General features: G+C 39.5%; 1 protein-coding gene and 1 long non-coding RNA gene across 2 annotated transcripts; both read right to left on the bottom strand.

Moving 5' to 3' along the window:
- Positions 1-16,867: 16,867 nt before the first annotated feature.
- Positions 16,868-50,083, bottom strand: SLC25A36 (solute carrier family 25 member 36). The gene is made up of 7 exons (XM_083849279.1): positions 49,926-50,083; positions 41,088-41,258; positions 36,668-36,745; positions 33,272-33,372; positions 25,644-25,710; positions 22,084-22,373; positions 16,868-21,232 (listed from the first exon to the last, which is right to left on the bottom strand). Exons 1-7 carry the CDS (start codon positions 49,964-49,966, stop codon positions 21,039-21,041), a joined length of 942 nt encoding a protein of 313 aa, XP_083705405.1. The 5' UTR covers positions 49,967-50,083; the 3' UTR covers positions 16,868-21,038.
- On the bottom strand, positions 41,277-49,904 carry LOC310904479. The gene is made up of 3 exons (XR_014588392.1): positions 47,409-49,904; positions 47,164-47,216; positions 41,277-46,483 (listed from the first exon to the last, which is right to left on the bottom strand). It is a non-coding gene; the product is annotated as an uncharacterized lncRNA (long non-coding RNA).
- Positions 50,084-72,089: the final 22,006 nt, after the last annotated feature.

Here is a 72,089-nt window from a genome sequence, read left to right as displayed (position 1 = left end):
TCATTAGAGAGTTCATTCATTACTGCAAAGGACAAGACAACTACAACAAGATATTATCAAAGTTGAATTCATAGCTCCCCTTCAGAACAGCATGCTTGATGAAACAAAATGTATGCTTTTCTGTATTTATCTGGATCTACTTATATTTTCATTTTAGAACCATTTGATTTTTGTGTGGTGACTTTAAAAAAAGCCTGCTTTTCATTTTTGATTGTGGTGACAATAGTTCATGTTATGACACAAACTAAAAACCTTTCAAAAAAGTTCTATTAATAAAAATCCTTACCAGTAATAAAGCAGATAACCACTAAAATTTAGAAAGAAAGCCAACTTTCCAGCAAAGATTTAGAAGCAAGCCAGTAAGCAGTGTAAATACCAGCACATTTAGCTGTTTCCCCTGTCCCTCAAAGTCCATCCCATGAAGCTGCCCTATCTCAAGACCAGGTACAATGTCTTGCAAATACCGATTGCTTCTCACTCTTAAGTATCTCAATCCACACCCCTTCATCTTCCTGCAAGCACATGTTTTTAAAAGAGAATGTCTGACCTACAGAAGCCTGACGGGGAGGTGCTCAGAGCTAACTACATGGATTACTTGAGCCAAATGCCAAATCTACTTTGAAATGTATTTCAGTGCTCCCCTTGGTTTGAGAAAGCACTTGCAAAGATTATGAGATGTTTCTGTTGTATTCCCTTATCACAGGCCCTGAAACACAATTCCTGGTTATATCAAAATATCTTTCTTTGTCTCTTAGAATAGGGGCAAAAATGCAAATGTTTTCATCTGCAAAATATCTCAACTGGATTATAAAAAAGGAAAATCCTTACAGAAAACAATCCAGCACTAGAATCAGAAAATCTGTCATTTGACTTATGTTCTCTTTCAATGATGAATTAACTTCATATCACAAAAATGAAGATAAACTTGAAGTATGAATATAGCAATTAAATTTCAAAGTGAAAAAGTTTGTAAACTGCTAAACATCAAGCGATTCACCTCAGTTTCACAGAATTCACAAAATCCTCATAATGATAATCTTAACAAAAAACTAATAATAAAGGAAAATTAACTATGAATTGACTCATTTAATTCTGTAATGTTAGTGACATACATTAGTAATGTTTTTTCCCCACTATGTCATGTTAGGTTAATAGTTTTGGTTATGCAAAAATAAAAATGATGCAAGTTATTTGAGCACAGCCCAGATTTCAGAGATCATAGTTGGATTTCTTCATCCTTTACACCTATTTTACTAATACTTACCAAAAATCAGCATGCCCAGCCTACTAAAGAAAATATTAAAAACTAGCGCAAGAAATAAGGGAATAAGAAGCTTACACTGAGAATGCAGTAAGAGTGGCTAAAAGAGTCAAAGAGGGGCTTGTTGGTGAAAGGAAACGAAGACAGATTCTAGCCAAGCTCACAGCCCTCAACTCAAGGCACTTGGCTCAGAGCAGTCACAGAAGAGCCCTGACCTGCTCCGGCTGAGCTCCACAGAAAATCCCTCCAGCACTTCTGCTCAGGTCCCACCTGCCACAGACAGCAGCAGCCACTGCATTTTCTATTTCCCCAGAATGCAGAGCATATCAGCTCTCCTCCTGGCCACGCTGAAGGATACATATTGCTTCGTTCATCATCTCATTCACAACGCATACAAAAGCAGGTGTGGCTCCAAGTGGTCCTAACCATTGTCTGCGCTGCAGCAAGGAAAAGCCTCAGCAAAACCTGCAGCCATTAGGTGTGTCAGCAGGGAGAATGCAGGCTTAGTAAACGGATCAAGAACAGCATACTGCAGTGCCTTAACATTTACTTTTTTTGTCTTATCAGTGCTAGGATTTAAGGTTGAACAAAAGTATCCTATATCAGGTCACAAAACAAGAGCCTGGGAGACAGAGGAAGCCAGCATAAATTAAGTTTAAATCAGAGCCACCTAAGCTAAAGACTTTTTGAGCCTAACAGGTACAATCCCCTTTGAACCTAACAAATTTTCATCTGGTGATTTATAGTCTAGTATTTACAGAAAGCCCTTCTGAAATTAATAGAAAGCTATTCCTGCCAAAGGGGTAAGAGACAGCTTTTTACGTGGTCCACTAAAATATCTGTAAATCTTTCTCTTCAGAAACAGGAGCAATAAAGACAGATTGTGCATGCTTTTTTTTTTTTAAAAAAAAAAAAACAGGTAATTTAAATCTCCACAGGAAAGTGTTTTTTTTTTTTTTTTTCCCCCCCAAAAAAAGAAGGCTCTTTCTACTGGCATTAGCTTCTTCAATCAATACAAACACATCACCTGTTCTATAAATAATGTAGTTCACAGCAGCAAGTAATGGGAAAGGAACAAAAATTTCTCAGGAAACAAATGAGAGGATAAAAGCTAGCTTTTCAATAACAGTGACGGAATTTGTAATACAGACTGGTTGTCACTGAACTCTTGCTTTCAGACTCATCGGCTGAATCCACGTCATTTTAAACGTATATTGATAATTACTTCTGCTTCCTGTCAGTATACGACTAATTTCTACCGAGCTGGAAACACGATTTACCAGTCTGACACTGATGCACATGGCACAGTTCCAGCCAGGAATGGACGCACTTGCTCTCTCGTGACTTCTTAGCAACAGAACCAACCTGGTCTTGAAGGTCAGACGGACACTGTGCCATGCCGTTAGGACAGCAGCTTCCCCAAGCACTGCAGAAGCATTTGCAAGCATACAACAACAAGGAAGGAGAGCTAAAAATACACTGGTGTGTTTGATGCTCACTTCAGGGTAGCCTTATACCATCTTACCAAAAAATGCAAGAGATACTGTACAAGGGTAGGCTGGTGTTAACACCTCACCCAGTGGGGTTCCTGAATCAAACGTGTTCAAATGAATGAGATTTACCCAGGCAAGTTGGGATAGCAGAATCAGGCCCATTTAAGGATGAAAGTAGAATTATTACAAGGTTATTTTTCAATGGTATTATCATTTCATGTGTAACCAAATGGAAATTTAGTGTCTCTATATTAATAGAAAAGCTCCTACAAAATGTATGCGTCACTCTGCAAACCGGCAATTTTGACTGAAGATACAGCAAAAATGACCCAAGAGTCTGTCTGAAATAACTGCTGAAGACGCATCAAAGCTGAGCCAGCTGTGCTATTTGTTAACTACAAAATACAACAGCAGACTCATTATTCTGATTGCTTATAGAAATATGAAGAATATTTTTTTTAAATAATAAAAAAGCATTATTACTATGCATATCAAAGAACATGAAAACCTAAGTCACTTTTCCATACGTAAGATGCTTCCCCAAGCTACTCAAAAGCAAAATAAACCCAAGTAAAAAAAATTATGGAAACCACTTTTCTCAGATATAAGCACTATATGACAAAAGTGACTCTTTAGAGGGCTGTCTGCACTTACTTTTATTGCTTATATTGAGTTATATGGACTACTGTTAGGACAGTAAATTAGAGCACCTTTTTTACCCCCCAAAAAAGTGAGGTTTTGAGGCAACCTCCCAGTAGAACAAGTAAACCTAATTAGTTTAAAAATGAAATATGATAAATTTATGAATGGTATTACATGTCACAAGTTCCCCTAACAAGAGGAACCTGGATTTAATCACAGCAGAATCTCCTTTTGATCCTGCATCGCTAAGCAAGCGGGGACTTATTTCTCATCATGTCTGCAGAGCACCGCAGATGCTACTCAGTACTTCCCATGTCATAGAAAATAGTAATAATGCTGGTTTACTGCAGGCTAACAGAATGGTAAACCTCTTCGGGAGAGCTGGGTGAGGGTATTTCTGGACTGCACAAACTATTCACCTTTTCAGTGGTCTTTCCTAAGTTTTTACTAGATAGTCTACAGTCACCACTCTCAGGCTGGTTTTCAACCATAAAGCCTGAAAATCACACTGATTCTTGTAAGCAATATTATGCTTACACATAGGTAATTTCAGAAAGTTTTATAAATCCTTTGGAGATTATGATCTATATAAACATCAGTGCCACAGGACAGCATGACAGGGTGTTAGTTGGCTTAGTATTGTAAGCAACTTCTTGACTCACCGGAATCTACTAGGCTTGCCAGCTACAGAAATTCTCACTATTATCAAACAACCGCAAAGTGTCTACAATGAATGTTTAGTGAAGTGTGACAGAAAATTCAAATTCTTCTCTTCTGCACCTGTATCAATGTTCCTATTAGAGATTTTTCTTTTCCAACTCATATGTCCAGCTCCAACTAATTATCAGTCATACTGTAAAAAAAAAAAGGCACTAAAAGGATGACACACATCTTCATACACTGATGGAGTCAAACTATATTCAGGCTATTCAAGCAAATGTATAATACCATACTGTTTTGATACTTCAGCTCCACTGAGACCTGGGTCTTAGCTTTGTTGTTTTTTGTTAAAATTCCCAGTCTGGAACACGCTTACATATTGAATAGCTACATTAAACAACTTACCTCTTTTTAGAGGCTTAAGCCTTAAACTTCCCCACTCTCCAGAGATGAGGGCAAACACTTCTGCAAATCAATTTAGCAGTAAGGAGGGGAGATAGTTCACTTGATTTGTTAATTGCGAATCTTACTGTTTAAAAACAAACAAAAAAACCTTCGACACTAAATTAAATGAAGTAGGATGGGTCAAGCCTTTTGTGACTGTCAACCTAATCAGAAACTGTGAATATAGAATGAACCCTCTAACTTAACATGCTAAGTGAATAGATAAAATACAACCCTACAAATATGAACTTTGATTTATATGTAAAATTCTTTACTATCAGTCATCCTAAATTCCCATAATGTTTCACATACTCAGGTAAAATATGAGAAAGCTCAAACATTTTCAGTTCTATGAGACAGGAAAGATGTTATTTTTGTATGTGAATTTGTGGTACCTCTGTTACAACATATTCATTATTTATTGTTTGGTGACCCTACCTGTGCTGCAGGTAACTATGGTTGCAAAGAATTACAATTGTCTTTCACCTTCCAAGGGCTTTCTTAAAAAGTTGTGTGCTATTCATCCTCTTGAATACCTTATAATCATGATAGGAGATCTTTGATTGCCTATAAACAAGGAAATAGAGTGAATTAATCTCTTAGGCTTTCTTTTCAAACAATTTTCCCTCTATTAATGCCATTAACTGACTTCTTAGTAACCTGGAAAACTTTTAGTGGGGGTGTGGTTTTTTGGGGGGGGGGGGTGAGAGGGAGGGGCGTGTGTGGAAATACTGCTTAGAGAACAATGACTGGAATCACTTTACCTGGTATGCAATTCCCATAAGACCATACTACTGTTTCTGCACAAAAATTCTTATGACTAGAAAAACAATGGGGAAAACCATGTTTCTGTATAAAAAGCTACTTCTGATATAAGGGGGATAAGATTTCTCCATGAAAAGAGATATCTGCGCCTGAACAAATTCACCATTTTGCCCAGAGGGAGAACTTCAGTCATTTACACCATGAATAAGAGTGTTGGCTGGCAGAAAGAGCAAACTGTACACTGGATCAAATTTTCACATACTTGCAAAACTATCAGCTTTCATATTAAGTGAAAATTGTTAGTTTTATATAGCTCTGTTTTCAATATTCTCAATCACCATCAGGCCAGGGACTAGAAATCCCAAGGTCAAGAATAAGCCTAAGTTTCAGAGTCAAAAGTTCAGAATGACCTTTTACAAAAATAGTCATCTTTTCACTAGTCCCTCTAGGTCTCCTGGAGTTACACTATTTTTTCAGAGTGAACCACTTTAACACTTCAGATTAAGAGGTCATATAACAGCTCTGTTAAATAAAATTAGCTGTTACAGGTGGAAATGCTTTTCTTCCCACTAATCCTCCTAAATCTTTGAAAACTAAACCAAGAGGAAGCTAAAGCAAGAATATAACTACACCATTTATCTGACTTAAGAGTTTGCTAAAAATTAATTTGCATCTATTCCTAGTAACCTAAAACATTCTGCATTAATTGTGGCCTGCTTATAAAGCAACTGACACATTCCTCTTGAAAGATGTGTGTCTAGGCCTTACACAGAGATCCTGATCCGTGACTAGGACTCCTCAATATTAGGACAACAGTATTCATCATAATACAAATACCCTCAACTCAACAAAAGACTCTAGCTGACTGAGTTTAAATCATTTCATGTTATGGTCACCTCCATCAGTACAGTTTGTAGGACAAAAGAAATACGGAGTTGAACAACCAACATTGACTTTAGCAAGCCTTCAGTAAGACTCTCATAGGTTACAAAATACCTCATTTTGAGCTGTATTTTTTTTTTATTTGATTTGTGTTCATCTGAAAGTGTTATCTGTTAAGTTAACAGTTGTGTTTTTGAACTACAGCAATAATGATTTTTTTTTGACCAGTGGTTGGTTGAGGCTTTTCTCTTTGGGTATACCTAGTAATTATTTCTTTATAGAGGCTGAAAGAGATGCAATTGCACCCCTGCATGCTGCAGTAATTTCTACCACAAAAGTCAATCCATAACACCAGGAAGAGAGTAAATGAAGGTCTGCATAAGATAAAAGTACGTGTCATTCTTATTATAACCTCCTTGTTTATCCTACATGTTTCCTTCTGTCATGTACTAGCTTTTTAAGCTCCATCAGCACATTCTTAATATATGCTTACAGATAGCCATAGCAAAATAGAATTGAACTACTGTTCAACTGGGGTGTTTTCCCACAGCAATAACATTTTTTTCTCTGCGGAGACCCCTTTAGTTGGTGTTTTCACATACTCTAGTTGAAGTTTATCACCATCAATACCTGCAAAAATAGTTAAGAACACAATACAAAGAACCAAACACAATATGTAGCCAACTCTTTACCTCCCTTCACTTTACTCCTTTCCCTCAAAATAAAATAATGAAAAAATAATATTGAGATCAAACTCTTCTTGACAGATCATTACCACTTGACCAAAAAGTTAGCAGAAGAACAAACTAATAACATCTGGCACAGTACAGGACTTTGATACCTAGAAATTAGTTTGCTACTTTGCTGGTTTCCCGTCCTGAGAAAGGACTGTGAATTCTAAGTGAAGCTGCCAAATGCCCAGGTAGTCAGAGCACAGGCATGAGCAGTGCAAGAGTTCACAGTTCAAACATAGACTAAAAGACACCAAAATTCTGAATATTCAAATACATCTGTCTAGAGTAAGGGAAGAGCAAATACTGAGACAAGATCTTAACCTCTAAACCTTAGTGCTCTCTGCATCAAAGGTCTCCTATTTGTCCAGAAGACAACAGCAAAGAACTCATCTGGGAGACTGGACACAGTTTCTTTCAAAGAGCCCCAAGCAAGGCAGATTGTTTCTGGGCCACAGGAAATGTCATAGCAAATCCAAGGCTCTCCTTCAGTAAAGGAAATTCAAATGCATATAAGCCCATTTATTCTTGGGAGAGACAGTCTTAACTTCCAGTGCTGAAGTGGATTTGTTGTGCAGAAAACAAATACAAACATTTTTGTAGAAGGGAAGTCAAAGAATCTACACAAGAAAAATAAATTTCATGGCAAAAGGCAAATCGCTCTTTTGAAGCAAAGCCATGATTCTGTTCTTTGTTCTCCATTTTAGCTAGTGACCTGAGAAAAAAGGCAAGAACCAGCCAGCACAATACCTCTATCTCCCTCCTTTCTTTTCTCCAAGTTTCCTGAATACTTTACAGTTGTGATGCATGCTGAAAAGAGAAGCAGGAAATGTTTATCTGAGCCAGGAACAGCTTGTCTCACACTTCTGAAAGACAAGAATCTTCTAGACAGAAAAGGAGTTTGAATCTGGGTCCCCTTTCTCTTCCCTGAGCACTCTTACCTTTGTTACTTGTAAAGCAAAATAAACAAACAACAAACTGGAATGACACCATCTATACTGCTAAAGAAAGCGGCAATCATTCCTTGTATTTTTAGTTCATAAATTTTCCCAGGACGATCTCCTTAAGGAAGCTGTAGAAGTGAATGCTGAGTTCCAGGATCTCAACCGAGCTTAGGGCTGAGCTGCACGTTCCTGTCCCACTGAGGCATTTGTGGATATGAGCAAAGAACAATTTCCAGATGCTTGGCAAAATAAAATGCTTGGGCATTCCAACAGTTCATCTACCCTCAAGAAGGAGCAGCAAGGGGTCTTAGGCAAAACATTAAATGCCTAAGTCTCACACTCAAGTCCCTTTTAGCATATATCATCAAGTGTCCAGATAGATATTCTTCATCCCTAAATTTTAAGATCCAATAGAAGGGGGGTTAACTGTAGAACTGAAGGTCACTGCCTACTGACTTTTGCTATTTTACCTGTTCTACAGCATAAGGAGGTGTCCTGGTTCCAGTTAGGACAGAGTTAATTTTCCCTCATAGTAGCTGGTAGGGTGCTATGTTTTGGATTAGGATGAGAAGAGCGCTGATAACATGCTGATGTTTTAATTGTTGCAGAGCAGTGTTTACACCAGGCCAAGGACTTTTCGGCTTCTTGCTCTGTCCTGCCAGCGAGCAGGCTGGGGGTGCAGCAGGAGCTGGGAGGGGACAGACCCAGGGCAGCTGACCCAAACTGGCCAAAGGGGTATTCCATACCATCTGACGTCATGCTAAACAATATATAGGGGTGGCTGGCCGGGGTGGGGGGGCCGGCTGCTCGGGGATAGGCTGGGCATCGGTCAGCGGGTGGTGAGCAATTGCGTTGTGCATCACTTGTTTTCTTACACGTTATTATTATTAATACTATTATCATTATCACTATTATTATTGTTATTATTATATTCCTGTCTTAATAAACTGTCTTTATCTCAACTCACCAGCTTCACTTTCCTGTTTCTCTCCCCCATCCCAGAGAGGGAGGGGGGAGGGTGAGCGAACGGCTGTGTGGTGTTTAGCTGCCAGCCGGGTTAAACCACAACAGGAGGTAACTCAATTTTTGCACAGCTGCACTGTTGTTATGATGGTTTCTACTTGTGTTAAATGAGGTGCTGATAGCAACAACTTGTAGAGTACATAAAACTCTTCAAAGGTGTTTGTTAGCAAAGTTTCAGCTTTGGTTACAGCCCTGGGCGTTTAGCCATCTGAAATCCATCAGCTACACCAGCTTAATGCTTTTTTGTAACTATCTTCTCTCTGGTCTGTAATACTTGGAAATATTTTAACTTCAATGTTTATGCTGCAAAAGGAAGATTTCCATTTTCCCATTCAATCAGGGCTGACACGCTTCTTTGAGAAACTCTTTCCAACAGCACCAGAACATCAAGGTGAGGCTCCTCCACCTTTTGTATCTTTTTCCATCAGCGAAGAGGGAACCTGAGCAAGCAGATTACATAGAGCTACCTTAACTGAATTCTTCTTTTTGATGTAAAATGAAAGGATAGTAGATTCTTCTCAAATCAACCCTTAAAAGCTGCACTTTGATGTATCATTTTGATTTAGTACAAGCAACTTCAGACATGGAGAGAAGAAAGCGAGTGAAGTTTCTCATTTGCGGTATTACAGGAAAGAAATGCTGTATCATGACAACTTCATGGCGTATCAGCACATTATGTTGCTGTATCACAAAGATTGTAACACCATGCTGGAGGTCTAGTACATGCTGAAGCCTGAATGCAAACATCCATCACAGCCAGAGAAATAGCACAACGTGTGTCTGTCTATGCAGTGATGCCTTCATCCAAACAGTCCAGTACAGAGCTAACGTTGACACACTGCTTACGAAAAAGGTCTTGCCTGCAAGTCAGGATCTATTGTACAAAACAACATTCTCATTTTAGTGGAAATTTGCCAAATAAACGACTTTATCCCTAAATCTACTTAGACAGAATAGACCATTTTGAGAATAGCACTATTAAAATGCTCTGTGCTCTAGAGTCATCTGGGACAGGTTTTGCTTATTCAAAGCTTCACTGTGACTAACACCTCAAGTTTAGTTTTTATTTTTGTCCTGTCCTTAATATCACATAAATGACTGAATGAACCAGGTTTACTATGAAAATCATTCAGCCTTCTATTTACACATAGCACACCTTGGTTTTCCCTGGTGACATTGCTGACACCCTGCTCTGACTTCTGCCTTTAGCAGACTTCTTGCTCATAAGAATACTATTTAGTCTGTTAGCTCAGTATGTTTGTAGATATTACTGAATGTTAAAAGCATTTTTTGCAATGCTGACCTTAGTTTTCTTGTAGAAAAACAGACATACTTCTCAGATAATGAGGTATCCATTAACACTTTTAACATCAGAAGTCTGCAATTCAAGAACTGTACTACTGGACACTAGAGAACAAGTATCCAATAAATGGATGCAAAGACAAATGAGGAGAACTAGGCAGAAAAGTTTTTGTTCCTTGTTAAGAGCTGAAATCCATCACCTTTTCCCAGCTTTTGTATCTAGCTTCAGCAAAGAGGAGCTACACTGCGTGTACAAACAGGGAATTGTTTGTAATTGCTACAGCTTTATTTCATCTCCCTTCAAAGTCGCATTCTGACATAACACTAAGGAGAAACCACATACTGGAAAAGCTCCCTACAGATTCCCCAGGACACACAGACTAGAAAGACTGTATAAAATTGAGTAAGATGCATTCAGTATATATATAACTGAATACAGATTTCAGTTCTCATAGCCTCAATTTATCCTATGGGCTCGGATAAGCCGCTCAAAACCATAAAAACTTCATTTTTTCTCCAGATAACATCTCCTCACCCGTACCCTTCTTTAGGAAGGCATTTACAGCACTGAAACCCAATGTTATCTCATCTTTGGGAAGAAACAGGAAGCTTGGCAGATACTACCACCACATATCACCAACTCTCTCCATTTGAATAATGAGAAGTATCTTTTCATAGCTAGGAAAGAATGAAATGCTAAGTTTCTCCAAGATTTTTCTTTCTTGACATATTTGGAGGGCTCTCTTTATGCCTTCTGGTCTTTTCCAGTGAACTAATACTCCATGCTTTCTACTTATTTTTCAGCGTCTTTTCAGGCGTATCATCTCTAAATATCCCATGCCTCCAAAGTTAATTCAGCATCCCTTTTCAGGGATGGGGCATTTTTCCTACGTGAAAAGCTCAGATCCTGAGAATTACCAGAACACTGTCCCACAGAAATAGCAGAATGTGAGGAGTGCCCCGTGTCCCTGTCTTGCTCTAAGGAAACAATATCTTACCTTGGGAAAGAGGGTGATGGGAAGAGAGTATAGTTCTGGCTGAACTGTACTATGAGGAAACCGCAAGAGAATCTGAAAGCTCAAACTGGTTCACCCCTGTATGGTTAAGGTACTTCAGTGTGTGTGGTTTCAACAGCTCTGAGCTGCTGTTGCTCGAGAGGTAATATTCCATTTACATCCAAGCTATAAAGAGTTGGCAATAATCCCCTCAGTTACAACAGTTAGGGACTTTGGCAGATATTCTTCCATCTAATGCAGAAAGATCAATATTTTTGTACTGGTTTTGTGATTTTTAGTATTGCAAAGAAAGCATTTTAAATGTCTGTCTATTGCCCAAGTGAATTAGGGAATAATACTGGACCACCCTACAAGTGTAGCTAGATAGTTGTCATTTTTCAGTATTTTCCCTCAACTAGTCTCTTAGGAAAATGTGTGAATGATAATAGATCATTTTTGTTGCAAGTAATTCAAACCATATTCACAAGCCTTTAAACATATCCAGCATGAATCCAGCTGGAGCTCCCCAAAGCAACTTACAAGTCATTCAACCACTGTGAAGTCCAGGAAACATTTGTAGTGGCAGACAAATATAATAGAAACTCTGTAAACTTTTACTGATAGCTAAGTTTCAGAAGAGACGGAAGTGAAAGAAGCACACCTTAAGGAATGACAGAATGAAGGCACCTGGTAAGATCCATCATGAAAACCTACCAATTTAGGAAAAAAATTCTGCTTGCCTGCCTTTAGCAGATGAAGGTGTAAAAAGAAAATATATATTTGCACATCAGTAAGAATTATACCTTGTAAGAAATAGTACTTGCAGACTGTGAAAGGAGAGTTAACAGTAAGATACTTATTTCCAGAGGATGAGGAAGGAACCCCCTATTTTATTTTATTTTATTTTTTTTACCCAAAGACCATGCTCTTGGACACAGCTGAAAACAGGGAACACCTAGAGTAATCCATTGTGATTTCCCACTGAATTCCTTGCAGAGTTGTCCCATCTCTGGAAGGAGACTCACACTTGATACAGTTTCTCGGCAAGAACAGTTGGGGTTTTCTCATCATTCATTTCCTTTTCCTATCCAAAGGTTAAACCAGAGAAATGAGGGCGCATTTTCCTCCCAAGAGAAGTTCTTTCCCTTCAGTATCTGTTATCACAAGGCTCCCACTAATTTTAGCTAGCCTACTCTGAGTGTCTATTGAGTAGTCCTATAGGAACCGGTCTTTTCTCTTGAGAGGCAGGCCACCTCAGTCCACAGAAACATTTCTATAGGACATTCTTCTGGAGATGCTGCTGAGGAGCTAGTGACAGCAAGAAGCCAGATGTAGCCCCGAGAAGTATTCATAATATTACATTCTACAGGAAAACTCCTTGCCCAGCCTAATCAATAGAAGAACATAGCACAGCAAAATTGGAATGGAAATTCTGCAGAATTGTACTTGTAGAGCATTGTTCCCTTATGTGGAAATTGCTGGCAAAGGAGACCATATTTCACATGTTTTTCTGAAGTACTGTTATATATCTAGCCTCAGATCATTAAAACAGGAATAAAAGTACATCCAATCATATTGCCCTCTGATCTATTTTTTCACTTTTCTTCTTGTTATGGCAAGGACAAAACTTACTTTTACTCTGAGATGTATCAAAGTCACATGCAACTTTTGATGCTTTCCAGGGAAATTCTTAACCTATAAGCTGGAAAAGACAAACTTCTCAGCACCAAGTTCCCTTGACACCCTTACAACACTCCCAGTCACTCCCCATTCAGTATTCCCAAAGCCTTGCTTAATGCAGAAATTTGCCCTCAATACATAAATATTGCTTACAGGGTGAGTTAGGTGTCACTTTGGAAGTGATGGATTTTCATTCCTGTATCTGTTGTTACACCACTCCCTCATTTCACCTTTAGCCAAAGTCTACCCTTAGTGAACACAGCATGATTACATGGGACTCTTGCCACGTCATCTTTAGAAACAGTCATCCCATGGTCAGGAGATCCAGCATGTTTATCACCACAATTCACTTTAGATCTACAAATTCCTTTCCCAGGGAGACTGGAGGGAAGCAGCTGTATGCAAGAGCAACAAAGCAAGCTGAACCAGCCCAGAAGGAAGCTCCTTGTAATACCTACCCTAAGTCAAAACAGTAGCTAATATTAAGTGAAAAGTGGAGAGACTGATAGTTAGGGGATTTGTATTTAACTGAATAGTTCAGAATATACTGTACGATCTCACTAAACTGAAGTAGGGACCTGGAACCAATACAGCTAGATGTAGCAGGAGCAAAATAACAAACAAAGATACAATTATTCATATTAGCATAAGAATTAGCAGATTTCAGTCCCAGCCTAAATCAACTAAATAGTTTTACACCAGGAATTTCTTCGTCTCCTTGCATGCTCAGTGAAAAGGTATTCCTTCCTAACAGCAAACAACGTCATCCCTTAGACACTGTCAAAATGCAAGACTTGCAGGAAAGCAACATGTGGTAAAAGAAAAATTCAGATCAACTGAACATCATGTATTTTCTTGCTAAGAGAATCTGTCTTTTAAGCTTATCTGTCTCTAAGCTTCAGCTGCTTAAAGACAGATACATGAAGGGAATGTTAAAAAGACAAGTTCTTGGGCTTTGTTGATTCTAAGAAAGGACAGAAGAAAACAGTAAAATGAGCCCTAATTCATCTTTTCTGTAAATCCTCCTAAAAGACACGTGCACGCCCCAAGCACAGGGTGATTAACTCCATCATAAACAGAGCACCTAACTCAAACTAAACACACAGAGGAGACCATCTAGGTTAGTAAATCCAGCCCCATGCTATCAAAAGATGACCACATCATGCATCTCTTCCACGTGCTGTTCAGGCACTCAAGTGCCTACCTCCTTCCTGCTCTCAAGACTACTTAGGATTGTTTTGCATTGATTATTATGTAGGATGTAATAACAGCCAACAAATAGCCCTTCATTTTGTAGCACTGGGCTTTATAACTTAACATTGGCGGTAAAATCACAGAATCACAGAATGGTTTCAGTTGGAATACATCTTAATAACCATCTAATTCCAACCCCTCTGCCATGGGCAGGGACACCTTCCACCAGACCAGGCTGCTCAAATCACCATATCCCTTTTCAGATTCTGTCAGTTATGTTGACAGGATATGCATACTTCTTTCCCCAATTACTTTTGTTAAACTTCCTTTTCTAGCTGTGATGAACTAGAGTTGAGTATAGTAACCCAAGTCAGGGCAGCTCGACATTCATATATAAAAGTGCTGTTCCTTTAGCATTCTAGAACGATATTTTTATTTAAAAATATATTTAAAATATTTTAAATATATAAATAAAATTTTATTTAAAACAGTCATCATTATTGAACTGACTGTACTTTGTCCTTTCCAGCTTAGGAAGCAACACACACAGCCTACAGCAGCTTATAACTGACTGAATATGCATTTTGCACTAATATTTAATCTTATTTTGCTAGTCATGACAATCTACTTTTCTTTTGTCGTGTTCAACACTTACCGTGTACTGCTAATTCTTTCAAATTGATTACCCACAAATTATTCTTCTGCCAGAAGCATTAACATACATACTAAATACAATACCAAGTACAGTTCTTGCAGAAGTCTTCTTGAGCCCTCCTTAAGTACTTGTACTATTCATCACTAATCCAGCAGTTCCTACTACAAAACATTTCCTCTTTGGCCAAGATCTTACCCATGTTGGAATAATCTAGAGATTTCCTTTGTGGCTCCACATCAGATACTTCCACAAAAATCATATGGATTGGATTTCCTTCATTTTCTTCATCTAAAATGCACATTATCGCAAACAATCATCAGTTTATTTCAAAGTGATCAACTCTTACTTACTGTCCATTTACCTTTACGTCCAACATTCTGCAGAAGAGATTTGCTTAGAGCTCTGTTTGGTACAGATGCATAAACCTGCAGTTTCCTCATTTTAATTGCTTTCCCTCTTAAATACCGGTAGTACATTACCTAGTCCCTAATTACGTAGCAACAGTCCTAAATTATAAGAATTCTTAAAATCTTTTCCGCAGACTTGGACTTTACCATGCCTATTTTCAGAATTTCAGATGGATGCTGAAGTCCCAAAACAGACTGCTTTGAATTTTGTTTGCACTCCAGAGGCAGTAATTTCAGCGGTTAAAGCCTCAGTCCCATCCTAAGTGTCTGCTGCAGGAGCAAGATTAGGAAAAGCTACCGACTTCTGAACAACCACAGTTAAGGGAAGAAACACTCCCTTAGGTATAAATCCACCCAGAAGCAGGACTAAGATTCATCATCTGGAGCTTGTCTTTAGAGGCTTCTAGTTAACTTCACACAAATCTATCAGTAACAAGTAGGCCTGCATTAGTGAAACCAGTCAATATTGCATCCCTTGCAATATCCCATTTAAAATATCAAAGTTTCTTCTCTCCGGTATATCTTCCTCAGTTAAACACACTGTTTTGTTTGCACCAATTAGTTCATGAGAATTAGATTCCTGTACTGGCATCCCCTGCATCTGACAGAAGCTGTGCAAGAAAAAAATCACGTTCTGAGTCAGCAAAAAGCACACTCACTGGTAACAATGCCTAGAAGATGTGAGGAGTATTTGTCTTTGGAATTACCTCATTTTAAGTGCATTACCAAATTTAAGGGCCTTCTTTTGTGAGAGATCTTTATTAAGCTTCACATGCTTTTCAGCTGCATCTGTGTCAGACCACCAGTGCGTTAATGCCAAAACGCAACTCAATTCGGACCCCGCATTCCTTCACTTTACATACATGCTTTTTGTCCAGGGCAAGCTTAATACAACCCCTCCAGCAGAAGTGAAGTAGCATAAATGTCAAAACATCCCCAAGCACTTAACCTGAGTTCTGCCCTGCCAATTTGCCTCTCTGAGAACCTGACTGAAAGATCAATTGCAGACAATTACAATTATGCCAGTTAGAGGCATAATTTCAGATGTGTCAGGGATAAGCACACTGCTTGCCTGCACTAATTCCAGAAGACTGACCACCTCTAAAACTTGGCTGACCTTGATGCTAGGAAGTCTCGGAAGCAGAGAAGGGTTGGTCAATTCAAATTAACACCTACTAAAAGAAAATAAAGAAATGAAAGTTATCACAGATATGCCGTTTTAATGCCAGTTTTGAAATACTTCTGAACGTCTGAAAGAATGAAATTGGAGACATCAAACCTGGCTCCATATCAAAAGCTGCTAAGGATTCAGTTCCAGAACACACCAAGTTGGAGGGGGGGGGGAAGGAAATGCAGCATAAACAACCCCAAACAAAACCCACGTATGTTTTTGCAGAATGATTTGTGAGGAAGTTCTCAGGACAGACTTCAGATCAAATGCCTACTATTAAAAAGAAATTGTATCTAATACCACTTCAGATTCAAGGACTTGTTTATAACTGCATTTGTAATGAAGTCTAAACAGTTTAAGGAATTACTGCCCTTCATTTTTGCAAACAGTAGCTTGTGCTAGATGGCACTTTAAATGGATACGAACTTTCTGAACACCAGTTACTGAATCTCAGTTGAGAAACAGTAACAAGAGTATCCAAATTCAACTGCAAGAACAGACTGTAACATAAAGCACCCATGAAGCCCAACAAAAAAAAAATCATATTATAGGTACAACACAGGTCCATTATGTGCAGTTTTTATAAAAAGACACAAGATAAAATGATTCACCACGGTCTCCTACTAAATTGCTCATTTTTAATCACAACTGTCCAGGCACTGGTATATATCAAAAATAAAAAATCAAAAAGGTTCAAAGTAGTGTACAGTTTAGCACAGAAGGCAACATTTGAGTAGAAGCACATCATTTTAATTTGCTTTGAAGTTTAAAGCAATCCAAACAAAAGAGTTAACTATATAAATACAGAGTAAATGCACATAGTTTACAGCCAACTACATGTATGCAAGAATAATAGCAAACCTCACAGGAGCATGAAAGTATTCTGGAACTGTCATTTGTGAGTGTTTAGCTATGACTCCTAGGGCATAATTAAGTTCACATATGCAGGGTAGGCAGACTCTCTTAAATAGAAGAACTGAAAACTTACTTAACTAAATCTTTACAGACAAAAGTTGAAAAAGGAGTACATTTACCTAGGCACACTTCAGTGTTCAGCTTGTTTTCTGAATTCAAACAGTTTAAACAGGAAGCAACATTTAGAGAGGCTCTCCAGTATTTTCGATCTGGAAGTATTCTTTTCAAATGCTACAGTCTGAGGAATGTTACAAATGTAATTACAAGAACAAAAACATAACAGCAGAAGCTGTCATTAACAAACATCTCAATTAGAAAGGAAATAAATGGAGTGCATTATGTAAACAGGGAACTAGATAGGTGCAATGTCAACATACTAGTGGACAGGCTGATGTTTCAGTTACAATTAAAATAAACAAAAACTCCATAAAACCCTAGTGTAAAACTACTTAGAACAACAGTCTAGCAGATGAGTAATTCAGACAAACAGCAGATCTATCAGTCATTTTAAAGGCTGGGCTCAGCCCCCTGCAACACACCACAACTCACCTGTCAGCACACAGCACTACAGGGACTGTAGGGCAATTAGAAGGGCAGTGAAATGTGATGGCACTCGCCGAAATCGATTTTTTCTGGCTTTCCAAACTCGGGCCACCCTTGCCACGTCACCCCCAGGATACTACAGCAGCTGGGTGACAAGCTGCACAGTCACACAGGCAGCCAGGCAGCCCCTTTTCCCTCTGAGCAATGCAGGCTCCACTGCCATCTTTGGGCTGGTTCCACAAAGTGCAGGCTCAGTGGTTCCCAAATCTAACCTTTTGCTGAGTCAAAACTTGTAGCTTGTAAGGGTTTATCTAGGCAAGGGAAATTGCGGAGAGAAACTAGTTACTGAGGCTTGTTTTAAACATCCAAAAAACAATTTGCCTCTTTAGCAGGGGGGAAAAAAAGTGACATAAATAAGCTACATTCAAATAGAAATTAAGATGACCATTTAAGTTACAAGAAAGTTTAAATGCACTCCTTTTGGTTCTGTAGTTAAGGACATTACTGAGTGTAGCATCTTCTTATTCCCTTTGAGCTTTTGGAATAAATATCAGGAAAACTACATAAATAATTTAAAGATCTTTGGGAAATATTTCAGAGGTAACTTTGTATGTACTGTACTTTAACGAAAAGCTAAGAAACTTTGGGTTTATATAATATAAAGCAAGCCAAAAAACAAGATCACCCCTGAAGGCAAAAACATCGCTTAAACCCCCATGAAAAAGGTGGAACCATAAGCTGATTGTCTAGTTTTAGCCGCTATCTCCCATACTCAACTGGCCTTGTCAACATTCTCTACTTCAACTTTTGTTTTGAAAGCAACTCCAGGGATCGGATCTCACCCAGAGAAGGCACACAGGAGGTACCCAGTGAATTAATGGAAGAGATGTACGTGTAATCAAGGGAGACTGTTTCCAGTAAACAAAGGAGAGCAACTTGCATGAAGCCTAGGCTAATACAAGGCTTAATGTCAGCTATATTCACAAACTCCACAGCTGAATGTTGTCTTGCCAAGTTAAAATTTGTCTGTGACCAAATAACTTGGATAGCCTGAAGAGTAATCCACTTTCTACAGATTTAAAGCTACAATAAGCAGCTATTCCTGCATTTAGTTTAGTTATCCGACTAATGGCATCACAGCAAGACTTCAGAGTCATAATACTCCAGATTTTTCCTAAAAATCACTAGAAAAAGGTGCATTTTAGAGCACACATTTAAGACTCCCTTCACTTCTTTAAATCAACCAAGTTCACCTCTGCAGACATATCACAGACCACAGTATTTGTCTTTAAAAAGGTAAAACATGATTTTCCAAGGACAAAGAAGCCAGTACAGCCAAGCTTCTGCTGCAAGGTCACTGTGTGTGCTACAGGTGGCAAGTAGTTACATGAAGTATTCAAAATTTTGGCAGCATGGAGAACATGACAAGGATCAAAATAAAGGAAAGGGAATGAAAAAAACCAGACTGATCGCTCTGTAAGCTTCAAGTTTTCACATACAGCCTACAGAACTACTACAACAGAGATCCTACAGACCTACAGCATAAAACGCTTTATCCTGCAGTTATATGGAAATCAAACCACATGCTTTGTTTAAAACCAAACAGCATGTACTAACCACAGCTTGACTACAGATAATCGATAAGAGGAAGAAAAGTCACAAGCCAGAAGGCCACAAAGTGCATAAGGAGTCATTTATAAGAAAACCATTGCACACAATGCACAGTTTAAGTATACTGAAGCACCACACTGGAAGAGTTGATAGCACAGTTCTGTCATACCGGTGTAGTGGCATTTATATGTAGAAAGCTATCGCCCCCAAATTACAATGGCCATCTTCTTCATAAGGATCACGGATGCATATTGATAAATATTCTAGGTGCAGATAGAAGATTTCTGTTTGGAAACCTACACAAGTTCTTGTAACAGTAAACTTCTGGTTTTGACATTCCGACTGTGATTTTGGAAAATGCTGTAAGTTATGATAGAATTAACTAGCTAAGCCTTGCTGCTGAATGCAGCTCATGGTTTTGCAGCTGGTTTATAGAACAAAAAACAATTCCTGAAAATTCAAACAATCTGGAGGACAAGGTTATCCTGTCAACTGCTCTTCTGCACCCAGGCTCAAGTTGGAAGAAGTGATACAGCAATTATCAAGGGGAATGCTTACCAAAAAAAAATAAATCTCATTTACTCTTTTCTCCATCATTCTGTACAGAGGCTGTCTGCACTGAAGAGATTTATCTCAGCTTCAACATTTTCTGCTTTCTGGTCACCCTAACCATGGTGATGCATGTTCTTCCCCTCTACACCAATACAGATACTGGTAAGCTAGGTCAGGCTTTGCCTGAAGTTTTAGGATAAAACAGCTTCTTCTTAGGTAGCATTGAGCTATTTGAATAAATCCTGTCTTCACAAATGGTAGGCTGGACTAGGCAAGATTTCCCATCACAGTAAGTATCCTTTAAAAGGCTAAGTAGCAGCATTCAGCTACTACCATAGCTGTGCAAGTGACCTGACAAGCTGGCAAGGAAAACTGATGATATAGAAGAGTGTTTCATAGGTCTCTTTCTTCTAAAAATGAGGGAAATTTTCAGAAATTAAAAACAATGATGCAGCAGAACTAGAAATCCACATACACCAATATTAAGAGATTGATAACCTGAAGAGTTCAGCAATCAGATCCTCTCTCACTAACCTAGAACACTGCTCAAACTTTTATTAAAAAAAAAAAGCCAACAAGCATCACCTTTTTGAAGTGAAGAAATAATTCAATTCTGGGTCCCTGCGCCATATCCTATCTCGAGGTAGCAACACTGAAAACTTTACACACTGACTACTACCTCAGTCTCTATATGAAACTTCAGAGCAACCAAATGGAAATTTCAGGTACGGAAAGGTATGAAAGTATCATCTTCCCCATTCTTCCAACAGGTTACCGTGCAGTAAAACAGAACAAAAAAGGATGTAGTTGAGAGCAATCACTAAGTGGGAATAAGGCTGCCCAAGAATGTTTTACACCCCCTCTCTCACTCATCAGGTCTCTGAAGACTGAATAGCATTGTCTAGATTAACAGATGAAAAGAAAGTAGCAATTTGGAATTAAGAGATGTATAAATGCATTCCCTAAGGGGCAGCTCCCATTTGCCACATTTCTGAGACCATACAATAAGGCAGCAAAATTATTCAGTTGCCCACAACCTTCTATTTTGTCCATAGCTGCATGTTCCTGATATAACTTTCCTTTTGCCCACCGCATTTGGCATTGACATTCAATGGTCCACTTCAGTCTTTCAATCTTCCAGCTTCCTCTAGAAAGCCTTGACATGCTGCTATCCATCAAGCAAGTAGACTACCACTTCATAGGTTGACATCATGATAGCTGTGTTTGGAATCTGTCTGATCAGATGTGTAGTTAAACCTCGGTAGAGGGATCCATACCCTTCTTCTCGCACAAGCAAAGATAGCGTCTGGAAGAAAGATCTATATTTTGTTCCCTCTTCTCTTAGTCTTGTTCGTACAACCTCTGTATAAAGAAAACCACATGTGATTATGTTTGCCACTTATCTTTCTCAGCAACCAACAAGTAATTTTACATTAAAAGGCAACCATTCCCCTTCCTCAGGTTCTTAGGAACAGAAAAACTCTAAAAAAAATAACAGAGAAGCAAAGCAGGTCCACGTAAGAGGAAAAGAAGTTAAATGTTTACGTATTGTCTGATATATCGCTAAGCAAGAAGAGTTAATTTGCTCAGTTAAAATCCAGAAGAGAACTGTTTGGGCTTATATTTTAACTTCGAAGTTGCCATGAATGAAGCACTCAATCTATGAAGCTTAATGTATACACAACTACTTTGTTGGAAAAATCAAATGCCACTGAAGACCAAATTAGGCTGCCTATTTTCTTACAAGCCAGAAAGTTCTTCTGTCTGCACTGGGTTGACACAGTCTTATCTCAACCCATGAGCTTCTTCCATTGTATTTTCTCCATGTCCTGAGTGGGGAGGAGTAAGACGGCAGTGTGGTGGTGGTTAGCTACCTTACTGGTGGTAAACCACCACAGTCCACTATCGAGTTATGTGAAATTGCTGGCTATGTAGATTCCAAGTGAGAAAGTACCTTCTCCCAAAGTACTTTGGGCCACAGCCTGGCAATTCCCTTGGAAAAATAAACATTGACAAAAAAATAGTCATGATAGATACCCATTTTAAAATATTTTCATTTCTGAATACTACACTCATTTTGACTAGCTGAATGTGAAAAGCATTAGATAAAGAAACAGTTATTGAGCAAGCAAGCCAAAGTCTGCTACAAACCACTGGAAAAACTCCATTTGATCACGCTGATTCAGGATCTCAGCTACACAAGCCCCACTTACCATGGGGATATGCTATTGATGTTGCACAAGTTTTGGAAGTGGCAGCAGCCATCATCATTCCAACAAAGTCCGAAGCTTCTTTTGCCGATTCATCCTCATTGTCCATGGCAGAAGCAGTCTTATACTCCAGTAGTTTTCTCTTAATACTCTCATAAATAACAAAATGAATTACAGTCTCAGATATGCCTGCATAGGATGCTGACATTCCTCTGTAAAAGCCTTTAATACCATCTGATCGATAAACTTTTCGGACACATTCAAATGCACTCATTCGTTTTTCTCCACGATTCCTAAGAAGAAAACAAAACAGACATCAAGACAGTGCAAGTTGAGATTAGAAAATAATTAAGCAGTTTTTCTTGAGTGACAAGAGGACTTAGGAAACATTTCACACTGATGCTAAGGGTCCCCAATTCAAATACTTACAGGAACACGGAATTTGGAAGTCAATGTCCTAAATACCTTCAGCACTGAACACAAGTAAAGTACTACATTGATTCCAAGCCAAACTTTTTATAGTATGATTAAAGAAAAATATTATAGAGACAAATCAACCAGCTCTAGGCCTCCCAGTGTCTTATGGAACAAAAGACTAAATTGCCTAAAAACAGACTCCCAAACTGTATAAGTTAAGGGCTTGTGGAAAAAAAATAATACAATTTTCTTCTGCATAATGAGTGGATTCTCCCCTAAATTCTGCCTCAAATGAACAGCTCCTACAGCAATTATCCACCCCATTCCAGAAGTGCATGTCTTGCAGTACAGCCTTTAGGATGAATTGGGTGAGAGGCACATAAACATGAAAAGAATAGACAGGAGCTAGGGTTCCAACAGGCCTCAGAGCACCAGAGGTATCAGCAAACAGCTGGGACATCTAAAGAGGGCATGCCAACCAACACAACATAGGCAGCTTTTATTTGATTCAACTAAGCCACAGCTGATGTCAAGGCATATGCTGATTGCAATATGCACACTGGACTTGAAGGACACCAAAATACTTGTCCTCAGACTCTTGCTATTTATTTTCTGATGTCAGAACGAACATCAAAAACCCAAGCCAAATTACATTAGACATTATCAACAAATATTTGGGTAAAGAAAATCTAATTCCCATTTTTAGCTTACTTACTGAATTGTGTTCTGCACACTGAAAGATTTAACACACTGTACACAACTATGCATGACCCTTATGACACTACATAAAATATGCTTCATTGCAGCAGGGAGCACAGGCACTTGAAACATATGGATTCTGCCAGCAGAGGTCTCCTGAGTGAGCAAATTGCACAGATTAAAACAGCAAATAAGCTTTTAAGAAGTAATGGTAAGTCATATGCATACTGTCAAATCAAGACAGACAGTATGCAAGTAGAATAAGGCATCACTAGATGGCAGAATTTCAATCCTGATGGCTTGAATCTGCAGTACCAAACACTGAAGCAAGGTACCAGACACTATTTTAAGTGGTCCATGTGTACACATAGCTGTGAATCAGAACTTGACTGAGCTAGGTGGCAGATGCGGTGGAGTGGTGGGCAGTGCTGCTGGTGGGACAGGAGAACAGAGATGAAGAACAATTAGCCAGAGGAACAGGTGGACCTAGAAGCTGCAACTCCAAGAGCAGCCCAATCTGTATGTCTCCTGTACACCTGAACAGGTAAACCTGTCTTACCTTTCTTACAGAACTGCTCCAAGAAATTGTTCTGATGTGCAAGAGCCCTAGCATTGCCTCAAAGCCTAAAACAATTTCACTCTGGAAACAAAACATGCCTTCTCCCAATTTTTACTGGGACCAGGGGGGTTTTAAAGAGAACCTCAGCATAAACAAGACCAGGTGAGTATAATCACAGAATCAATCAGGTTGGAAAAGACCTCCAAGATCATCTAGTCCAACCTTTAAACAATCATACAGGCCAAGTGTTTTATGCCTCTAAAAACTGAATTAAAAGAGATGAAAATGCAGTGTGTGTTAGATTAGCCCGTACAACTGCAGTGTTCTACACTTAAAGACAGATTTCCTTCTTCTCGAAGAAAGCTCCAGAAATACAGAAATATACAGAATATACAGAAATAACGTGCACTAGTTTAGTTTGAAAGCAATACAAAAACATGCTAAGGTTTGAACTGCAGGCTCTACGGTAAGAAGAGCCCACAATAAGCTATTTTGTTTTAATGACATTTTGATGCCCAGATACTCCTTAGGATACACATTGTCATGACTAAGATTCAGGAGAACACCACTGCACTAAAATAGTTACAAGATCTGCACATCTAAGGTTGTTACAAGTAGATCAGAAATTACCACTTGTCACAGACACCTACCCCCAAAACAAATGCTATCACACAGTATGCTGACAGAGACTATAGGAGAAGCACTTTAAAAGAACAATCAAGGTTATAGTTTTAAACCATTTATTAGGGCTTAGGGTTGGTGTATTTCAACCCTCTTTACATTAATTAGTACATTCTGCCCCAGCAACCTTCAGAGGTTTTTTGGTTTTGTTTCTTTGTTTTTTAAGGAAGGAATTAAGCTTATTTCACTGTGCTGGTATTTAGTTTTTTAATTCTATTAATTATTCTTAGTAAACTCTTAAAGAAACGTATATGTTGCCTATGCTTGAAAGTTACAATTCTTCCCCAGAAATGGATCTCATTTGACAATGTCACTCAGAACTGACAATGTCAGTTTGGTAGGTTGTTTTGGTTTTGTTTTTCCTTTGAAAATTATCACAGAGCAATGTTATTTTCTGAAGCGATATTTTCACACTTTACAACCAGAAACAGATAAGCCACAAAGTTTTGTGTCTCATTAATGGATTTAGTATGGCTGAAAAAAGAATTGGATATTGCACTCTTTTACAGAACGTCTATAAAATGAACAGGATGGTTGTATTTAGACATTTGCATCTCGTCAGTCTCTCCCTAGTTTTAAATAGATGACAATAGAGGTTGGTCTTCCTCTCCATTTGCATAAGGTTCTACTTCATTACAAGTACTGTACTAATAAAACACTTCGTGTAATCAATTTTTGTAATAAATTCAGACAACGTCTATTGACATTAGGGCAATTCCTGTGTTTGGATCAATGAAAGCAGGCTTCTGCTTTTTATAGACTAGAGCTCACTATATGTGAAAATCTAAGAGCAGAATGGGGTCCCGTCATTTTACTAAACTTTCACTAAAATACTTAAATCCTGATTTAAAACACTTAAATTCTTATTTCAGGAACTTTTAGCTCACAAACTAACAACAAAAAGACTGCATTACTGAGGGGAAATGTCAGCACGTGTTGGTAGAATATAAGACTGTTAACCCTGTAATTCATTCCAAATTTGTTGGCCAGCGTACTACAGTGCCTCAAGCATGCCTTAGAGCAGAGAGATTAATAAAGAAAAACGATTATAACGACAAGTGTAACTTGTAGATAGAGCAGCAACAACTTCCTAATTCAAAGTTTTGGATATTGGAAGAGTCGATCCAGATACTTTGGTTCAGAACACTTACGCAAAGTTTAAATCTAACAGCAGTGAGATTTCCATTTGTCACCAGTAGATTCTTACCTTGCATCAAGCTGTAATCGTGTCTTTACTAGCCAAATGGGATTGGTTGTTGTGATTGCAGTAAAACCTAATATTTAAAAAAGAAAAAGTTAGATGTGATAATATCACAAAGGCAACTGCAGCTAAGTTTGAAACACACTCAGAAAGGTAAGATGCAAAAACTCGGACTATACTGATTTTTAGAAAGTACCCATTGTAGCCTTTTACTGACATTTTATGCACCCATACAGCTAATAATGATCTAGCTTTTTTTATTTCACATTAAGATTTTAAGTTTACTCTTAGCAAGAGATTCCCCATATATAAAATAAGCCCAATTATGTACACTTCTCTCTATATAACCATACCAACCCTTCTTTTTGACAGCACAGATAAACAAAGCTAGCTAGACTAATATTAGCCAATCAATTTGGAAAATATTTCAGTATGAACAGGTTGCAGATACAGCTACAGCAATTTGACATAACAAACCATTGTGTCAGTTTAATTTGCTACCTGAAATACAATCCGAGTTTAAAAGCATGCAAACTGAATAAATACTACTTTTGGTGCAGTTAAAAGGCGTGTGTTACTGTCAGTTAAGAGAACTTTAATACTGAACTAGAAAGAGCAGTTAAATTTAACAGCTAATATTTTACTTAGTATTCAAAGCAGAGATTGTTGGTTGGCCCAGGAATACTTTTACAAGCGTATGAGTGTTTAAATTGTTAAAGTAAATAGTATGACTTCTAACTATCCAGACAGACAGCAACTATTCAGGCTTGCATCAGGACTATGGGTTAAAGCTTTGATTTTCAGTCCACTGAAGAAAAAGAAAAGGAAGAGAAAGAAGGAAACAAATTAAAAAAAAAAAAGGAAGAAAGAAAGAAAAGAAGTAAGAATCATTCTTACTTCTGCACAACCGTGGAGAGAAAAAGAGCAGAGTGAAAGGCAGCTCTGAAAAAAATCAAAATAAAAAAACATCTCGAGTCGTAATACCACACGTGCACCATTAATGAGGTGACATGTCTGCAGGAGAGGAAAGGAAAAGGGAAGAGCTGGAACATGGCCAGGCAAAAGATGATAAATTTAGACACTTGCTATCTAAGTGACACACATCACTGGTATATCACTACAGAGACATGCTGCCCTCCTGCGAGGGAAGGGACGGGGCTTGCAGGAAAGCAACGAGGAGTTATCTCGTTCAGTGCATATCTGGTGCACAATACTTATACAACAAACAGGCTATTGATAAGCTTGTTTATGGAGATCATTAACAGCTTACATAAATATATATATTTAGTAGAACTGCTTGCGTACCAGTTACTTCTGTTTAATCATAATCTATGTTTACATTGCACACAAATGACTGCAATACTCTGAGAAATGCCAGGGGATCTTAACTGTTGTAAGGTTTGTTCTGCCCTTCCCACCCCCAAGTCTTAAATAGGTCATTAGGATTTTCAGTTACGGTTCTCCAGACAAACTGAGGTTTAGCAGGTACTAGGATTTAGCTATACTTCTGTGCCAAAATAGCAAGAACACCTTAGGGATTTCAGTTTCATCTTTTGATTAAATAGATTTTTAAACTGACTCAAACCTCTTAACTAAAAAAACTTCCTGTGAATTCATTGGGTAGATCATAAAGTTTTGGGGTTGCTTTTTGATACACTACTTATTTTTTCTATGCCTAGGTAAATAAATAGCTCTTCATATGATGGAGTGAAATCCTAACAAGCCAGAAGTGTTTTTATACCTGCATTTCACATAGTCAAATTATTATGTAAAAAACTCAAAGCATCAGGGACCTACTCTGCCTTAACAAGGCACCGGATGTTTTTAAAACATATCTGCAAAAAAGGTTCTGCAATTCAACTAGCCTGAGCCCTTCTGACCTGTCTAACACTTTATGGTATAGGAATTCCACTGAACTAAATTGAACTTGTACACTTTATATTCTTCTATACTAGCACTAACAAAGCTTTAATTTTCTTACCTTAAAATCAGAATCTTTCCACATCTACAGTGCATGAAAGGCACTAGAAATGAACATGATTGAAACAAAGGCTTTGAAATAAGGTGGCAAAAAAATATCTCAGTTCCCCTACAAACACACATATTCCAGAAAAGGCTTCTCTCAAAAAAGACAAGATCGGTTCTAAAGTGCCTCCTCGCTCTTAGAGAGGGTTTAATGAGTCAAACAAGATCAAAATGTTTTTGCTTCCTATTTATCTAGAGTTACATGCTCTGAAATTTTCTTACTGCTAGCCTGTACTCAGCAGCATTATCTGCTGGGCCCTTTCTCTTTCCTATCCAAGTCGGAGAACTGGTCTCTGAAGATGCTAAATCCTTAACAGGAAACAGAGGTGAAATCAGAGGCATTGTCCAAGAGGCAAAATTTGCTCACAGCAGCAGCCTGATACTTCTGTGAAGAATATATTGGAAACTGCCAGCAAACAGTGGTTGGCATAGGTTGGCCTATTCTGTCCAAACTTCCTCTCCCTAGGTTGCTCTAAGCATTATTTAAGCATAGCACTCCTAACCGTAGGCTCAGACAGACACTTAGCAACAGGCATTCTTCCCCCCAGGGCTGCCATAAGCCTTAGTAGCACGACAGTTTGTATCAAAGCTTTCAAATCAAAGAGCCTTCAATAATTCAGGTTTCAAGATGAAACGACTACAGCTCAATTCTTACAGGTAATGTAGTAAATAGCCAGTGCAAGAAGAAAAATAAAGAGTTGAGTGATGCTGTCCTCAAGGAAGAGGCTCCAAAACAAGAAATATCCGTAATTCGGGGATCTTTGATAAGATAAGCTTTTCTTTTTAAATACAGTAAGTCTATAGCAAAAGTACTAGTTAAAACAAAGGTGGAGGGCTTTCAACAACTATTAAGCTCTATCAATTGTTTCCTTTTTATTCCTCCTTTCTTCTTCTTTTTTTTTTAAGTCTTAAAACTAAACTTCATAATGCTTTACAATGCTTATCAAAGTGTTGTGTCCTCAAGAGATTAAGATTCCAGATTCATTTTAAGATCAATCTGACAATACAAGAAATTCCTGTATTGTCCGTGTTTTAGTTTGTCCTATGAAATTATACCCAAACTTCAGACAGAAAATATCACAATCTACTTTTTGAGCTATATGAGCTAATGACAGGTAAGATCCCAGGTATTCCTATTATGCATCATATTTCAGAAGTTAAAGTTTTTTTTGATCCGTAAGCCAATGTGATTGATAGACGCATGTGAATATGGAATGCTGAATTGGAAATCCAAAGTGATAAAATAAAAACAAAAGAGAAAAGAGAAAGAGACAGAAAGGAGATTGTATACATATTAAAAACAAATAAAAAGAAAAAGAAAAAAAGAGGTATTTGAAATAACATGACAACAAAGAATATCAGCTGCAGCATTTTAAAGGCAGCTCTGGGACACCAAAAAAAAAAACAAAACAAAAAATTTGTTTAACTCAGCAAGGGACTTGGAATTAGCCAACAGAGCTAGGTAAAAGTAGCAGCCATCAGTGAAAGGTATTTTCCACCTTTCCCTGAACTGCATAGACAAAGTTAACTCTTAACAGAGTTCAGGAGACGTGATGTCTTTCCACAATGCACATAATGTGAACTCAAGATAATGAAAGTGAATTCCCCTTATTTTGTTTATTTAATAGATATTACAAACCCAATGTGTGGTTCTTACACTAGAGGCTGCAAGAGACGCTCAGTTCAGTACTCACGAGGTTTAAGTTAGTCCATATTTCTGCAGGAAGTGACCTGCGGATGGGGAGCATGAGATGACACGATCTCACTCTTTTCACGGGAGAAATGTACAGTAAATGCCTAAAATAGACACAGGCTTTTCTGTATCATAACAACAAGCAGTGACCTCATCAGACACATGTGTACAAATCGAATCCCATTGGAAGGATTTGTGAATTAGTTATTGTGAGATCTAACTTTTTTCAGGTAAAAGTTTAGGAAAAAAGCAAGAAAAATAATCAGAACAGGCCACAGATATTAAAATAGTTGTGTAAAATGCACTGAGTACTGAAATTTCTGCTCATTTGCAGCAGTTCAATTTTACATCTCCAAATACTTACCCATATATGAGATTTACAAGTGAGCCCTCCTCCTTTCCCACTCCCTCCCAAATATCTTTAAAAAAAAAGTAAAGTCATCTTAGGACTGAAAAAAAATAGATGCCTTATGAAATCAAGCTTTCTAATGTCAATAATCAATGAATTAAATGTGCATTCTACTTGGTATTTAAGTAACTGTGTATACGCTAAAAGGCTACAAAAAGTATGTTACCTTTATAGGTAATAAAGTGGTCCCAAATTAAAAAAAAAAAAAGCTACACTTGGGTTGGTTTGACAGTAGAGTTCCAAAACCAGCAGCAATAGTATACTATGCAAAGTAGTTTTGCAGCAGATTTGCATCTGCATTGTCCGAATGATACTATAAATCATTAAAAATGCAATTCAGAAAGCCAAACAGGAAATCACCATCTCATTCAGTTCTCTACGTAAGTTTTTATTCTCTGTTGTGGTAGGAGAGGTTGAGTAGGTACAATGAGAAGGCAGAGTTTGCAGTGAATCTGAGAACTTAGCCTAAGTTTGGAATGTACAGAGAAACCATCTTCACACAAGCAAACACTCATTCTTGTAGTATGCTTTGAATCTATTCACTGTGCAAGCGTGCAAGAATCGTGTGATAAACCAGGTGGTAAGCAAAAAGGATTGCTGAGTATTCCTTCACGGGGAAATACAGGTATTTTAGGAATTATGGTGATGTGAATTATATGCTGGAAGCTAGCACACAGCAAAAGGAACACAATTTCTAATTGCATAAGGCATCAGTTTATTAATATGTAGCATAATTCGTCCTCCTTTGGATAAAACAAACTTACTAAAGAAGTGTTAATAAAACTAAAAATGTATGTTTTATCTTGAGAAGGAAGAATCAGGCCTAAAAACCAAAAAGGCTTAAAAATACCGTACCTCAGCTTCTTGCACCCAAAAATGCCACGTGCATAAATAAATCCTTATCTAATATAGCATCAGTCTAGCCTGGGATACTTATGTATTAACCTATGATACATGTAAACAGTATTTAAAGTTGTCTGAAGTTCACTATTTAGAGTACTTTCATATATTCATGAGATAAAGCCACGGATAACTTAGTGCTTTTTTTTTTTTAATTACATTTTTCCATCACTGTTTTGCAACCTACACGAAAAACTTCATAAATGCAAACATCATCTCATGCTCATTAGGTATCAGAAGCCTTTATGTGAGAGGAAGGTCTATCCAAACAAACAAAAAAATCCCTTATTTAACACTCAGGTACTCAATTCCTTACTGAACCCATGGCAGCTGCAAAAGAAAAAACCAATACTGATTATTTTTGCTACTTGTTGCAAGTTTATGCACCTTGCCAATTTTGAAATCTTGATATCCAAAACATGTTATGGTGATTTTGTGTTAACCTGTTTAAGTCAACCAATTAAGAATTCCCATTTCATCTTGCCCCTGTTCTTTCGCCATTTCCTTGAGATGTTTTGCATCACAGAGCAATACAAACCTTGCAGGTAAAACTTAATGGCTGCTTTAAGTGCATTTTCTGAAATATATTAGAATTACAAAAACATGGTTAGCATCTTCCCAAGAAAGCACTGTTAACTACAGTCCATGTATATCAGAATACTGCCAGTGCTGAATATAAAGAAATTGTTTGTCAAGGAACCTTCTTCTACAGGTCTTCCAGAGAATGCCTGGAATATACAGTGCCAAGCTGGTCACAAAAAAAGCAAACAAAAAAAAAATCCATGATCTGTAATGTGAAACTACACTGTGCCCTCAGTTTCATCAGCTACATGGTTTAGCAATACAACTGCAGAACTAGGTAAGTGTGAGAAAAGTAACAGTCACTGAAGTGTTCAATATGAAAGCTGGTATAGAAATGTAAACAAGGCAAACAGCAGTTAAGGTAAAATAGATTTACCCCAGTCTCCAGAAGTTGTAAGTGCAAATGCGTAATACCAACCTTCTGAAAGGGAAGCAAGTCAGTAAGCAGATACAGAACTCCTGGACAAGCTACAGTCTGCATCTGCAAGTGCTTGGGAAAAGCCACTACGTCATATCTCCATAAAAGTTATTTTTATGATGGAATCAGGACAGTAACTTGAAAAATAAGCAACACTCTGAAACTTCACTTGTCTGCAGCAACGCACAAGTTATACAATTTGTCTTCAATTGAGGATACACTTAATTTTTTCCCTATTGCCCATACATTCCCCCTCCCCCCCAAATTTCATTTTTATGTTTTCTCCTATTGACAAACAGCTGAAGACAAAAAAATGAATGATATAATTAGGGTTTCTGAAGAGATTAGCTGATTAGGATGAACTTTTCATGAAACCCCTTCCAGCTCATTCCCCGTGCTGCTCACCTACAAACAGAACACACACTGACAGGTGATAAAAATACCGTTTCTTTGAGCACCCTGATTTGCCCATTTAAGATAAAATAGCTGTCCTTATGTCTGTAACTCGGAAGGTTAAATACAGCCATCACATTTCTCATGTGATGGAGATAAGCATTAGTGTGTTATTTAACTAAAAAGCTAATGTCACTTAAATTTACTATGCTATATAACAATTTCTTTGTACCAGATTATTAGCAAGTATTCAACAGAAAAGTTACCCTACTCATCTCTCTGACATCACCTTTGACAGTCCATTCTAGATTGATTGCAAAATTTGACATGAATTATAAGGTTCAAGAGGCTATCATAATGTCAGAATTCATCTGTGAAACATCTATGGCCTATACCAAAAAAATTAAAACTTTAAAAGATTTGTTTCTATGTACGAAAGACAGGCAACAAATTGTTGGCAGCTCATTTTGGTTTTCCCAGGACAAGTCCTTTATCAGAAACCAGCTCAGTTGCCTTTAACTCCCCTTGTTAACAATCCCAAAGCACAGAACACACAAATAAAGCAACAAACAGTCGCAATTGCTGAAATATAACAAAGTTACACTGCAGATTAAAGCAGGAATTCATTTCCAGACTTGAAAATATATGAATATGATGGAAATCTGCTCCTCTATGGCACTTGAGTGGTTGAGCAAACTTCATGTAGACCAGTGTGAGCAAAGGATTTGGGGGGGGGGAGGAGGGGGCTGTTACACAGTTACACAAATATCTGCAGGTATATCTCAGAAAGGCAAAAACAAGTCAGACATACAAAGCTGTAACAGAAAAAGTGAGGGTAAAAAAATAGATACCAAACTATTTAGCCAGAGTTCAGTGCACACTGTGTTGTTTATAGCTTGCAGAGCAGATAGTTACTGTGTTTAAAGCACTCATTTTTCATTTCACAAATTTAGAACTGAGGAAGCAGGCATGCAAGTTTTCCTGGAAAATGCTATTCACACACACAGTTACAGACTTTAATTAACACCAAGTGCAAAGTTTCATGCACACAGTCTCCAGGTGGCTTGTTTAACCAGAGGCCAAAAAAGGTAACCATTGCAGAAAGAAGTCATTCAACCACTGAACACTTTGTTTTATTTTTTCCACATTTACTGCCACCTCTCATTCGTCAGCAGGGTTTAGAATAAAGAAGCTAAAAAGCTACAGATCCTTACCTGCCACACCAGCTGAAATCATGTGTACCTGGGTAGAATCTGGATTGAAAATATTGTTCAACTTTTCCTTGCAGTTTGAGTAAGCAGCAAAATATATCGCTCTAAAATTAGAACAAGATCTGAGTTATGCTATGTTTTATGCATTGATGCCCTTACTAGCAGTGCCACTAACTTCACGAACAAGATTATCTTCTTTCAAGCCTTATTCCCTAAGTAAAAAAAAAAACACTCAAGGTATAATTCCTGCAAAGCATTGGGACTGTTTTAGAAATGAAGAAAATGAGCACACTTTACAATGTTATTTCTTACATAACAGCTCCAGTTTAACACTCAGTGAGGGGAAGAATATACAATTATAAATACAGCAACAGTTTCTGTGACACTAGGAAGTTTAGCCCAGAAAGCAAAACACTGTTAACTGAGAACTCAAGTTACATTGTTTGGTATTTCTTTAACAGACTTTGTTCTAACAGCATAAACTCCTTTCAACAACATTACAATGTGAGGAGAAATAGAAAATACATAGGACTTGTTTATTTTAAAAAAACATTAAATATTTATAACTACATTTATATTTTAAAAGCTTCAGCAACTGTGAAGATGGGAACCACATTTTCTTTCTATAGTTCTGTACTTTGAATGGGCACTTTGTATGTTTTTTCCCCCCCTGAATACACTACATAGAAAATATTTCTAAACTTGTACTACATTCAAGTTTGTAATCTGGTATCAAGACAAAGCTAGGCAAAAAAAGTTAGCATGTCAATGCAATATTATGAAGATACTTGTTTTCATTGATTAGAGCCATAACATTGATTTTAAGTCCACCAAAAAATTACATTTTGAATTTGTAACTCTTTTTTTCAACAACTTAGATACCTCTCTACAAAAGGAAAAAAAATCCAAGTTTTCATGAACAGACCATTAACCTCATTAGCTGTACAAACATGTTTTCCTTTATTATAAAAAATGATAAAGTGTTTGCTCAATGGCTGTAATTTCTAAAATGGAATCTGAACCCAGTTAAGTATACTGGATGTGTTATGAAACATGCTTCTCTACAGCTTATTTAAACAAACACCTGCTGTTAAGTCCACTTAGCTAGTACCAAATTGAAATGAAGTACAGGATGAAAACAGTGTGCCAGAGGGCAAGGGAGATGTGCTTATTTATAAGGCATTACAGCAAGTAGACATTTTTAGTATGAACACTGGAAAAAAACTAACTATTTTATGTGAGGGAAGATGGGAAAGGAAACTAAACAAAATTTACTGAAAAGAAATTTACTGAAAAGTCTGTTTGATTGATGGGTTGTTGTTGGTTTGTTTTTTTCTGCAATTGAGGATTTTTTCATTGAGGGTAATCACTTACAAAATGGAATTCAGTGGTGCATAAGAATGATCATGAGTTAAGAATGATTGTTGCAATGCATCTTTTAAGTCTCTTGACAAAGGAAAAAGAAAAGTTAACATGTTTACGGAAAAAAACAAAACCAAGTGCTAAGTTCCAAGAACTTACTTTCCCTGAATGATGATGCAGAGATCAACGGGCCTTTATGGGTTGATAAATTACGTGTAAAAATTGCTTTTTTTGTGCAGAAGGATAAAGTGAGAGCTGGCAGAACAAGACTCTGGTCCACACGTGGTATGCATCTGCATGCTTTTAGTGCAGGGTGAATAAAGCTGCAGGTACTAAAGATATAAACTGCAATCATACATTGCTTTATTATAGAAGGAGAACACAGAACATAAGGGACAGGAAGACAGAACTTCCTAGCAATGGCAACAGTTGGAATCAGAGAAAGCATCCATAATGACCATTTAGAATCAGACTGGACTACCAAGCAGAAGTGCGCTCTTCAGTTTAGGAACTATCTGGATTAGAAAGTGTGAAAATAATCCCTTACCTATGACCTATGTTTTTTGTTGGTGGGTCCTGGCTTTGAAATACAAGTAGTATTGCATTTGGCAAAGTCTTCAAATGCTAATTTCCCACCAGCAGATTAAGAGAACACGACCCTAGATTTTCCTTACGCTCATTTCCTTTTTGATGGGATTATATTCAGAATGATGACATATTATATGCTGATATCCCACAGGTGTCAAGAACACAGCTACTAGAATTATTTCAGATTCTCCACATGTCAATGCTAAGTTAATGATCAGAAAATACCTCAAGTATTCCTAATATTTCAAAAAAATCTGCTAAAATAAAAGTACTCCAATTGCTGAATTATGCTTCTCTTCATACAGGGGACCTACATAGCAACACCTTATCTGTCAGATTCAAGTATAAGACAGAGTAATGCCGAATAGAAAACATAGTTGAATAATATTTTCCAGAAGTATCCTTGAACCACTATCGTTAAAGTATTCCCCAACTGGGCATGCAGGAAAAAGGAATAATATCTTCAGACCAAAAAATAAAGGGAAGCAGTGCACTAAGTCAAGGGAGGAATAAAGCCATTGTGAATATATATTCCTGCTGCAAAAAGACATTTCCCTTAAAAACAGAAGAGAAAGGAACAAAAATAGGCCAAAAGACAGCTAGCCTCATCAGGACTAAGTAGTTATACTTAGTTTTACACATCTTTGCCTCCATACTCTTCCTTAGGTATTCTATTTTTGGAATGAACTTCAGCTAATACTTGTACGCAAGGATCAATTCAAACTTGGGCATAATTGAGGTCTGAATAAACCTCACTCTGCTAACAGCAGCAGTGGAGTAACTAGAGCATTTAGGCTGAGGCAGGGCAACTGACAGCCACAATACCACCACCAATTGGACCAGATTTACATTCTGGTTTGCTGCATTCTCTGACACTGCCCCACTACTTTTTGGAGCCCAGCCCACTGCTGGATCAGCTTCATCTGTGACAGCTGTGTCTCATCCTACCCATTCTCGCTCTTTTTTGAAACAGGCTTCCCACTGCAGTAGGTCTGTGGTCTGTGCTTCACCAGAATTCAGGAGGGGAGAAAGACCCAGTGTTTTGAAGCTGGTCACACAACTGCTTCCTGAAGATGATGGATTAACTGAAGGCTAAATCTACCTGTGCATAAGGTACAAACCTCTGTTTACATGTGCAACTCCTTAAATATTTTCCTTCTTAACTGGAAGAAGCTCAATAACAAATAGCATTCAGAAAGAGGCGTTAGTAAATGGTCAGGTAGCTGGTGCAGGGATGTGGGACTAGAGCTGTGCAGCACGAGTGACTCATTATTTCAGACAAACTAACCCAGAAACATTTTTTTTCTATTTACTAGATATTTACTATTAAGTATTTATACTACAGATGCAATAACACACTTGAAATAAACCCTAAATCGCTTAAAAAATATACAGCAACCAAAATTTCACTGAAATTATTTCACTTACTGAACGTCTGTTTGTATTTACCTGGAAGGAGCAACGCCTACCAAATTAGGACCCAGCCCTCTAAACAGAGAACGAGGACCTTCTTTTTGCAAGATCATCCTAGAAAACAAAAGTGACATATTTTAATATTCACATCAAAATTAAGGAATGCACTAACAACCATTACAAAATCATTTTAAGCTCTAGTCTGTGTGTATACATTCACTGATAACTTTGACAATGCAGCGTTGACCACAAAAGATACCCTATACATGATTTAAATCAGCACGTTTCAAAACGTGCTGTGTCATTCACATGATTTTGAAAGATTTACCTTTGCACTGCAAGATTCAAACTACAATACACGTGACCTCTAGTGGTATGTGAACTGCTTCAGTGTCGAGGAGCCTTCTACAGCCCCCTACCCCTTGCCCGGCCCTCCCTATTCCCCCACAGGGCTTCCTCTTACACTGGGCACTGCTTCACAAAGCTACAGGCATCCGTGTCAGTTGCAGCACCACAATGCAGCTCCTTCTATGCAAGAAGTGCTCAAACAATGTCTTTGAGATCTTTTTTCTAGTGATTAGGAAAAAAAATGGTGGTAATCAGGGTATATACGATACTCTACAAAGTGTTCCACTAGAAACCATTCTTAGCTTTACTGTTTCTGTAAGTTAGAGTGATTGTTTTGACTTAGATGTCTGCTTAAATACAAGGAAATGGAACGCCCCTAACGTGAGAAGCGGCCCTCCCTTGAGGCTAGGAGGTATCCCCTCCTCCATCCATCCATCAGCAACTGCTTATCAATTCTGAGCCACTGCCTGCGTGCTCCTGGCCAAGCACTGCTGCTGGCCATGCAACAAGTGGGTTTTCTTTAACTCATTCCTGAAAAGACAATCCCCACCTCCGCGTGTAAGGCAACTCACTGCAACAAAGTTTGAGCCTAACTGAGAAAGAAATGTAGCCCATGCAAAAAGTCACAGTACTGCCCTGATCTGAGAGAACCATGTCCACTCTGAGCACAGCTCTGTAAAGGCTGCTCAGGTGGCAGGGGGTGCGTGACCTCCCATCTTTGTGGGACTTACAGAGAACAGAGGGGTAACAAGTAGTCAATTGAGACATCAAGTGAGGCGTTACTAGTACGTCAGTGTTTGGAATACCTTTCCCACAAAACTATGGTTTTTAAAGAGAGATCAGGTTGAAGACCATTATGCAACAAGTTATCTTGGTACATTAAGAGGATACCCATTAATATCCAGTTTCAGTGAAGCCAATCTGTCCAACAAACTAGATGCTAATGAGATACAGTATTTTAAAAAGTACAGCAGGATATGGGAGACGGAAGGAGGAGAAACAAGGACTATCTGCATCCCTATCACTGCAAACTGCTCTAGCAATTGAGTTAGGCCCAGATTTTAAGTTATGAATTAACTACTTCACTGGATGTTGCAACATAAAACTCAGTGCTTATTTATTTAGAAACACTGGCCAATACACACAAATATTTCTTCTTCAAAGAGACATGCAGGTTAATGACAAGTCAATTACTCAATAAAGCAAACTACCATTGTATAAATGGCCATTTTGTTTGCAATTTACTATCAGAACAAACAGATGAAAGTCATCCACAGCACTGAAAGAGATTCCAAATCTATTCTGATTTCCAGCAGCTGAAATTGTCTATTTTATTACAGTTTTGCTGTCAAATCAAAACACAAGTTTACAAAGCTTGTTCACAGTAATCAAAAATAAAGTAGTGGTTGTGAACTGCTGCATCAGTGTGAAATAGTCACCATGACTGTTTAGGAAAATCAGCATATAACGTGTCCAGCAATGCCATAGCTTCATATCCATAACAGTTAGTATGAATCCACTGAGTGAGTAAAGTTGCTTCACAGCAGTAATTGGAGTATTCAAAAACACTTCGGAAATCCTCATTACTTAGACAAGTGTGTTATCCTAATAGCAATTCTGACACTTTTGGAAAGAACTGTTTGAGATAATCTTAGCATATTCCATAAAGCTCAGCATGCTCAGAGCATCAGATCATAGTAAAGCTGTACCCAATTAACATGTGATCTGTGCCCACATAAAGCACTACTACTTTAACATCACCTAACACCACAATATGAAGTGTTGCAGATATGTGTAAGTATGCACAAATATGAATGCATACAAAGCAGCAGGAGCCTCAGTGTCTCAGAGAAATTTATGAGTAAAGTCTCTTTTTTGTTTCCTCTGGATCTACAGTGTCCCAAGACTTGCTGGAGTAACTAAGAATTCAAGAGAAGTCACAGCAAAATTTCCCTTAATAGCAGGCAGGAAGGACTGTAATGGTTGTGGTTATTGATGCTCTTCTGCATTCCCAGACATCAGCTGCAGGAGTTAAATTCTACTCCAAAAATAAGACACAAACTTTTTGCATTAAAGATCAGATCCCAGAGCCTGCACTGTTTAGTGAAATCAGAGAATGCACATCCACAGTTGGGAGAGCAGCACAAATGTTCCATACGGCCTCAACTGACCTGCCACTGTTATGTGGGGAAGTCCGCATTGCAAGGTCAGTCAGATTTCCATTATCAAGACCTCTGGTTTAAACTCAGTCGAGGTTAGATATAAGAGGCATCACCAACATGATATGCCCAACAGATATTTAGGAGTAAGGGAATTCGCTTCTGTTGCCAGAGAATGTAGTCACCTGCACTAGCTCTTCTCAGTTTGTTTCCTGGCACAGATGCCTTTTAAATCACCTCTGTTGACACTAAGGATGCAGAAGTGACTCCACAACAGTTAGCTAACTGAAATTCTGACAGCGTTTCCCTAATTCAACTTACTTTTAGACAGAGTACTTTAAGCTCACTCATGAGCCTTGGAACACTGCACTGAATTCGGTGTGAGAAAAGACAACCAAACCCAAATCTACAAATCAGAAAATATCAAGTATCGATAAAGGCATAAGTGACGGAGGTCCAGATTGAGTTCCCCACTAAATCCACTGAGATCCCTAGTATCTTAAAGCAGCAGAGGCCTAAAATAATTATGTTCTGCAGCTACATATTTTTACAGACACAGCACATTGCCGTGTCATCTGGGATTTTTTTCATATTTGTTGTATTCAAAGAACTTGAAACCTACAGAAGTTACTCAGCATTTCAGTAATTTGATACTTACAAGGAATAAAACACATCTACAAGGATCAAGAATTAACATGTGTAAGTAGCAAAGATCAAGAATTAACATGTGTAAGTAGCATTTTTTTTTAAAAACAAAAAGCAAGCCCTAGCAATGAAGTTCATCATGAACTACCTCTACCTCAGTCTGAATTTGTTTCCTGAAAAGACAGATAGAAAACCAACCTATTTTAGGCTTTTTAGGGCTTCTATCAGAGGAGCATATGAAAAACATCTGACCAACCTGCAATTTATTTGGACACATTTCTAAATAGAAGGCAAAAAATCCAGAACATTCAGGAAAGAAGCTTAATTGCTCAACTTCCACCATGAGAAAGTTAGTAAGGAAAGACAGTGTTTTGGATGGAGCTCTACTTCCTTGTCACAATCTGAGCCCTACCCACTCACATACTTGTTCCCAAATTGTTCACCCATCAGACACTTACCTGCAAAAAAAAACAACCAAAAAACTCTCAATCAAAACTTCCGGACTAAGAAAAACCTTCTGTCCAACATACTATTTGGGTACAAGCTCCATTTAAATAAATGCTACACTCTAACCTGATAAACCCTTAAATCCTACACTGCAACTGCCAGAAGGGGTTGCCTACAAACTACTTCTCACTGATTAATTATAGATAACAGTAGCTTCTTACACTTATCTGAGTCTTACCTAAGCCTGCCTAATGCAACAAGCAGCAGCATGTCCTTCCTGGAAGAAAATTTTCCTCCTATACCCAAATGCTGAAGCTACCTTCCCCTCACTGGCAAGATGGAGTCCCCCAGAGTGAAGGGAATCTTGCCCCTGCTCTGCAGACATTAAGAAAAATGTCTTCATCGTGAGCGTGGTCAAACACTGGAAAAGGCTTCCTAGTAAGGGGGTTAATGGCCCATGCCTGTCAGTGTTCACAAGGCATTTAGGTAACGACCTCAATAATATGCTTTAACTTTTGGTTAGCCCTGTAGTGGTCAGGGAGTTGGACCTGATGATTCTGTAGGTCTCTTCCAAATGAACTATTCTAATTTTAAGCATTACATTGCTCCTAGTGAGTTTTGAGGATATAGTTTGGGTCCGTGAGTCCTACAGGTATGTATGTTCTGGCTAATTCAAGGTGCAAACTGACACATGAAAGATATTTGGAAAAATAGAATGTGAAACAGTTAAACAGCAAAATATGCAGTCATCTCATAGTAACATCATAATAGACATAAGAGTCTGAATCTTTTACATGGATTTGTCCATCACCCCTCCCCAAAAGCCCAACCAAAAACCTACTCCCATGCACACTCACTTCAAACAATGGAGAGGTCCAGGAGAAACTCTAGTTACTCGATTAACACTGGGACCATTCACAGTGTTGAGATGGACTTCGGAGATGTATAGAGTCACAGAGGAGGATTGCAACCGTGTTTTCACAACTTCCAGTGGACATGTCAGAATTGCACCAACTGTACCTCCACATCTGCAAAGAGAAAGAGGATCATCGCATTCTAAACTGAAAAAAAAAGAATACAATAATATATAATTAATGTTATACTGAACACAGTTGAATTGCAAAACGTGAAGAAATAACTGGAATGTGCATGGTAACTGTGGTTACTTGCCCTTGAAAGCAAGCACACTTAAGTCAGTTTGTTAATCCTTTAATGCGTACTGAAAATTTGAACAGACAAAAAGAGTTTCTGAAGTAGTGAAGGTGCACAGTCTTCATCACATGCTGTTCAAATCACTTCGGGAAACTAGCTCAGCATCTCAAATGTTTAACTTCCTGTGGTAAATTTTAACTTCTTTTGAATGTTCAGCATGCTCCTGACCACAACAGAGGTGCCAAAAATCCTTAAGGGTAGAACAGATTTATGCACCACACACACAAGGCTACATGCATCAGTCTTTGGAAAGCTGCTAAAAACTGTAACGTGGCAATTTTATACAACTGAAATTAACAAACTCCCTTCGTATTTTTGGACATGGTGCCACGACAGCAATGATTCTGAGTGTTTCCTGAGCCCTGCCCCGTACAGCAAGGCACACTAGGTTCCAAGAACAGCACACTGTAGAGCTGAATCTGGGAAGACAGAAGTCTGCCGCTCACTTCTGTAAGAAAGCCACGGGAAGCTGTGAGTGCCTTACACTAACAGTGGCATTATTCCCATTCTGCTCGAGCAGAATACAGCCAGGAACACGCTGCCTTTTAGCAGCTTTTTTCAGAGGGCTTCTCTGGTGCTTGTTCATAGGCTAATTAATAATTACCTACACTCCTGTTTAACTATGACCACATCAGCCTCTGAGGGAAAAAAATCAAATCCACAAATTTTGATTCCAAAGATAACCCCAAATTCTTGGACTTCACTGTTACGAGAAGAAATGCTTCCCTTGAACCTTTTCCCATACCAGTGTTCTCTCGACTTAGCCAAATATGCTTCTTAAAATTATGACCAAGACACGGTATGCACACACTGGGTTTTCTGTTTTGTTTTTTGAACAACAGATTTAAATTAGGGTGATCATTTATGTTACAGCTCAGTCTGAAATCCACTAACAATCACAGAAATATCGTTTCCACTAAACTCAAAGGGCTGAGTATTCACTCCTCTGAAGCAGTGACAAGAGCTGGTGTTTGACCCTGAGAAGCACTGAGAATAAGATAACTATCAGCTAGTTTGTTGAAACAAACTTTCAAATGCTGCAAGATTTGTTCAACAGTATTTTTTAAACAATGTCTTCCTAAATGTAAAGGAGAGTTCAGTACAAATTAGCAGTAATAGCTGGGACTCAAGAACTCCTGCAAGCTTTCATGGAAAAGGAACTTTCAGAGTCTGTCAAGTACAGCTCTTTTCTGCTGCAAACAATACCAGAAATGGCAGTTGCTAGTACAGCGTTACATCCTAAAAGGCTAATGTTTGTATGAATTGAATTGATAGTACCAAACAGCTCCAAAGAATTATGTTTGATGATGTTCACTTAATGCTCTGTTTGAATTAGCAACCTAGAGAGCCTACTACTAGAGCATGAAGGCATCTTGTCCCACCCCTAACTCCAACATTAGACTGAAGTTTGCAGTCTTTCAAGGTCTGAGGAAAGAAATTAAGTTTGTAAGTCTGAAAAAGTGCATTCTCACAGGAGGATGGAAGTCAGGTCCTGGCATGCCGCACACATGCAGTAACAGACTGACACAGCTTTTAGAGTAGTATCTTTAAAGCATCTCTGAACGAGCATTTCACTTGCCTGCTCTCCTAATGTTAAGCTACAAATATATTTTGTAAACAGGAGTTGTAGGAATACTCCGACTAGGTGAGCTAAATATATTTTAGCCAGTGTTTCAAGCAGTAGAAACCCCTAACACATTAGGGTTGATGACACGCGATACCGTATGAGAGCCACCGGTAGGCCAGCCCTCGATACAGCTTGACAGAGCTTTTATAGTCTGAAGCGTGTCGTCAAGACAGAGCAAGTTACTGCGCTTCCTGCGATTCCACAGCAGCCAGTGCTGCCTGGTAATTGTGTGTGCAGGCAATGCAGACAGCCAGCTTCAGGGTTTATTTCCTTTCTTGCAACCCCTCTGTTTCTGATCCCCCGGAGCCTGCTGCCACTAAGATCTTTCCACATTTGATTTCAGGCAGGTTACGTGAGGACTTGTTTTCAAGCAACCGCAAGCGAAAGCACGTGGTAGGGTTTATATTTGTGTGATGATAAATACTACGGAAGGGGAAAGAAATGAACAGGAGAAAACTCGGCCGCCATTCAGCAACAGGGCCTGGAATTTGGAGCCCTTAATGCCTCTGGCTCCGGCTACTCCACACTGGAAAATTTTTCCGAAGTTGAAGATTAACACTGAGCTGGAGCTTGCAACCTGCACGCTCCCCTGCACCACACCCAACCCACCCCGAGGGCCGGCTGACTGCAGCAGTGCTTGTCAGGCACTCACTGCAGCTGGGTTACAAGCAGGCCCCCGGCAACGGATTATGAGACTGGCAGGGAAGAGGGCAGACATGCAGCTACTCCATGCTTGCTCTTCTCAAGTCTGCCTTCCGAAGCATTGCTCCGTGACAAGGAGCCACTTACACCCAGGGAAGAGGAGCAGCCGACCACTTGCCTCCTTTGGAGAGCTGGGCGCCCGCTGCCTGCCCCGCTTTCTGCCGTTCACATCATGATTTCCGATGATCGGCACTCTGGGCACTGTTTCTTACTGAGGGGTTGGTTTTCCTTCTTTAAACAATATAAAATGTCTCAGCTGAACTTGTCAGTAGTGGTAGTCTGGATTAAAATTCTCCTCCCTAACCATTTCAAGATCTCAAATTGCAACTTACAAATGAAGAAAGCAGAGAAGTTCTACGAAGAACTGCATGGATCCGTATCACTTACATGTCTTTGCAAAGCCCCAAATCTCCACTCCTGTCAAAATGCGATACCTCACTTCCCCAGCCCTCAAAAACCCTCATGCAATAGAGACAGCACCTGAAGTCTAAGAAATGAAAGAAACCTCGCCAGATGTTGAGGAACCAGGCCTTGCTTAGTAGTACCAAGATCCAAGTTAGAACTGAACCACTAAGTGCAAGGATAATCCAGGAACCACACCGATTTATATAGCTCACTTGAATTTTAAGGTAAATACTGCAAGGCTTGGCAAAATAATCTGTTCATGAGAAACCTCAGTGAGCAGTTTGTAGATAAACAAAGAGAGACAACTCAATAACTGTGTGACCCATAAAAATAAGCAACTGTTGAGGAACATGCCAGGTGTTCTGCCACCAGCAGTATTTTACTTAAAAATATGTTTCAAGCTTTGCTTATTTAACATACTAATGGAAGTACTGTGAAAGAGACAGCTATGTCTTTGTGCTCCTGACCCTGGCACACCAGGAACAGGCAGCCTCCAGCTCCAGCTTAGGAGTGCTCTATAAATTGCCAGCAGATTGCCACTATCGCCCCTGCTGCCCTCCTCTCAGGCTCAAATCTAGTTTTTTTGCTTGGTTGGTTTGGGCTTTTTTTTTTTTCTTTTTTTTTTAAATTTGTGGTTTAACACAAATTAGGGAGTAGCACAGTTCAGAAAAACGTTTCTCAAAAATTAGAAAATAGTGACATCTATTTTTCTTCTGAATACCACACTTGGGATTTTGTAAACTACTTCAGAAATCTGTATTACCTAAGAATACGCGGGTGTTCAGCATCTCCAGTGCTGGGCCCTACAAACTGTGACTTGTAAAAACAGTTACAAATATGTAACTTTTTTTCTCCAAGATTAGCTGAGTTTCACCAGAGAAAGTGGGTAAGCAAATACTCTCCTGCTGACAGAGCATAAACTGCAAGTGGAAAGGGCAGAGCGTGAGACGCCCCTGCCAGAAGGTGCCTAGCAGGCAAGCGAGAGTCACCTGAAGTTCTGCACAGTGCTGACTCCTGAAGTAAGACAAGGCACTTTGCTAACGTGTAAGCCAGGACACAGACCCAGCCCTTAATTCCAAACCTTCCCAGCTGAAAAAAAAAATATCGTTTTGCAAATACTAATTTCTAATGAATGTCATGAAAGACCCCAGTTATCTTACCTATCCCAAATTTGACATATGCCTCTAATCAATGTTCACTACAAACCTTTGTGAACTTTGCCAAGTGCTTATAAGAAAGCTGAATTTCATCAGAAACACCTGATTGTATAAGGGCATGATAATCCACCTGTAGGCGCTAATTTACTTAAAGTAAATCTACAAAAAAAATAAAAATGGGGAAAAAAGGAAGATTAAAAGATCACTACTAACCCAGACAAGTCAGAAAATTAAATATTCAGCTTGAACTGTACAAGAGCCAATGCACTCAACGAAACAGGTAAATATGCGGCTACCAAACAAACTCAAAACAGATTAACAGTAAAACCAAGAACAGTTGTCTCTACTTGATATCTCTTGGACAGAAGAACTTAGGAAGACTGCAACACAAGCCTAACCCAGAGAGCACCCATGGAAAGCAAACAAACAAACAAACAAACAAAACCACAGTTGATTCCAAATGCACATTTAGAAGTCCATCACCTCACTTGATTAATGTATTTGGACGTATTTTGGCTTTACACTCTGCTAGTACTTCAGCACAGATCCTCAGAACAGTCAACCCCTTGTCCCAGATAAACCTCTGTTATTGTGACGATATGCAAGGGAAGGAATACGCATATGCTCCAAAAGCTAATCCTGTCCAGCATTCAAATCACGGGATTTATTTCCAGGGACAGCTGGATGGGAAAACCTTCTTTTAGTGTTTCAGGTTGAGAGTACCTGCTTAGGAGTCACTGCCCTTGTGCAGAATTGTGGGCTGCAGTCTGCTGCTGTGTGTGGACACCCCTGCAGTAAAAGCAGGCACAGCTCTAGCATGGATGAGGGTCTCAGCACTTCAGCCACTGGACTGTCTGCTAATGCTCCCAAGAGGATTAATACTCCCAGTACCGCTGGTATAGCTGACCTATAATTGTAACTACTGCTGTTTAAGAACCACCAGCTTTTCTTCCTTTACGTAATTACTTATTTTACACAAGCCCATGATGAGGCTGCATAGCACTTACCTTAGATTCACCTTTCACTGTATTTGTAACTGCGGCCTCAAAGACTCGGAGATAACCCTTGACCCTGTTATCTTGGGTCTACATTCATTCATGTATTTTACCTGCTGCTTCTCTTTCCTCTATGAAAGAGTTCCCTGCAAATACTGACTGACAAGATAAACAGTGAGAAAACCGATCTCAAAAAGCTGTCAGGAAAACACGGAGCCACTTGCAAGCAGAACGCCTTCTAATCTCTTTACCACTTACCACAAATTCAGGTCCCCAAACTGTCAGCAATTTCACAGACCCGTCTTACAGCACAAGAGTAACTGGTGTTCACATCGACAGGTAACTTGCAGGTCTGAATATCAAACCTACAGCATCCCTCTTCTGAGAGGGAATTTAAGGCCTTTGGGAAGTAAAATTTTCAGAAACAGCAAGAATCCATCTCACTAATCTGGAAGTTTCAGGGTTTTCCTATTGTTATACTGCTAAACTTGTACATTACACATCTTTCCATCTTTCTCATTAATATACTGGCTAGTAGTACCAGCAGCTAGTAGCCCACAGCCCCCTTATTCACAGATTATTCTTTTTGCTGAAGTTTTAAAAAAATAACAATTTTAAGTTAACTTCCTTAAACTAAGAAATATTAATCAAGCCTGTTTCTAATTAACAATGTAAAAATGAAATTCCCCTGATGTGCTGACATACAAAAACGTACAAGTGAAAACTGGAAAAAATAACACAAGGGGAACAAGCATCACTGCTTTCCATTATCCAAAACAAACACTAACATGGAGAGCGTAGCTTCAGTTAGGACCGAGGGCAAATAAATACTTACAACGTGACATTTGTATCAAGTAAAACAGCTTGACAGCTGAAAACATCAGTCAACTAGAAGGAAATATGAGAAACATTAGCTTCACAATTCTTCAGACACAGCTATTGTCATGCAATTTGGTCACCTCAGGAGCAAAACCCAAGCTACTCAATGCTTCAAGAAAGAATTGCTTTTTTTTTCTTCCCCCCTGCAGTAGGGTACCTAAACACAAAATTAACCTAAAGTTGAGGCAGAAAGGCACTAGCCTTCTCCTATGCCTCACAACAGGAAGAACTGGTTCTCAAAGACATTCAGGGTTATGCCAGGAATGTATTTTAAGGAAGGAGGGAGTCCAGGTGCTTGGTAACTCAATTACAGGTCAAGTGCCTATTTTCTGACAGGCAGCTAGAAAAAAAAAACCAAACACCACCAATCACCATTCTACACTCTAAGTTATTAACTAGTATCTTCCTAACTGAAATAAAGAAAAATCCAGGAGTCTTTCACATGTACGGTATCTGATGTTTCTAAAGAATTCAAACTATCTTAAGTGCATTATTTGAGTTTTGACTATTTCAACCACTACAGGGATTCTGGAATAAAAGCACCTGAGTTTACCTGGCCAACACGTTGTCTGCAGTGACAACAGTGGTTATCTGACTACCAAATGGAAAAACAGACAACATAAATACAATCAATAGTTGGACTCCTGAAAAGGATGAGTTCTGAGCGATGCAACCGAGTACCTCAGAGGAAAGTTGAGCTCCACATGAAATATGATTTTGTATCGGGATCCAACGTTACAGGCATCCCAGCTATGGTCCCACAAGGACGAGATACGATTAGCAGATGGAGCTGGGTGGTAGCTACACAGTTTGTGGAAGGAGATCCTGACAAATAGGTTTATCAGGACAAAATATGAGCTAAGTAAGCGGCTGCAAATGTGTCACAGCATGAAACTGAACTCCAGGTCCACTGCTGATCCGTTCTGGAAGGCTCCCTGCAATCACTTTACAGTATGAAGGAGTGCACGATGGTGGTTTTGCAAACAGCCTAAAAAACTATGTTTAAATGTCCTAAGACGATAGCAAAGTTATTGCATGGAACTAATTGCTTACAAATTGTAGCAGTTACAACTGCTTTTCTGTAAGGAACATGTTCTTAAAAGGCTGTAACACTTTTTCTTTTATTAACATGGAATTCTTATTTTTCTACCTTATTTCCAACAAGAGTGATGTTCTTCCCATGCTATGCGTTTTCTGCTTCTGAATGGGACTGCTGTTATGCTTACATGTACACCTTCAGAGAATCTATTTAAAGTCAAGAAGGTCTAAGAAGTGCATTGGGTGGGGACTGCATGTAAAAATAGTACTTTGTTGGTGTATTGGCTGATGCATGAACCAGTCCAGCCAAATCACTTAGAAGAGCTTTCTTTCAAAAAAAAAAAAAAAGCGCCATTTCAATTCATTGATGGTGCTAGACTTCATATGCCCGCCATTCCAAAATAAGTACTGACTTGTTTATTTTTAAACACGGAACTAGTATTTCTGTTATACGATATCGGTCAAATTTACAACTGACATGCAGTTACGAGGCAGAGAGATGAAATTCTCAAAAAAATGAAACTAACAGAGTAAAATTACTTTCAAGAAATCAAAGCAGATAGAAATTGCTGAGCAATTTTCTTCCACTACTGTACCCCTGCCCAGTACTGCTAAAATGGTCAATCAAACCTGTTGGGTGGGGATAAGGATACAGAGAGATATAGAAAAGGAGGGAGGAAGGATCATTAGAAATAAAACATCAACTTCCACATGAACTGGTAATTGCCCAGAAGTACTGCTGTTTGACAGCTGTTGTTGGATTGTCATGAAACAAACTGGGCAGCTACTGAAAAATCCTAGAATAGCCCCACCTACATTGCTAAAACAGCAATGTCATCACTTAGAGTTTCAGTAATGAAAACGGGAATTAAAGACTTAACGTAGACCTTACAAAAAGAGTCAGCAGATTAAGACATCCGCACTGTTTGCATACAATCTCCACTGAAACCCAAAGGGAAACAAGGCTTCCTTCCTTTTAAAGTCTCCCTGAGGACTGAGGAGCGCTCCAGCGATCTGCAGCCCACCACGCTAGCAAAGAAGCCACGCGATGACCTAGAATAACTTTCCTACTGCTAAACATGACCAAACGCACGCTGCTAGCTTCGCTGCGCTAAGGTAACAGGAAACGTGTGGCTGGTACAGGAGGAAAAGTCTGTCGGCCCTTTCCTCACAACACGACCCCTGACCCCACTGACTGGCACCTACCTGTTGACCAGACCCTTCTGGAAAAAGAGCGAGCTCGTTGAGCTCAGCGACCCTCATTCGGTCTGAAGTTTACAGGTTTGCGCCTGGTCTAAATTACCGCGTATGACTTCCTACGAACCTGCCCCCCCGCAGACAGGAGTTAAAGCGCCGCACCGAGCCCTCTTCCCGCTGCTGTGTGAGCGCTGACAAGGATGCGAACCCAAGGAGCAGCGCACGCCACGCGCCAGGCCCGCAGCCGCGCAGCCCCACCTCCCAGAAGCCCGAGGTCAGCGGGTGCCGGCGGGGAGGCACCCGCAGAGCACCGGCCGAGGCGGGGGGTGCCGCAAACCAAAGCGCGACCCCCGGCGCTGCCCCAGCTCCCTGCCGCCTCCGCGGGCCCCGTTACCGCCCCCAGCCCCGACCGCCCGCAGCCCCGCGGCCGGGCCCCGTGGCGGCCCGAGGCCCCCCGGGCGCCCCCCCCCGCGCGGCACGCACCCGCCGGCGAAGAGGTGCACCAGGGTGTCCCGCTGGCTCATCCTCGGCAACGGCCGCTTCCGCCCCGCCAGCCCGCGCCCGCCGCTGCGCCGCTTCCGGCGCGGACGGGGGACGGGGATGGGGCGGGGCCCGCCCGCTGGCTCCGCCCCCTCCCGGCCCGCTACGGCGCGGCGAGGGGGCGGAGGTAAACAGAGGCGGCTATTGGCTGGGGGGTGACGTCACCGCCGCGCTCCGCCTTATATAAGCGGGGCCGTTACGGGCCTCTCTGCGTAGCGTTCACCGGGTTCGGTCTGTAGCGTTCGGGGTTCTCCGAGTTTGTGGTGCCCCGAGCCCCAGGTGAACGCCGGGGTTCGGGCTACCCGCCCCGCTCCCTCGCAGCGTCCTCAGCCTCCGCTGCTTGGTTTTCGTGTTACAGCTCGTGGCCTCGGCTGCTGACGGAGTGCCTCTGGAGGAGGCTCCCCGGTGCTGCATCCTTGGGGTTTTTCCGGATTGAGCGTTGTGAATCATCAGCACAGTTCCGCACTGCTTTTCTTCAAAAGCAGGCGTTATGTTGTAAAAAATGAAAAATGGTGCCCCACGGGGAAGTTATTAACACGGCACATAAAGATGTCTGAGTCAATGTTCTCAGTGCCCAAACACCTCCAAGCAGATAAATGGCTGCCTACAGTCTTCATGAATGCGGTGCTATCTAAAGAATTAACGTAAATTTATATCTTTCTAAGTATGAGGGTTTTATTACTACTTTGTAGAAATGCAACAATTTTTTAGCTCAAAAAACAAAAGTGCACTCTAAAGCAGCTATTTCTTAACCTAAAAATCTATCAGAAGGTGAATTGAGGTGAAAGAAACTAATAAGCTAGAAATGTAATCCAGAGTTTTGCAAGAGGAGGAGGTTGGGTGGGAGAAAGGCTGGAGGAATGTGTGAGATGTGGAGGTGCTGAGGCAGGGGGACGTAGTTAATGGTGAACTGAGACAAGTAGGGCGATGATTTCAGTCAGCATTTTGCTTTGGTACCCCCCACACAGCATGTTGTTGAAGCTGGTGAACCAATGAGCGAGACTTGAAATAGTTCATTAAAAACAAACTATTCCAAAATAGCAGCACACACTTTACTAATCTGTAGTATACATATGTGAGGTGTATTAAACTTATTCAAAAATCTACCAATTCTTCTACCTGAACTTGAGCAAAGCCTTTGATATGGACCGTCACCACATTCTCCTCTCTAAATTGGAGAGGTATGGATTTGAAGGATAGACTGTTAGGTGGATAAAGAATTGGTTGGCCAGTGGCAGCCAAAGGGTTGTGGTCAACGGCTCTATGTCTGGGTGGAGTCTGGTCACAAGTGGTGTCCCTCAGGGGTCGGTCTTGGGACCGGTGCTCTTCAACATCTTTATCAATGACATAGATGATGGAATCGAGTGCACCCTCAGCAAACTTGCAGACGACACCAAGCTGAGCGGTGCAGTCGATACAATAGAGGGAAGGGATGCCATCCGGAGGGACCTGGACAGGCTGGAGAAGTGGGCCTATGAGAACCTAATGAGGTTCAACAAGGCCAAGTGCAAGGAACTTGAGAGCAGCCCTGCAGAGAAGGACTTGGGGGTCCTGACGGACGAGAAGCTGGACATGAACCAGCAGTGCGAACTTGCAGCCCGGAGGGCCAACTATGTCCTGGGCTGCATTAAAAAAGGGGTGGCCAGCGGGGAGAGGGAGGTGATTGTCCCCCTCTACTCTGCTCTTGTGAGACCTCATCTGGAATACTGTGTGCAGGCCTGGGGCCCCCAGCACTAGAAGGATGTGGAGCTCTTGGAACAGGTCCAGAGGAGGGCCACTAAGATGATCAGAGGGCTGGAGCACCTCTCCTATGCAGAAAGGTTGAGGGAACTGGGCTTGTGTAGCTTGGAGAAGAGAAGGCTCTGGGGAGACTTCATTGCGGCCTTCCAGTACTTGAAGGGAGCATATAAACAGGAGGGGGAAGACCTGTTTATATGTGTTAATAGTGACAGGACAAGGGGGAATGGTTTTAAACTGAGACAGGGAAGATTTAGGTTAGAAATTAGGAGAAAGTTTTTGACTCAGAGAGTGGTGAGGCGCTGGGACAGGTTGCCCAGAGAGGTTGTAGATGCCCCATCCGTGAAGGCATTCAAGGCCAGGCTGGATGCAGCTCTGGGCAGCCTGCTCTAGTGGTTGGCAACCCTGCCCAGAGCAGGGGGGTTGAAACTAGATGATCTTTAAGGTCCTTCTCAACCCAGGCCATTCTATGATTCTATGAAAAAGTGAGAAAGGATCATATGCAGCTTGGCAAAAGACGTCGCACAGGCAAGTGAATATATTTAGCTTAATTAGAAGAGTTAATTTAAGAGTACTTGAAAACTCTACAAATGATTTTATTAAATGATGCGTGAAAGATGAAGGGTCTTATGCCAAATAGTTGGAAGCCACAAGTACCATTTTTTTCCAGTTCCCTCTGTAGCTTAAGAGGGAACAGAAGATGAGTTTTCTGCAGACAATACGATGCCTTCCAGTGAGCACATGTCCCAGTAAACTTGAAAGCAAGTTAAATATGAGGAGAGTTTGACAAAGTCTCCGCTTTATTCCATCTTTGTGGGTGAACTCCTAACCTGGGAGCTATTAACTTCATTTTGCACTTACGGTTTACACTGTGACAAATGAAAAGCTGTAAATTGATTTTTATGAATGTTTATTGAATAGTAAATATAACTACACCTATCAAAACATTTGATATCCATTATTAGATGCTTTCAAAGGGTTTTTAAGTCTATCTTTTCATAGAAACTTAATGCTATTCCACTGATTAAAAAGGCCCAATCTGAAATATGTTCAATTTTTAATAATAGTCTGAAGCACTCTGATTCCAAATGATGTTGCAGCATTTCTTTGGGGCTGTCTTTAATATTACTTTTTCTTCTCTTCTACTTGCCAGGCTGAGTTTTCTGGTAGTACTACATCTCCAGTGACTGATGGATATGAGTTCTTACACTGCATTTCCCGCATCCCAGCGGGCAGAGGTAAGTGTCAAGTGGAATTGCCACATGGGATCACTTTTGAGAGCTCCGTTACACAAATAAAAGCTTTCAAATCTCATATCCCACTTTCAAAAGATGTTATTTGGGTCTTGTAAGATTCTATTTTTTTCATAATTTTTTTTTGCAAAATGTGAGTAACTCTCCTATTGAACCCTCTGCTCTTACTTCTTGATTCTCCAGAAATTAAAAAAGTGTTCTGCTGGGCTTCAGACTTACTTTTCGTATCTGCTGGGTGTAACTCAGGCATGTGATAGGACTCAATAGAGTTTCAGTGGGAAAAACACATGCCAAAATTTAAGACCATGTTTCTACGTTTCCTAGCTCTGACTTTTTTTTTTTTTTGCAGTTTGCCTTCCATATACAATGTTCTTCACTTTTCCTCATGGTGCCTTAATTTTCATTGATAACTTTCTGTGGTAAAAGAGTAATAAAAAAAAGCTATCTTTTCTGATAACACCTATTTTTTCCTGCTCTCTTGTGACAGCCTAAGGTGCGATAATATGTTTTTTTTTCCCCACTCTATGGAATTTCTGCTGCTGACTTTCAATTGGGTTTCTAAAAATTGCATTTGCCTTTCTATTCTGAACTACCGTGTTGGACTCCTGCTCTTATGGCTCAGATTATGACTCCCTATTTCTCTAATATTTTTATGACCACATTACACAAGTTGAAAACATATAAATAAATAAAGAAATAAAGAACACCTGAAGACAAAACTGCAGACAGGAGATACTGATTTAGTGTAGATAAGGCTTTGCCTTTCAGTATTCTTTAAATAAGCACTTGCTATCTTTTGCCAGTGACAAGGTTAGGCCTCATCAAACAATATAATACAAATTCCCTGTGAAATATTTATACCAAATAACCTACTAAAAATATTTTACGTTCTTATGTGCTCTGTTAGGTATATTATTCCATCTCCTGACCACGCAATATATTTACTCACTTCAAAAAACGTGAAAACAAGGTGTATTCACTTGGAAATCTTGATTATGAAGTTTTAATCAATTTTTTTCTTTCCATGAAATTCTCCTGCTGTTGGGATAAAATTATTTATTGATATCAGGTTAATGATTTGTATCCATTACACGCTGATGTGGAGAGAGGGAACCTTGTATCCTAATGTTTTAAGAGACATCAAAAGTAGATGGAATCCTTCAGTCAAATTCTTTAAGTTGGTGCCAAAGAAAAAAAAATACCTTTTCATGTTGGTGGGTGGAGAACTAAGTTTGAAGAGCAGAAGGCAGCTAACCCATGACCCTGGCTTGCAAAATCTCTTCCCTGCCTGTGATCTGGAGGTAGAGGCCCGCTGTGCTCTTAAGGGCTCATGAAGCACAAAGTTTGTTATCAACCTGCTGGCCCTGAGCTGCTGGGTAATGAGATGGAAGAAACTCATTTCTCTGTGACCAAGGTAGTCTTCACAGGTGTGACTCAAAATGCAACAAGAGCTGTTGTTATGGTATGCTGTATTTATTCGTTATTTATCCTCAGAAAGTACTGTTTCCTAATCTTTTATTCCTCCAAATTTTAGTTTCAGTGAGTCGTAGTATTTCTGGGCCCAACGTTATTCTCCTTCATTTGCCATAACATACCAGCAGGCATATCCCAAAGGTATTTGCCAGCACGTTACTTAGCTATTTGTTTCCTCCAACTATTCTTTAGATCAGCTAGTCAAAGCAAAATGCATGTATCGGTAAGAACTAGGATGGGTTAGAAGGTTTATATTACATTCAAGTCTCATTTTGCTACACTGTTGGCTTGTTGTACAACCTTTGTGTAGCTTGGGAGCTGACTTTTTCAACCTAGTCGGTTTCCAATGAACCCGTCAGCTGATGGGGTCCCTTCATGCTTGCATATTAACAGCTGCCAATTCCCAGTTGTCAATTCCCAGTGTCAATTCCCAATTAAACCAACTAGCAGTTTGCTGTGAGGTGAAGAACTGCAAAGCACATAGTAAAGATTACAGGATAAACTAACTACAGGCACAAGATGGAAGATAGATATGAAATGTGTTCAGGTGTTTTCTATTGAGGTCTTTTGAGCAGTATGCTTGCTTTTTGTTTGTTTGTTTGGTTGGTTTTTTAATCATCTTCTATAAAGGCTTTATCAGTTTTGTATCAGAACAAATTAAGCAGCTCCTTGGTGGAAGAAGGGTCTAGGCTAAACTAAGCGTAAACTTTGAGTGTGTAAGTCCTAGATCAAAGAGAAGAGGAAGATGTGGGAGACAGTTTAACAGGTTTGTATAGGGGGGCAGATACTGTAGGCGGTCCTGTGTGATGAAATGCTAAACAGCAGGCATTACTTCGAGGCAAACTAGGGAACTGGTGGGAGGAATGGTAGGAGGTGAGTAAGGTTAAAGGTAGCTGATACTGTAGGGTCAGCTGCAGCTCAGATGAGGTCAAGCCCGGTAAGTGGGATATGGCCCTAGGATTTAGCAGCAACCATGTGTGAGTGGGGTGTTACTCCAGGGTGGAAAACAGTGAGTTGCTCTTACAAGCATGTTGGAAAGGAGACTTCCAACTTATGTGCTTTGGAAAAGGAGTACTATGTGACTAAAGATTCCTAGTTTCTTTTGTTTTCTATAAAGTGCATTTTTTTTAAAAGTCATTTGATTTGTCATTTGTGAGGAGATGATGTACAGCTCATTAAACAGCCAGCATTAATTTCCCCGTATGTCTGCCTGAGAAATGAGGTTTGACCCAGTGTTAATGACACTGAAGAATTGAACTGCTTTGTTACTGCTAATGAAGACTTGACAGAAGGGTTAAATTTAGATGTAAGCCTCTAGGAAGAAAGTGTCTGGGCTTCTTTAATACATAGCATATTAAATAAAGAGAGGATTTTTTTTTTTTAAATACTGTGGGTTTTTTTTTTGTTTGTTTTTTTTTGCTGTTTTGCCTAGCTTGCTTCCATAGGCTGTTTAAAACCGGGGGAGATGACTGTTGTGATTTCATATATACCTTCCTAATGAAGGGGAAAAAAACCATTAGACTTAAACATCAAAATCTTGGGGTTGGCCCATAAATAGCCATTGTTTTCTGACTTGTGCACATTAGACTTTTGCAACAAATACCACCATCACAAAGGACTGGCTTAGGTTTTTGTGGCTATAAGTTGGGTGTATTTTCATTTGCAGATCTGGAATCATAGCAAGGCCATTACAAGGAATGTTTTTTTTTGCTTGTCAAGTGTAATAATTATGGAAATGAGTATGCTTTTATTGTTCTTTTGACATGGCACTAGTGAATTTGTGTGTAATGGTGTAAAGTACGATAGTTGGAAGACCCCTATCCAATCAAAAAGCTGTCTAATTAACTCTGAAAAAAATAAATGCTGTGGTTTAATTAATATTCTTCTATCGGTCTGTATAAAAATATATATAACGACATTTCACAAATAACGAAGTAGAATGAGACAAGTCAGATGTTTAGCTGGAGCCATTGAACAGATCATCGATAGATTTAGAAGTAACCTTTTGACCAAGAAAGCTAGCAGGGAGACTGCGGCAAACAAGTTTCTCTATGTATTTAGTAGGCTTTATTTTTCTTGTTCCTTGAGGGAACTGGTTTGTAGCTTACAGAATCTCTTAGGAGATACCCAGAAGATATAGTAGAAGAGAACAGTGGAGAAGGATAGTAAGTAGGGAATGAAGAAAAGCAGCTTTTTTTTTCTTTTTTTAAATAAGGTCAGAGGTCAGTAGAGTGAAAAATGAGGATGAGGACAGTGGTATATGTAACGCTGAGGAAGAACAGAAGGCAGGATGGTTTGCAGATAGAAATGAGAATGAAGACAGGGTCGGTCATATCGGCACCTGGGGTGCTTGTTAGTAGTATAAGGTCTACTTGTTGAAAATTGGATTTCAGAGTTGCGAACTCTCATATATTTAATGGAGAGAGGGGAAAGTAGTTAATTCTGTGGCCTTTTTGAGAACTGCAGAGAACACTTTTCATGACTTAGGCTGTCAGTTTTCAAGAAAGGTGTGTTCAAACTCTATCAGTTGTACAGAAGAGCCACCCAGGTTATCTGGAAAACAGATAGCTTATCCTATCAGGGAACACTTAAAAGATTTTGTTTAGACTGGGTAGATAAGACAAGTTACGATTGCTGCTTACTAATGTGTCAAGGGAATAAACCACAGAGACCAGGAAAGTAAAACACTGTTTAAGCTTAAGGTCGATATTAGCAGAGGGACTGTGAGTAAGTTCAAGGTGAAGAAAAAGTGAGGGGGAAAAAAAGAAGTGAAAAGAAAGTGATTCTGGTGTGATTTTCTGCAGTACCTGGAGTCTGGAATGGAATATTGAAGTCCTGAATGCACCCTGCTCTCAGATGGGTGTCTCAAATGTGAATCCATCATGCAGTTCTGTTTCAGGCAATCTCTAAAGCCTGGACTTTTGTCCTTAGCTTACTTTGAGAGCTGTGGCTAAACAAAATATCCCAAGGATCATAAATGAGTTTCCTGATGTGAAAATTGTAAAGGATTTCAGCAGTTTATCACTCCTTAATGAAACAGAACCTCTTTGCAATTTTTTCATCAAAAGGCAGAAAGAAGAGTGACTCATTTAGAAAAGGTGAATGTGTGACTGTGTTGGTTTTGCACAGCTGGAGTAAGCAAAAACACAGAGCTTGAGACTGCTGTCAGCTGCAGCTAGTTACTGCACCTCAGTGTTGTTTTTTGGAAGACACTTGGGAATAAATGAGGGGAGGGATCACAGCAACACATACTGGTCTGTGGTGGCCTGGGCTTTCAGGTTTAATGTAAGCAGCCTAATTTGGACAACTGAGCAAATCCAGCCATCTTAGATGTCCATGAGGACTACAGAAGTGCTCTCAGGCCACTAGCAGTTGCCTAGGAAGTCAGCCACCTTGCTGTTCTCACTTGATAAATGTGGCTTAATAATTAATTTCCATCTGGAGGAGATGTTACTTCTCTAGGTTGTCTAAGCCTAGACAAAGAATTTGCTGACTCAGGTGTACATTAGGGAGCTAAGTTTCATTACTGCTAATGAAGCAATTAAGGGAGTATGGAAAGAAAGCTTTGCTTTTTTTCAAGCAATAATACACGAAATTTTGATACCTAGCAGTATGGTATAGTTCTTGTTTCCTGGATTGTACCTTGGATGTTACATATGTGACAATGCTCAGCCTCAATTTTGAAATGTAACAGCCGTAACTAAAATGGAAGCTGTTGGATAAGCTGCTGCCATGAGTGGAGGATGTCAAGCATTAATAGGTTGTTTATCCTAACAAGGCAAACACTTCAAATTTTATTTTAAATCTATCAAGTCTTTGATTACTTTTAGTAGGCTGTGGAAACAGCTTATTATGTTCCAGATTCTTCTGGCAGTCTCTTCCATTACTTTCAGAAATGGGGTTAAAAAAAAAAAAGTTGGTATTTTTTTAAGGGCTGTAAAAATGATAGTTGACTTCTCCCCCTATCCTAAGAACTACCTTTGCCTAGAAATATTATAAGAAATGGAGTGCACCTACCTGAAGTGTAAGTAATACCAGTTTGAAAGGTGGTTAACAATGGGAAAATGGAAAATTACAAGTTAATCTGCTTAGGTAAATAAGACTTTGGAATACTGATTAAGTTAACTTTTGGCAACATCTTAAGAAGACTATGGTGAGCAATTAGTGGTAGCTATGTGACAGATCACCAAGTCAAACAGATGAAATGTCAAGCTGTTGTGGAGTTTATATAGTACACACAAGCTCATGAGAGTTCTGAGGCTATATCACAGCCCCAAGTACAGAGCTCCAATAACTCTTCCCTGGGTGGTTGATTCCTCTCCTGTGCAGCACAAACTCACTTTCTTTAGCCTGTAGTCTAATTAAATGCAAGCCAATTTAATGGGTTATCTTCCCTTAGTTCTTTGAATATACTCTGGAAAATCTTTTGCACATTTTCTGTAAGCTTAGGCACAATGAACGTCAAGGATTCGTATCATGCTGTAAGTCACCTTAGCCTTGGTGAAGTTGCTGCTTGGATTAGTTTGATCTTATCAGCCCTTTGGAAGCAGCAGTGGGTTTTGATGTGGTTATGGGTGAGAGCTGATGGAGATAGTTTTGAAAAATTCTTTCTTTGGAAGTTAGATTGTTAGTAACTGATGGGAAGAGCTATATTTAATTTTTTATCTGATGTAAAATGAGATTTCACTGATAATCTTGATTTTGTGATGAAACATATGTCTAACAAGCTGTATTTCTCCCTGTGAATGTACAGAAATTCTGTAACCAGTGTGACTGGTGACCTACATTTCAAAAACATTATTTTAATCATACTATAAAATTTTCCCTCTCTTCTTAAATTTTTTTAAGATTTTTTAAAAAAGACTCTTGAATTTCCATCTTTTTAAAAAAAACAAGGATTTCTGACTAACATATTCTTAATTCTTTCCCACAATTTTCTTCCAGTTACATTTGAATCTCAATTTTAGTTTGTCATGTGAGCCAAGCAGCAGTCTATTACGTGTTCACAAAGGCAAATCTGTATGGTTATGCAAGTTGCATGTGCTTTAAATATCTCCAAATAAAAATCACATGTTCTTAAATCCAGTTGTGCTCTACAGTACTGACTTTGTTTCCTGTTGTCCTTCAAGCTCTGAGTACGGAACAGTAGAAGCTGAATTACTTGTCTGTTCCTGTGTTTTATGTAGACTGGGGCGCAAGGCTAAAGTTCTGAGATGTCTGGCCACATTTTTACATGAAATGGAGTCTGCTGGAAGGTTTGTGTAACTTGAGGTTTATCTCTTGCTTCTGTTAGGGTAGATGCTTTTGAATTATTTTTGATAAGGAACAGTTATTATGAATTAAGCCCTAGTTACTAGCCACCACCTGTCATTGTAAAGAAAAAAAGGGACAGCCATAGCTTAGTAACAGTGCAGAGGTAACTGAGAGAGTGAGAAGAGCCTCTCTATTGCAACTTTTCCTTTGAAGGTGGGAGAGAATGTCAGGGTAAAGGCTGAAGCTGTGGAGAATCCAGTATGAGTTCGAGTTTTCAACATTAGGTTCTGGAAGAGGTGGCATGGATTTGCGTATAAGGTGTATCTGAGACTAATCATTCCTAGAATGAGATAGCATATGGGAGTACTACAGTAGTACATGATATCAAGATTTTAAAAACAGGTACTGCTGCTGTGTTACAATGAACAACAGTACGGAGGTACTTGTCTTTCTTCTTACAAAACTGAATTCATAGTGTTTAGAAGAAAACTTGCTGTCCATTCTGCAACAGCTGTTTCCAGAGCAATAAGCTAATGGTGAGTTGGATCTAAGTTTGTGGCGCCTGCTGCTTCCTTAAGGTAAACATGTACTTAATTTAAGAGTGTATTCTTCTCAGAGCTTGGTAAGTAACTAGGATTTATCACATTATGACTGTTGACTGCCTCTCATTTAAAAACAACAACAAAAAACGACATAACCAACTAACCTCTAGGTTATAATCTAACTCCCGTATGATTATTGGGCTAAAACCCTGCAAAAGAACTAAACCTCATAAAGAGTATGTCTGAACCACTTTTTGAAATATTTGTGGACAGCAGTTCAGAATACGCTAGTAAGAATTAAAAGGAAGAAAAGGTAGGTGGCATTTACAGGAAACAGCTATTCTATTTTATACAAGAAACCAATTGCAGTGATGCACTTAAACTGTTTGGGTGGGGGAGGTAGAGGGGTGTAAGGTGGGAGGAATCCTGAAATCTGAACATATGTTAAGTGTTAGAAGTGAGACTTCCAATTTCATTTATATTTAGTGCAAACAGATGGGATTTTTGTTTCCTAATTCTGTGAGTTGCCTTTCAAAATTTCACCCTAGAGTGTGCCCAAGACACTTTGTGTTTTTTTTTTTTTTTGTTTTGTTTTCCTGTGGCTAGTTGCATGTTAAAAAGGACTGGAGATTCAAGGACATTCTGATAATTTCTTCCTTCAGAAATTTCATCAAAGAGCAAATAGGTTATCAGCTATGCATGTGGAACCTAATTCTATAAACAGAATGAAAAAGGTTAGAAAATAATGAAGACTGCTGGATTACCCATGAATGATGAAAAGAGACTCGTGTTTCTTTTGAAAGACAGCAAATAGAGGAACTAACAAAGTGTTATGTCATATCAAATATTAACAAGTACCTTTTGAAAACCATTCTCTTCTGCATTTTCTGTGTTCTCCTGCTTTTAGTTATTAGTGAGACTTCTGAAAGGAGGACCTGTGTTTTCAAAATCAGATGACAAATGTAGCCTGAAACTTCCATACGTGAATAATTTTCCAGCACTGCCTGATGCTGATGTCATTTAAGAGACATGCTAAATTTTTTGTGATACCAGAATAGGTTGCTTTGGAAGTTAGTTTTCAATCTCAGTCTAGTTCTGGAAACAAATAATAGCTTAAAACAAGATTGAATTTTTCCCCATTTACGTCACTACTTAGAAGAAAGTTTTTTCTTTTTTTTCTTTTTTTGGCTAAGCAATATGTTGCTTGCATACATTTAAGCAACTCTGTATAATGCCTCAAAGAAGTATGTACTATGATGGCAACGATAGGCAGTGTAAAAAAAAATAATAATAATAAAAAAAAATTGGTGACCAAGTGACAGGTTTGTTTCACATGATCAGATAAGTATGTCTACCATTGTGATTACAGTTTGAGAACTTTAGTAGTTGGGATTTGGGCTGCAATCTCAGTAGAGGCTTGACTTAATTGACTTTAATGGTCTTTGGCCAGGCACTAAACATCACAGATTTAGACTACACCAAGCGACTTCTCAAATTTGTAGTGAATGTAATCAGTTAAGAGTTCAGTGTTGGCTAATCTTCAACTGAAATCAATAAATCAGCCTAGACAAGGAGAGATTAGGAAAGTCAGAAACATTTACTGTGATGTTTGCTTTTGTAGTCTTTTTGAGAGGTCAGATAATAGAGACATCAATTAAAAGCAGGATAAATATCAGACGTCTTCCAGTGCAACAGCCTTTTCCTTTCTTAAAAGGGAGTGTGCATTTAGCTTTAGAGTCAGCTGCCAAATCATTGGGTATGTTTCTATCTAATATCACAGATGTGGCCAGTGAAAACATCAGCATTCAAACTTGTTTAATAGAAACCAGAGTGTAGATTTTGCGTGAAAACATCCATGTCCAAACCTGCTTTACAGAAAGTAGGGCTCTTACAAACTCCATTTCCAGTTTTTGTTCTAATTATCAGGGAGTCTACAACGTTCAGAATGAAAGTTGGTTGCAATGCATGTGGATGTGCGTGACGGAAATAATTGCTTGAATAAAACTGAGCAATTGTCCAAGGAACTTGAATTGTCACACCGTTTGACTCTAAATCAAACTCAAGTGTGCTATCACCTAAATGTGTGTGCCAACAATGGTAACTTCTGTGGGGTGAAAATACCATATTTATCCACTTTTATTATCCAGGTTGTTTCATGCAAATATCCTTTCCCCCCACCACCTGCAGTTCTGTGGCCTTGGTAGATACCATGGTTTCATCCTCCTCAGATGTGATTTTGCTATGTGGTGGTCTTTGTTTCTGTTTGTTTCTTTGTTTTCAGGGAAGGGGGATATTTTGTTTTGCACAGCCTTGTTTTATAGGCCCCAAATAATGATGCCTCCAGTAGTCAGGTGCAATCAATGAGGTTGTTGTTAAACAGGTACAGTGTCTGCTGAGTCAGGATGTCTGAGATGGGAAGTGGTTTGGCAGTGTTTGTCCACGAAACTAGAAAGTAAGTTGGCTGTTCTGATTCCAATGGCCTGTGGTCTTGGGCTTGTGGAGGAGAGAGAGGTACGTGAGGGGTTTGATGGGGTTGTGTTCTGCTTCATAACATATGAAGTCATTTGCTTGTGGCTCGGAACATTTACAGGCAATTGATCAGAAAAGTGAGCCAAAATACAGCACTGTGGTAGTTGATGGTGATTTTTTACATTGCTTTTGACACCGCGCAATTAGCATGCAGGAAGGTATAGCCAGCTGTGAGACAGATGGAGCTGCATATGTTTCCACACCCAAGAGGGAGGCTTGCATACAGAAGTACAATCGGGAATAAGGCTGAGTGAATGATGCAAAAGGGTATTCATACCGAGATGCCTGAACCTGTAGAAAAATTCACTTTGGTATGGGTGATGATTGTTTTTGTGTTAACTTTCCGACTATAATAATTTCTTGCACTGAAGTCCATAGACAGTAAAGACTGGAGAAGTACTAGGAAGTGATGACAGTCAGCAATCCAAATTAAAGAAAGTTGTATTCCTTGTGCATCCAAATCTGGGGATGGCTGGACCTTCCATCTCCCAAAAACCAGTGGCACCTTGCCACCACTAACTAAAAAGGTCTGGTGAGAAGAGCAATGCCACATTCTTTTACTTTCTCACTTGCTGTAGCACTGAAAATGTCTGCAAAATGAGGTCAGAGCTGCTGCTGTGCCAAGTGTTCAGGACTGGCTGAATGTGAAGATGAATTGTTGATTTTGGGGGCTACCTTTTCTCCCATCGATCAGTAAGCCAGAGCATGGAAGAGCTCCAGAGGCAGGAAAACAGAACTCCAGCCAGGCACCTGCCTGCTTGCTCTACCCTCATGTAGAGGGAAGAAACTTTATTCAAGTGTTTTGACCTCAAGTCAGCAACAGCCCTTGGCACTAGTCAGGGCTATATGCAGGCAGATATACCCAACAGGTATAAAAGGAGTGCTGTCTTCAGTGTGAGGTCAAAAAAAAGTTTGAGTAAGGATTCAGATTTTTTTATGCTCTGTTATCATTTCCTCCTTTAATCTTTTCTTTTGGAGATAACAGGACTTTTTTTTAAAAAAGTCCATGTTTCAGCCTTATTAACAGCCTGTTATGGCAGCATAAAATCAGAACAATGATATAGAGGGCGAAGCTCCCAGGGCACATACACTTGAACTGTGGAGAACTAAATGAATGCACCAAAGGTAGCTTGCAGAGAAAGATCTGGATCTTTCTAACAAATCCCCCTTTCCTCTCGCAGTCAGTCAAAGGTACTAGACAGCCATTTCTTCCTTTTTTAATTAAGAAAAATGACCATTGGCATTAAAGTAAGCATAAAGAACTTCAGACAAGTGAGAAGACAGTTAAGGTTACAAAGCCAAATGTTGTCAGTAATCATACATGTGAAGCTTCCATTCCTATGATTTGGGGTAGGACATGAAGATCAGCACATGTAGCCTTTTATGGAGTCACTGTTAAAAAAAAAAAAAATGGGGGGACAATTCAGGAAGATGAATTAGGTAATGATGTCCCAGTTTACTTGTGTGTTTCCTTGCAGCCATAGCTGTATTAGAAACAACAACCCAAGAGTGAATATGAGAACACAGTTTCTGCTATGTGATGTTACACTGGGTATTGGATGACTTGGGAGGTGTAGAAATCCTGCCTCCTACTGCGGTGTTGTCCTAGATAACCAGACTTGTTTGTTTGTTTCTGCTGTGTCCTGTAAAATGGTTTATTAACAAATTCTGAGGATGAGACCGGACTTAATGGTTCAGTGGGTATCACAAGCACAGCGTTACTGCTACAGTAGATTAACTCACTTGGTTTCTGATCAGAATCTGTCAAGTACTGTTTAAATTACTGAATATTAGATAGGAATGTTACTACAAGTTCTCTGGGTACATGAAGTTCTGCCTGCTTCAGGAAGAGCAGGTAAAAGCTGCTCACCTGAAATATGTGATTCCCTTTATTCCAGTTTGTAACAGGAAAACGGTAGTGGGATCAACATCTGATAGTTTGGCACCTGTGTTCTTGCTTTCTACCCTTTGAGCTTCATTTCTGTTACTGCTCTTGCAGTGACAACAGGAGCTAGAAGACTTGCCCTCTGTTCCTGCTTGGCCTTCCTGGTAGCTGTGCTGAGGAGCTCTCACATCAGAAGCCTCCCTGCTGCTACCCTGCCCAGAAGGAAGGGAAAGGCAGAGTAACTAGAGCTACCAGATGCACAGTAACATCTTCAAAATACCAAACAACATATTTCAGCTTAACTGTGTTGCAATAGATTTGCTCCAATGTCCTAGGAGCTTTTAACTGAGTTTAAGGACATAGTTGAATTCAAGCAACTTGGAGATTTCCAATCAACAGTTATACCAGAATACCATCTGTGATATTCTTTGAGTGCTTCAGCAGAAATGCATTCAACAGAACCATACTTTGAAGGCCAACTAAGTGATCAAACTTCTTGAAGGTAGTGTGAGAATCTAGTTCTTTACTTTGGTGATTAGTCTGTCCTTTTTGTGTGTAGACACTGACAACAAAGAATGCCAGTAACACAATGTCATATGCTCCTCAACTCTCTGCGGACTGGCTGTTTGGTTTGTCACCACCCACAGTTTCCAATACATGCACTCTCACCCCAATCTGACCTGCAGCTCTTCAGTTTTTGATTACAGATAACTAGGGCAAAGCCCAGAACAAAAATGAGCTTTTGCAGTCTTCATGTTATATACAGAGGGAAGGAGGCACTGTGATAGTACACTCTAGTAGCTGTGAGAACACTGCTGTTCTTGTTAGAGCTGTCAATAAACCAAAAAATATACTTTAATCTCCACTGAACTGAACCTTAGCCAACTTGCTGCGCTGCCTATGCAAGTGTGTGCTGGTGAGATGCTGAACCATCTAGATTGAGTTAGTGACCTACGTGAAACTTGGCATTGCCACAAAGATCTTGCTCTGCAGTTTAACTACAGGGTCTCTGAAAACAGGAGTGTCATTGGTCAAGTCTGATGGCACTTACCATGACTAGTAAAGTCAGTGACACCATTGGGGCAAAGCGCTGAAGGCTGAGAGGCTTTCAAATCACCACTAGAATGCTCAGTTATTTATCTTCAGTTACTGAGGGTATGTTCAAGAAACAAGACCCAAACTGCTTTTTTGTGATACTATGGTAGCAGTTCATTGTGGGCATCAGGGAATGCCCACACAGGTAAAGCAGCTAGAGATGCTTCAGACCAGCAGGTTAGAGGGGTATTGCTAATGCTATTGAATATTTAATATTAACATCAGAAGGAAATGACCAGTAACCTTTGGAATAATTCACTTATCACCCAAAAATGAATTTGGCCTTTGTATATGAAATATATAATTTGCCACATGTATATACAACAGCATACTGGGGGCTGGCTGAGCTGTCCACCACAAGATTGTTTCGCTGGGCAAGATTTTGTGTTTGCTGGTCTGGTATTACTGAAAGTTTCTTGGTCCTATTGGAAATGCAGTGTAGGAAATTGCAAATCTATAGCTGGTTCAAGACAGACTGCAGTGGCTGGCTGCCATAACCATTTCATATCATTCTCACAAAGTTATAACAACAACAACAAAAAAAACATACTGACGACTTGATATTGTGCTAGGAGCCTAACCAGTTAAAGTTCCGCTTTTGCCATATAGAAGAGCAAAGAAGTTACTACATATATTATATGAGAAGAATGACAGTTTTTTAAGAGGTTCTATGTTTACAAAAAAAAAATCACATAAGTTCAGGCCTGGCACTGCCTGTCCTCCTTTCTTGTCATTTGTTCTCAAATAAGCCAATCTGGATTCAAAGAGTGGTTCAGTGCTGAGTGCTTCCATTGACCTGGAACTGGAGCAGTTATATTTGACAACAGTTCTGTTCCTTCTGTTTGCCTTGATAAGCAAAATCCTTTTCCTTTCAAAGATGTTTTCTGTGTATCTAGGTATGTTGTTCTTATCAGTGTCAATATCACTGTCAATATCAGTGGTTGATTCTCTGTTGGAGCCCTTTGGACTCTGCACCACTCCTTATTCACAGGATGCTCTTGCATTCCTCCTGGAGGCAAAAACACATGTTCATGCTGCTAGAGAGTGGAAACGTACTGCCTGTGCAGAGGTTGGCGGTAGCTCTTCTTCCCATCTTCTGGCAGGAGCAAAGAAGCTTTGTTTTTGTTAGTAGTAAGCTGATAAAAGCTTTCCTGTCTCCACACCGATGTTTCTTTGTCCATTCCTCCAAACTCACACCAAGTATGCAAAGATAGAAGATTTCTTGTTCCTATGTCTAGTCGGTGGTGCTGAGGAAAGGTTTGGAGCAAATGGAGTCCTACTGCAATAGCATTTCTGTCAGAGCCTTGTAACTGGAACTGCCTACAGCAAGTGTGCAGATTACATTTAATGTCTGACACATACATTTATATTAACATATTATGGCAGAAGATGGAACTGTTCCTGAGGAAAAGCCTCCAAATGAATTACCAGTGCAAGCTGGCTTTCTAGACTCAAGAGCTCTGTCCACGCTCCATGTTTCAACTCTATCTTAGCTGCAACCAAGACTATGGAGAAAATCTCAGTGAAACTTGGAAATGGTTCTTCTCTTATTGTTCCTCATTCAATCACTGCATGAGTTGGTTTTTGTTGTTGTTTGTTTTGTTTTTTAATTATAATATTTGTTTGCTTAAGCTATTTTCTGTAGTGGAAGTAGAAACTTGCATATTGCGAAAGCAGTATCAATGTGTGGCTATATTGGAAGAGAACAGCAAAGATAATTATTCCCATTTTTAATTTTTAAAACGTTCCTGTTAGTAAACTTGAAGAAAGTGGTTCAAACTCACCTGCTGACCCCAAAGCCATTGCTATTCCCCATTGCTTTTGGGGAAGGTTTGGTGAGGTATTCCTGAAGATTTAGAGCAGAAGCAGCAAGTTTGTACCTTCCCTGAGATGTGCTGTGGGCACTGACATGGTCATGCATGTCTCCAGACTTTCAGCTAAATATCCAAGACTAGCTTTTCAACTGGGTTGTGATAAACCTTTATTTTTGCAGGCATGCATTTGCATCCAGTATGCCTGAATTTGTGATATATATATATATATATATTTATAAACCAAGCAGAACAAATCCTTAGTGATCTATAATCATGCTATTGAAACTGCTAGTCTGATACTTGGACATTTAAATCTAAAAGCAGGTATTCTTATGATGGTTGCTATAGGATTATAAAAAATATTAAAAAGCTAAATCTAAGTTTGTACTTCGATTTACTGTATTTAGTAGTGCAGTACTGAATGTAAATACACTGTCAACAAATCTCTGATGGGTATGAGTGCTGAGAGGGGAGGATTACTGTTATACCATTGTGTTGAGGTGTACTTCAAAGACTTAAGAAGGTGAAAAACTATTCTTACCAGCAAAATACAAGAGGCTTAGGTTCGATTTAAAAATCCTACTTTCCCCTAAAATATTTAAAATTCTTAAAGAAGCAGTCCAGCTTCTACTTCCAGGAAGATAAGATGAGAGAGATGAGGTGAGACTTTTCTCCTCCCTGTTGCCTTGTTCTCCTACGTGGCTGCTGACCGGTCGTGCTGTGACTCACCAGCCATCCTCCATGGCGAGCGTTTGAGCAGGAAGGGAGCAAGGGCAGGTGGGTGGTGAGTGACTGTCCCCACACTTGCCAGACAGTTTCTTCCTGGCTTTGGGGGGAAGAGTGTGCAGCAACACAGGATCAGACTCTGCATTGTTCCGCTGGACAAGTAGTTATGGTTTAGCCCTATATTTATTCAGAGAAAGAAGGCACCAAACTTGCTAGTTTTTCACCAAGACATGGACAAAAGATTAGTTCTTCTGTATTTATTTTCCCTCCCCTTGCCACTTTACACTCTTTTAGCGATGCACAGTCATTGCCTTGATGTCACAGCAGATTTATTACAAGCTGCCTGCGCTACCTCACTTTTCAAAAAGGCAGTTCTTCCAGGCAAGTTCTGCCTCCTCTGAGAGGCCTGAACTTTTCTCGCTCAGAGTCACTTGTAATAAACACATGATAAGGAAGATGCTAGCTTGGCTAAACTTAAGTAGCCTCTGCAACGCAGAAAGGGAGAGAGAAAATGTCAAGTAGTGGATGGGTGGAAGGCCAGACAGCTTGAAATCCAAAATGCTGTTTTCTTGTTGCTGTTGTTGTTCATGAGCATTGTCTTCCAGTAGTTTAGTTTTGTTGGCAAATGATTTTTGCACTGTTTGCCTTTTGTGAGATACAAAGTATTTTTATGGGAATCAACGGGAGAAGTTAAATATATATATATATTTAAATTGTTTTATGTAGCTATGGCTAATATGAGAGATTACATATTGAAGTACTTTTCTTAGCTAAAAATTCCAAGAACAAGTAAAATTCAGAAAATGGAGAACTCTCCAATGCAGTGAGTGGCTGGGGGCTTTGTTCTGGTTAGCTTGCCTGATTTCAGCAATGAACAGGAATTAATGGAGAACTATAATGCTATAGAGACAGTTATGTGGATTTGCTAATACTAACAGCCTGCTGGTTATCTTGAGAGGAAAATCCTTGGTAGCAGTGCAAAATGAGCCCAGTGTGTTCTTCTGGGTTGGCAAAAGCTGTTCTGAAAACATCACTGCTGTGAATAGAAGAGGAGAGGGAAAGTTAGCGTGATCTGCCTAGAAGAAAAGCAGATGAAGGAAGCAGTGTTCTGAGTCTGATATGGATGAAGCTGAGGGTAAGACTGAGCACTTGGATTTAATTGCCCTGTGGTGTGGTAATGAGTTCCCGTAAGAGTCTGATTGCTTCTCTGGGGAAAGCTCGTGTTTTATGGTGAAGTTAGACTGTACGTTTCTCAGCAGGGGATATAACTTTGACCTTATGTAGGAAAAGCACATAGAAGTTATGGAGAAACAGCCCTTCAAAAAATTGCTGAATGGGAATCTCAAAGTTCTGGGCTAGGCCAGAATTAATATTAGCCATAATGTAGGCTTCCTCTCCTTTTAACACGCAGCAGAATTTGGATGTGGCCTTTATGATCTGCCTTCTATCTGACGTGCTACAGCTCGGAGGAAGTTGTTGTGTCGACAACTCATGATAAGGCAAAGGGGAACTTGTACTGAAAATGTTCCCTTTTCCAGCCAGTTATCAAAGTCCTCGCAGCTTCCCGTCAAAGCAAGCAAATCCACAACAACATGTATTGAACATGGTCGTTAACGTGCAGTAGTCCTCAATGCTTAAAAAGCAATCAGCATAAAGACATCCTAATCTCTTTGGCTGGCGCTATTATGTAATTGCTATGTACATTTCCCACCCTCACCTCTTTCATTTTCTCATCTCCCATCTCTCAAGCTGCTACCTGCCACGTTTTGATCTGTGCTTACCAACTCCCTTTGAGCCCAGCTTCAGCTGGAAGCAGCCCCAGCCTGGGGTAGGAAGGGCCTAGGACTGATTTGTTGTAGCAGAGACACATACGAGCAGAAGCAGACAAGGATGTGCTATATGAAGTGTTAGGCTTTCATGCTGCTTTCCAGCAAGGCAGAGCTGAGAACTGGAGCCCTTTTAAAAGCAGTAATGCAATTACAAGTCATTTAGTGAAAAACAGGTCTTTTACTAGCGGCAGTGTAGGGGAAGGCAGTGTAAAAGCACAATGTCCTCAGCAACTCAGTGTGTGAAGCACCGCCACCACTGAGATCGGTGCGTAAGGCACCTACTGGGCAGGTATCTGCCAAAGCTCTCTAACAGTACTTTCTAAGCTTCCGTCTTTGCTTCAGCTAAGGTACCTTTGAAACAGCTTAAACTCTGCTCTCGGAAGTCCATCTGGAGCCCATGTAGTTGACAGTATTATTTCTGCTGCCTTCATGGAGCTTTGGTGTAACAGCAGATATGAAATGGAGTTTGTGTATTTATAAGCTTTAGACAGAATTAGCTCTACAAGGAATTTGAAAAAGTATGTGCCCTCTATTAGTCTAGTCTAAATGATTGTTTATATAAAGATGAAAACAGGCAGTTTTTTTTTTAAATAATGCCACAGTTCATTTCTAATATTAGTAACAACTTATATAACCCTGTTGTGTGAGTCATAAAGAAATCTGGGCCAGAGTTGTCATTTTCCAAATAATGACTGTTTAGAAAGCTTCCATTCACATGCTGCCCATATTTTTCTACAGATTTTTTCTCAGTGTTAACTTAATGTCAGAATAATCAGGTGTCATGGAGTTTCAAACATCCACTAGATTCAATAATGGTTAAGATGGGATGAAATATGTTTTGGCAAGGAAAAAAAAAGACAATGGAGTGATGTGCAGCTTTATGGACGATTTTTCTGAAGCCTAGGCCTGGTTCATATTTCCAGGATTTGAATTGCTTCACCTATTTGGGTCCCAACCAACTCATTGCACTGTTTGACTTGTCTTTATCCAGCGCAGCAGAGAGCAGGATGACAGCAGCATGATCACTGTGTGCTAATGGTGAGGTGTGCTGGCACGGGGCTCTGATACTGCCTGCCAGGGTGCCAAATCCACAGTCACCCAAGCAGTTGTAGTTGTAGTCGCTCACCTTCTGTTTAATTAAACTACGGTTTCTGGAGTGCTTCATGAATGGAAGAGGTTTTTTTGTTTTTTTTTTAAATGTTCAGTTCATAAGCTAGTGAGACAAATACAGATTTTTATGCTGTATGTATAAGGTTTCTAGTTTGCTTGATTCTTTACCTCTGCAGCTGAAATGTCTCAAATATCTCTGTGTGATGTGGAACATGTAGACAAAAATTGATCGGCAGCACTGAGCGTAACCTTAATGGCTTTTCTGTTCTCTTCCTTTAGCACTTCATCTTATTTGAAAAGATAATATGATAATGAACGAACTTGTTTGAACATGAAACGTAGCTGAAAGGGACTAGGTCTTGTGTTGCACCCAATGCAGTAGTGTTCAGCTTATCATGAGAACATTCCAGTTAGCTGCAATAAATAAGTATGCACTTCTAAAATCTAGATCTAAGAGAGCTTTCATCAACATCAAACATGAAGCATTTTCATTAGAGATGGTAGTTCATAGTCTGTTTTAAAACCGATCATGGAGAACAGAATCATTTTACAATAGGATCTGGGATGCAGATGAGTCTCTGGAAAATGTGGACTGAGCAGAAATTCCTGTGACAGCATTCTGAAGAAGCCAACATTAATGATATAGCTGTTTGCTGCATCTCTGGAGATGGAGATAGGATTGAGGCTCATTGGGCTCCATCACCAGGGAGGGCTGCACGTACACTGGATGAAGTACATGAAATAGAGAAATGCATGTGTCATGGCCTGGGCTACCTCATGGTACAGCTTTACAGTACTCTGCGTGATACTATATCACAGGTCAGCCATGGTCACAGTTAAATGGACCAAAAATACTTTGGT

The sequence above is a fragment of the Anser anser genome (genome assembly GCF_964211835.1).
Source record: "Anser anser genome assembly, chromosome: 9".
NCBI lineage: Eukaryota > Metazoa > Chordata > Aves > Anseriformes > Anatidae > Anser > Anser anser.
This window is presented reverse-complemented; position numbering and strand designations above follow the sequence as displayed.

What these genes read in the sequence shown, in the direction of transcription:
- SLC25A36 (XM_083849279.1), bottom strand. Translation starts at nt 49,966, where the DNA reads ATGAGCCAGCGGGACACCCTGGTGCACCTCTTCGCCGGCGG. An exon ending in GTGCACCTCTTCGCCGGCGG is followed by an intron (nt 41,259 to 49,925) that starts GTGCGTGCCGCG and finishes TTCTCTTTGCAG; the next exon opens with ATGTGGAGGTACAGTTGGTG. An exon ending in GTAGGCGTTGCTCCTTCCAG is followed by an intron (nt 33,373 to 36,667) that starts GTAAATACAAAC and finishes TTCTAATTTTAG; the next exon opens with AGCGATATATTTTGCTGCTT.